Source organism: Mustelus asterias, chromosome 20, assembly GCF_964213995.1.
Source record: "Mustelus asterias chromosome 20, sMusAst1.hap1.1, whole genome shotgun sequence".
Classification (NCBI taxonomy): Eukaryota; Metazoa; Chordata; class Chondrichthyes; order Carcharhiniformes; family Triakidae; genus Mustelus; species Mustelus asterias.
Genome location: NC_135820.1, coordinates 76,987,075 through 77,050,770, shown reverse-complemented (window position 1 = coordinate 77,050,770; position 63,696 = coordinate 76,987,075). Strand labels below are relative to the sequence as shown.

The 63,696-nt window shown below is 45.6% G+C and overlaps 3 protein-coding genes across 3 annotated transcripts in view; all 3 read right to left on the bottom strand.

Moving 5' to 3' along the window:
• Positions 1-11,395: 11,395 nt before the first annotated feature.
• chmp4ba (charged multivesicular body protein 4Ba) lies at positions 11,396-52,046 on the bottom strand. Its single transcript, XM_078236891.1, has 5 exons — positions 51,764-52,046; positions 20,904-21,081; positions 17,033-17,147; positions 15,548-15,674; positions 11,396-12,511 (listed from the first exon to the last, which is right to left on the bottom strand). Exons 1-5 carry the CDS (start codon positions 51,945-51,947, stop codon positions 12,441-12,443), a joined length of 675 nt encoding a protein of 224 aa, XP_078093017.1. The 5' UTR covers positions 51,948-52,046; the 3' UTR covers positions 11,396-12,440.
• Positions 33,712-34,040, bottom strand: LOC144508342 (uncharacterized). Its single transcript, XM_078236179.1, has 2 exons — positions 33,969-34,040; positions 33,712-33,879 (listed from the first exon to the last, which is right to left on the bottom strand). Exons 1-2 carry the CDS (start codon positions 34,038-34,040, stop codon positions 33,712-33,714), a joined length of 240 nt encoding a protein of 79 aa, XP_078092305.1.
• A 5,352-nt stretch (positions 52,047-57,398) lies between the features above and the next one.
• The window catches only part of znf341 (zinc finger protein 341), a 31,691-nt gene continuing 25,393 nt past the window's right edge, over positions 57,399-63,696 (bottom strand). Inside the window, exons 8-10 of the mRNA XM_078236082.1 lie at positions 61,829-61,940; positions 60,640-60,710; positions 57,399-58,114 (exon numbers count right to left, since the gene is read on the bottom strand). Of these exons, the coding sequence (XP_078092208.1) occupies positions 57,621-58,114; positions 60,640-60,710; positions 61,829-61,940 (677 nt within the window). The 3' untranslated portion in view covers positions 57,399-57,620. The remainder of the gene's footprint in view (positions 58,115-60,639; positions 60,711-61,828; positions 61,941-63,696) is intronic.

Here is a 63,696-nt window from a genome sequence, read left to right as displayed (position 1 = left end):
GGTGCACACTCGATAGGCTGAATGGCCTCTTTCTGCGCTGTAGTGACTCTATGAGCCATAATCACGCTGAAAAGCTGAACTGTTTGGTATTATTCCTGTTCCTATTTCTTATCTTCTTATATTCTGAGCTCCAGGTGCTTTCCAGAGATAGAAAAATGTCTCAATCAGAACTGGGCTCCATCCAGCATTAATTTTATATTTCTTAAAGTAATGAAGAGATCTGCAAAACCTTCAAAGGATCGACAGGTCAATCAGAAGGATGACTTCGATCTCATTTCCTCAGCTTGGTGCAGGCTAAGATCCACGGGTGATTCGCTCAGGAGCTCTGCTACAGACAGAGTCAAGATTATTTTTCTGATTCCGTACATCTCGGAGTTTTTTTTTCCAAATGAAAGTGCGGCGATAACTAATCAGATTAATAATTAATCATGGTGAGACTCCAACCAGCACCGAGACACCGCACTGCTGCTTGGATGTTTAGGCTATCTCTCCACAAGAGGTTGTGATCCCATGACAGACACTGCTGCCTCACGAGAGTGTGTAGGGATTTCCCCTGTTAGAGTGCAGTATTACCACAGTCCTGATTACCCGTCTGGCAGCTTGGCCGAGCTTTACTCAGGGAATTGTGGTGTTTGAGCTAGGCTTGTTGGCAGTGGCAGGGTTAAAATCATGTGGAGATGCCGGCGTTGGACTGGGGTGGGCACAGTAAGAAGTCTCACAACGCCAGGTTAAAGTCCAACAGGTTTATTTGGTAGCACGAGCTTTCAGAGCGCTGCTCCTTCATCAGGCAAGTGCCTGATGAGTTAAAATCGATCTGGATTCATGCTCCTGGCCTCTGCTGCCAAGCGCAAATGCAGCAGCAAACATACGCTGTCCAATTGCTGTTTGAAAACCCAGCCGGTTCACCCACATCCCTCAGGAGAGAAACACTCACTGCCCTTGCCCAGTCTGTGCCCACTCCAGTCCCACACCTACACCTTCTCTCACGCAGCAATATTGATAGAGTCATAGAGGTTTACAGCATGGAAACAGGCCCTTCGGCCCAACTTGTCCATGCCGCCCTTTTTTTTTTAAAACCCCGAAACTAATCCCAATTGCCCGCATTTGGCCCATATCCCTCGATACCCATCGTACCCATGTAACTATCTAAATGCTTTTTAAAAGATAAAATTGTACCCACCTCTACTACTACCTCTGGCAGCTTGTTCCAGACACTCACCCTCTGTCTGAAAAAATTGCCCCTCTGGACACTTTTGTATCTCTCCCCTCTCACCTTAAACCTATGCCCTCTAGTTTTAGACTCCCCTACCTTTGGGAAAAGATATTGACTATCTACCTTGTCTATGCCCCTCATTATTTTATAGACCTCTATAAGATCACCCCTCAGCCTCCGACGCTCCAGAGAAAAAAGTCCTAGTCTATCCAACCTCTCCTTATAACTCAATCCATCAAGTCCCGGTAGCATCCCAGTAAATCTTTTCTGCACTCTTTCTAGTTTAATAATATCCTTTCTATAATAGGGTGACCAGCATTGCACACAGTATTCCAAGTGTGACCGTACCAATGTCTTGTACAACTTCAACAAGACGTCCCAACTCCTGTATTCAATGTTCTGACCGATGAAACCAAGCATGCTGAATGCCTTCTTCACCACTCTGTCCACCTGTGACTCCACTTTCAAGGAGCTATGAACATGTACCCCCAGATCTCTTTGTTCTGTAACTCTCCCCAATGCCCTACCATTAACTGAGTAAGTCCTGCCCTGATTCAATCTACCAAAATGCATCACCTCGCATTTGTCTAAATTAAACTCCATCTGCCATTCGTCAGCCCACTGGCCCAATTGATCAAGATCCCGCTGCAATTGGAGATAACCTTCCTCACTGTCCACCATGCCACCAATCTTGGTGTAATCTGCAAACTTACTAACCATGCCCCCTATATTCTCATCCAAATCATTAATATAAATGTCAAATAACAGTGGGCCCAGCACTGATCCCTGAGGCACACCACTGGTCACAGGCCTTGGTCTTCCCATTGATACTCACAACCCATGAATAAATTAAAAAGTGCCCCAGTATGCCATCCACATGATTAAATAATTAACAGGAAACAATATTGTGTGAGGTTTCACGCAGTGAGCATTTTAGCAGCTCATACCAAATTTAACCAGTTTTCAGCAAGTATTCACTGTAATAATGGTACACCACCTCCATCTGCTGGCCACACAGTATATTACACTTTTAAAAATGCTTTCGCAGAAAGTGGGCATCACTGTCTAGCCATGGTGTGGAGATGCCGGCGTTGGACTGGGGTAAACACAGTAAGTCTCACAACACCAGGTTAAAGCCCAACAGGTTTATTTGGTAGCAAAAGCCACTAGCTTTCAGAGCGCTCGCTGCTCCTTCATCAGGTAAGTGGGAGTTCTGTTCACAAACAGGGCATATAAAGACACAAACTCAATTTACAAAATAATGGTTGGAATGCGAGTCTTTACAGGTAATCAACGGTCATGGGCGTTCGGCCTCTGATCTTCGGGTAAGCGTTCTCCAAGGCGGCCTTCACGACACATGACAACGCAGAGTCGCTGAGCAGAGACTGATAGCCAAGTTCCGCACACATGAGGACGGCCTCAACCGGGATCTTGGGCTCATGTCACACTATCTGTAACCCCCACGACTTGCCTGGGCTTGCAAAATCTCTCTAACTGTCCTGTCCGGAGACAATACACATCTCTTTAACCTGCGCTTAACCCTCTCTCCGCTCACATTGTCTGTACCTTTAAGACTTGATTACCTGTAAAGACTCGCATTCCAACCATTATTTTGTAAATTGAGTTTGTGTCTTTATATGCCCTGTTTGTGAACAGAACTCCCACTCCACCTGTCGAAGGAGCAGCGCTCCAAAAGCAAGTGGATTTTGTTACCAAATAAACCTGTTGGACTTTAACCCAGTGTTGTGAGACTTCTTACTGTCGAGGCCAGGCCTTGTTACCCATTCCTAACTGTCCTCGAGAAGGTGATAGTGAACCACCTTCCTGTCCATGTAGCGTAGGTACATTAACACACCTGTTCGAGAGTTGAAGGATTTTGACTCAGCGACAGTGAAGGAGCGACGATATATATTTAATGTTTTTTTTTATTTATTAGTGTCACAGGTAGGCTTACATTAACACTGCAATGAAGTTACTGCGAAAATCCCTCTAGTCGCCACAGTCCAGCACCTGTTCGGGTCAATGTACCTAACCCTGGAAGAAACCCACGCAGACACGGGGAGAATGTGCAAACTCCACACAGTGACCCAAGCCAGGAATCGAACCTGGGTCCCTGGCGCTGTGAGACAGCAGTGTTAACTACTGTGCCACCGTGTTGCCCACCAATATATTTCCAAGTCTAAATGGTGTGTGGGTTGGAGGGATGATTGTACAGCATGGGACCTCATCACCTCGCACTAGCCTGATTGCTAGTGGCTGCTTCCATCAAAAAGTGAATAAGAACAAAGAACAATACAGCACAGGAACAGGCCCTTCGGCCCTCCAAGCCCGCGCCGCTCCCTGGTCCAAACTAGACCATTCTTTTGTATCCCTCCATTCCCACTCCGTTCATATGGCTGTCTAGATAAGTCTTAAACGTTCCCAGTGTGTCCGCCTCCACCACCTTGCCTGGCAGCGCATTCCAGGCCCCCACCACCCTCTGTGTAAAATATGTCCGTCCGATATCTGTGTTAAACCTCCCCCCCTTCACCTTGAACCTATGACCCCTCGTGAACGTCACCACCGACCTGGGGAAAAGCTTCCCACCGTTCACCCTATCTATGCCTTTCATAATTTTATACACCTCTATTAAGTCTCCCCTCATCCTCCGTCTTTCCAGGGAGAACAACCCCAGTTTACCCAATCGCTCCTCATAACTAAGCCCCTTCATACCAGGTAACATCCTGGTAAACCTCCTCTGCACTCTCTCCAAAGCCTCCACGTCCTTCTGGTAGTGTGGCGACCAGAACTGGACGCAGTATTCCAGATGCGGCCGAACCAACGTTCTATACATCTGCAACATCAGACCCCAACTTTTATACTCTATGCCCCGTCCTATAAAGGCAAGCATGCCATATGCCTTCTTCACCACCTTCTCCACCTGTGGACTTGCACACCCAGGTCCCTCTGCGTATCTACACCCTTTATGGTTCTGCCATTTATCATATAGCTCCTCCCTACATTATTTCTACCAAAATGCATCACTTCGCATTTATCAGGATTGAACTCCATCTGCCATTTCTTTGCCCAAATTTCCAGCCTATCTATATCCTTCTGTAGCCTCTGACAATGCTCCTCACTATCTGCAAGTCCTGCCAATTTTGTGTCGTCCGCAAACTTACTGATCACCCCAGTTACACCTTCTTCCAGATCATTTATATAAATCACAAACAGCAAAGGTCCCAATACAGAGCCCTGCGGAACACCACTAGTCACAGGCCTCCAGCCGGAAAAAGACCCTTCCACTACCACCCTCTGTCTTCTGTGACCAAGCCAGTTCTCCACCCATCTAGCCACCTCCCCCTTTATCCCATGAGATCCAACCTTTTTCACCAGCCTACCATGAGGCACTTTGTCAAACACTTTACTAAAGTCCATATAGACGACATCCACGGCCCTTCCCTCGTCAACCATTTTGGTCACTTCTTCAAAAAACTCCACCAGGTTAGTGAGGCATGACCTCCCTCTCACAAAACCATGCTGACTATCGTTAATGAGTTTATTCCTTTCTAAATGCGCATACATCCTATCTCTAAGAATCTTCTCCAACAACTTCCCCACCACGGACGTCAAGCTCACCGGCCTATAATTACCCGGGTTATCCTTCCTACCCTTCTTAAATAACGGGACCACATTAGCTATCCTCCAATCCTCTGGGACCTCACCTGCGTCCAGTGACGAGACAAAGATTTGCGTCAGAGGCCCAGCGATTTCATCTCTCGTCTCCCTGAGCAGCCTTGGATAGATTCCATCAGGCCCTGGGGATTTGTCAGTCTTTAAATTCTCTAACAAACCTAACACTTCCTCCTTTGTAATGGAGATTTTCTCCAACGGTTCAACACTCACCTCCGAGACACTCCCAGTCAACACATCCCTCTCCTTTGTGAATACCGACGCAAAGTATTCATTTAGGATCTCCCCTACTTCTTTGGGCTCCAAGCATAATTCCCCACTTTTGTCCCCGAGAGGTCCGATTTTTTCCCTGACAACCCTTTTGTTCCTAACGCATGAATAAAATGCCTTGGGATTCTCCTTAATCCTGTCTGCCAAGAGCACTTCGTGACCCCTTTTTGCTCTTCTAATTCCCCGTTTGAGTTCTTTCCTACTTTCTTTGTACTCCTCCAGAGCTCCCTCTGTTTTTAGCTGCCTGGACCTACCATACGCCTCTCTTTTCTTTTTGACCAGTCCCTCAATTTCCCTGGTTATCCACGGTTCTCGAATCCTACCCTTCCTATCCTTCTTTTTAACAGGCACATGCCTGTCCTGTAGCCCTAACAACTGTTCCTTAAAAGACTCCCACATGCCAGATGTGAATTGCTTCAATTTCACATTTGCTCCTTCTCTACCTCTGATCGATTACTGGTATTATTATTAATCTCTGATGCCTGTATCTAAACTGACCCTCTGGCACAGCACCCAAGGAGTGCTGCACTGTCAGGGATACCGCCTTTTAAAATCAGACATTAAAACCAGTCCCGTCTGTCTAGTCAGGCTGACGTGGAAGATGTCGTGTTGTTATTTTGAAGGAACACAAAAGAATTCTCCCCATGTCCTGTCCTCAACTATCACCACAGTAATTATTCAGACAATATCACGCTGCTTTTTGTGGGATCCTGCTCTGCACACATTGGCTGTGGCAGGTTTTTATAATCGTGACTATATATCCAAAAGGACTTCACTGGTTGTAAAATACCTGGGAACATCCACCCCGCGGTTGTAGAAGGTGCTATATTAATGCACTGGGTCAGTCAGGCAGGTGCCCATCAGCCGTTCCAGGAGGTGGGACTGACACGAATTCAGGAGGTTAACCACTCCACCGAGCCACTTCACTGAATAACAGCAACTTGGAAAGGGGCACAGAAGGAGAAGGTGCCTATTCCTTCATCTGGGATTTCCCCCCTGGGAAAGGAGGTGGTGATTGAACAGAACTGGGTCCTTCCCCATGGGGCAGCTCCCAACTTTGACACCCCCAACATGCCCCTCAGCTGATCTATGCCCCAGTCCAGGGTGGCAACAGTGGTTAGCACTGCTGCCTCACAGCACCAGGGAGCCAGGCTCGATTCACAGATTGGGTCACTGTCTGTGTGGAGTTTGCAAGTTTCCCCCGTGCCTGCGTGGGTTTCCTCCCACAATCCAAAGATGTGCGGATTAGGTGGATTGGCTATACTAAGTTGACCCTTAGTGTCAGGAGGATTAGCAGGGTAAAGATGTGGGGTCATGGGGATAGGGCGTGGGTGGGATTGTGTGGTCGGTGCAGGCACGATGGGCTGAATGGTCTCCTTCTGCACTGTAGAGATTCTATGAATCTTTGTCTGAAAATGGTGACGAGATAAGACTGGAATTCCCAGAGAGAATAACATTCAGAACCGACCCCTCCCCGCCCCTTCACTCACCACTCTGACAACCGTGAGGCCAGACTAACAGCCAGCACCTGAGGCCGATCGCACTGATCCAGAGAGCTGGTTACTTAAGCAGGAACACAAGGAACCATCCGTCTCTGGGCGGATTGTTACATCCATAACAATGAAACCAGTTCCAAACTGCTGGCTTCTCATCACTAACTCCTCAAGCAGAGGAAATAGGATTTTCCTGTTAGTTATTTCAGAACTCTGCAGGGATTTAAAAAATATTCTATTAAATCTCCGAGGCTTCTTGCATTCCTGACATCTGCTCCACTGGAAACAGATCTCAAAATTCTCCCACCCTGACATCGTCTTGTTGAAATTTAAACATTGATGCCCTTTCTGTCCAAGATGGCCAAAATTAATCGCAGCACTTGAACTGTGACATAATCAACGTCCTGTAAATATGGATCAGTGCTTCTTTGACCTTGCACTCGATTGCATTGTTCCTTTCCCATAGCATTTTCAGGGAATTGTATTTGAGCCCTTGGCCTTCACTGAGGCACACCCTGAGTGTTTTCCCATACAGCTCGTGTGTTCCACTGACTGGGACATGAACTGCAATGTCCAGACTTGGTGAGAGGCGGTTTATAACGTCAGTCTCTCTTCCTTCCTCATTAACTCCCATTCTTTGCTGCAATTTCTTCCCCGGAATGCATCATCTCGTAGTTATCGACATGAAACAAGAGAGTGTTCCAGTGACAGAAACAGATTCTGGTTTAAACTCTCGCTATAAGGGATTTCTCAGCACGGGAAATCACTGACACATCCTTGAATATATAATTTGCTCCAACAGTCTGGTGATGTCGTGCTATTGATAGACACCAAGTCCACAGGAAAAAGATATTAGCATTTCTAACATGCTGCTGTTAATTTAAAATCACACGTGGGGCATACGGAGAGAGATATAGACATAGAAATAAAAAGGTGCACAGCAAGGCCCGAGGCTCACCAACATCTATCGAGGATGATTTTCAGTATGTTCCATTTCAGTTTATCTGCTCCGGTGGGGTAATATTTCCCGTCCCAATGGGTACCATGACTCTGCCACCCATTCTCTCCAACTTCATTGAGATTCAGTGACGTGGGCCAAGCAGGGATTGAAAGCAAGAACCCCGTGTTTGAGAAATAACCACTTTATTCACATTAACGTAGCAACTTCCACTACCTCGAGTCACTCCCAAAATGGCAAATGTAACTGAGCTTCTCTATTGCAGGGTTAAGACACACTTAGGAGGGAGCACGTCTGCAATACTCTTCCCTCTCTCCCTAATCAGTGTTTGGTTACATAGAAACATAAAAGATAGGATCAGGAGGAGGCCATTCAGCCCTTCGAGCCTGCTCCACCATTCATCACGATCATGGCTGATCATCCAACTCAATAGCCTAATCCTGCTTTCTCCCCATAACCTTTGATCCCATTCACCCCAAGTGCTATATCCAGCCGCCTCTTGGATACATTTCAATGTTTTGGCATCAACTACTTCCTGTGGTAATGAATTCCACAGGCTCATCATTCTTTGGGTGAAGAAATGTCTCCCCACCTCTGTACTAAATAGTCTACCCCGAATCCTCAGACTGTGATCCCTGGTTCTGGACTCCCCCACCATCGGGAACATCCTCCCTGCATCTACACTGTCTAGTCCTGTTAGAATTTCATAAATCTCTATGGAGGGTCCCCCCCCCCCCCCCTCCTCCCTCCCTCCCCTCATTCGTCTGAACTACAGCAAAAGAAAATCCTAACCTAGTCAATCTCTCCTCATACATCAGTCCCGCCATCCCCGGAATCAGCTTGGTAAACCTTCACTGCACTCCCTCAAGAGCAAGAACATCTTTTCTCAGGAAAGGAAACCAAATCTGCACACAATATTCTAGTTGTGGCCTCACCACAGCTCTGTATAGTTGATCTATACTTACTTCTCCACAACGTAGCGCTTAACCATCTCTTCCCTCCACTGCTGAGTTGCAGCTTCATAGAAACATAGAAGATAGGAGGAGGCCATTTGGCCCTTCGAGCCTGCTCTGCCATTCATTACGATCATGGCTGATCATCCAACTCAATAACCTAATCCTGCTTTTCCCCATAACCTTTGATCCCATTCGCCCCAAGTGCGATATCCAGCTGCCTCTTGAATACATTCAATGTTTTGGCATCAACTACTTCCTGTGGTAATGAATTCCACAGGCTCACCACTCTTTGGGTGAAGAAATGTCTCCCCACCTCCGTCCTAAATGGTCTACCCCGAATCCTCAGACTGTGACCCCTGGTTCTGGACTCCCCCATCATCATTAGGAACATCTGTAATCGTTTCCAACTGGCCTATCCCCATTATACCTGTCACTTTTCTCTGCACCCTCTCTAATATATGTCCGAGATTGTACACACTAACCTCTGCAGAAACTCCAGCTTTGTATTTGGCCCTCTTAGCTGGTTAAGATTGGCTTCAGTTGCAGTATTTCTTTCCTTATTACACCACACCAGTGGCCACATTTCAAAAGCACTTTGTTAGCTTCCCTTTGAGAAATCTGAAGGCTGCGGAAGGTGCTATAAAAATGAAGTTGCTTTTGCATGATTGAATTGGATTTCTCCCTCACACTCCCCCTGGTGTTTGAAAAAGTGTTTCACTCCAGTTGAGACATTGGCAATCACAGATAGCTATGCAGTTGCTGAGGATCTGATCCTGAAGACACAAGGGCAGCATACTTACTGTGTTTATAGAAAACACTTATATTTCACAACTAGTGGGATTTTAGGAACATGGGAATTGGGAGCAGAAGTCGGCAAATTCAGTCCTTCGAGCCTGCTCCGCCATTCAATCAGATCATGGCTGATCTCTCCCTGGTCTCAAATCCACCTCCCCACCTATTCCCCATACCCTCCCCCCCCATCCCTTTTTTTATTATATATGTCTCCCTCTTGAACCCATTCAACGATTCAGACTCCACCGCGCTATGGGGCAGCGAGTTCCACAAATTCACCACCCTCTGCGAGAAGTAGTTCCTCCTCATCTCAGTTTTAAATCTACTGCATCTCAACCTATACCTGTGACCTCTTGTTCTAGATTGCCTCACAAGGGGAAACATTTGGTCTACATTTACTTTATCAAACTCTTAAAATTTTATATACCTCGATCAGATCCCGTCATCCTTCTAAACTCCAGTGAGTATCAGCACAAACTGTTTAATCTCTCCTCATACGTCGACCCCTTCATCCCCGGAATCAATCTGGTGAACCTCCTCTGAACTGCCTCCAATGCCACCACATCCTTCCTCAAATAAAGAGACCAAAACTGGACACAATACTCCAGATGTGGTCTCACCAACACCCTATACAATTGCAACAACACTTCTCTACTTTTATACTCCAGTCCTTAATGCCAACATCCTATTTGCCTTTTCGATTATGTGCTGCACCTTTCTGCGATTCATGAACACAGACTCCCAGATCCCTCTGCACGGACACATTTTGAATCTGCTTTCCATTTAGGTAATAATGTGCCTTTCTATTTTTTCTGCCAAAATGGACAACCTCACACTTATCCACATTAAACTCCACCTGCCAAATTTAGGCCCATTCTCCTAGCCTATCTGTACCCATCTGTAGAATCTTTATGTCCTCTTCACTGCCTGCTTTCCCACCTACTTTAGTATCATCCGCAAATTTTGCTATGTTACACTCTGTCCCTGCTTGCAGATCATTTATATAGATTGTAAACAGTTGAGAGCCGAGGACTGACCCCTGCGGCACCCTATTTTAGTAAGAAGTTTAACAACACCAGGTTAAAGTCCAACAGGTTTATTTGGTAGCAAAAGCCACACAAGCTTTCGGAGCTCCAAGCCCCTTCTTCAGGTGGAAGAAGGGGCTTGGAGCTCCGAAAGCTTGTGTGGCTTTTGCTACCAAATAAACCCGTTGGACTTTAACCTGGTGTTGTTAAACTTCTTACTGTGTTTACCCCAGTCCAACGCCGGCATCTCCACATCATGGCAGCCTATTGTGTCAGGTTTTGTTAATCAAATTTAAAATCTACCCGGCAATGTGGAAAATTGTTCAGACTATGCCCTGTGCACAAAATGCAGAACAAAACAATTCAGCCAAACACTGCCCCATCGGTCTAATCGCAATCAGCAGCAAAACGATGGGAGGTGCTATCGACAGGCAGCACCTACTCAGCAATAATTTGCTCACTGACGCCCAGTTTGGGCTTTGCCAGGGCCACTCAGTTCCTGATCTCATTACAACCTTGATCTAAACATGGACAAGAGGGCTGAACTCCAGAGATGAGGTGAGTGCAACTGTCCTTGACATCAAGGCTGCATTCGACCGAGTGTGGCATCAAGGAGCCCTAGCGAAACTGGAATCAATGGGAATCTGGGGAAAACTCTCCCCTGGTTGGATCCATGCCCTAACACAAAGGAAGACGAGATCTTTTATCCATTTTAAGAGGCAGACAGACCCTCGTTTTAAATCTGAAAAACCTGCTCGAGTGCAGCACTGCCTCACAGCTGTGCCCTGGAGATGTCGGTCCAGATTCTGTGCTTGTGGTCTGGGGTTAGATTTGAACCAACAATCCCCTGATTCAGAGGCAAGAATGGAACACAGTGAGCCAGTGCTGGGATTGAAAGCACAGCTAACAGAGGGAGAAGCAGCAGTCCGCTAGCTGTTTCCACAACTGCATCCGCAAGCTTCAATTACACAGATTTTAAGCATCTCTCAGTTTTCAAACTCCTGGTTAGAGACAAGTTGTTACATTAAAAGGAACTTTTATTTATTTTTTTTCTTAACATATTTACAGCAAGTTGAAGTAGGGTTAGGTAATTTCTGTAGAGGATTGAGGGGTTCTGCAGTGGCAGCGCTGTGCTGTGTGCAGCCTGAGTTCGGGGTGTGGGGAATGCAGCATTTAGCGAAAGAAGCATCTAGAAGTACTTTATAGGCTTCCGTGTAAATCACATGGCATTGACAAGGAAGTGTCCTGAAATTGCACCCAGTGAGAAGAATCGAAACTAACCTCACTTTGTCCCCTCACCAACACCCAGGACTTAAATAAAAACTAAAAGTGACCAATCTCCTGCAAAAGAAAAAAAGATTAAAGATGCTAGTCTTTTTAAAATCAGCAGAGGCACTGGGTGAGCAATCAGACTCAGCAAATGACTGGTCTATACTTGATTAAAATACACTTTTAAACAGCTTAAATTTTCAGGGGAGGGGGAAGAAAATGATTAACAAGCTTTGGCAGCCTCCTGCAGATTATTTTCCAAGGTGTGCCTACGATCGAGAATTGTTTTGAAGAATGAATCAGAGTGGAAGAGGAAATACAATCAGCTATGGGTGTAATATTCAAACAACTGCTTCACCTCAATTATACAAACAGTTATGGACATGCTACAGGAATTCAGTCACTTGCAAATATCAATCTGCACCGCGTCTCTATTTCATAAATATACAGAGGGCTTCGTATAACAAAGAGCAGTGCGATGGGGTCACTGGGCCCACGGGGAGAGACGGCTGCACCGGGAGTTGTGGGCTTGAAGCTCGTAATCATTGACATAAATGAAAATCCAATGAAAGCTTGGACAAAAGTACCATAAAGGTGTTTTTGATCCCCCCCCCCCCACCCCACCCCATCCTCCTGCACAGAGGCCATGAAGTCACATTGCACATCCCATTCCCTCATCCCCCTCCCCAAAAATGCATTCCGGGCGGCCATTCATGTGCTCTGCTCACAACCTCCACTGCATAACAAAACACCCACAACTGCGACATACAACATAGTCCGTGACCCTCCTTTTCACATAGCAACAGCGTTCGCCCAGTCTTCCAGTTCCTGCAATTCAGCATCTTCCTCTTCCTTCTTCTTGGCTGGAAGAAACAAGAACAAATCGGATGAAAGGGAAACTAGTTTTGTTGAATACACAGCGCCCGCGCAATCCCAATCCGCATCTGCCTCCAATGCAGCATAAACTACGTGCAAAGCGTCAGGAAACAGGAAGTTAAGTAATCTACACTTGTATCTTCGGATATTAGAAATAAGGTGAGTTTAGTGTTTTGGTGTAAGAAAGGGTTAAAATATTTATGTAAAACAAAGGGGCTTGCATGCATGTGGGTCTTGGTTTAATTTCAAATTGTGCCTGCATTATGATTAAAGGCTTTATGATGCAAAAGCAAACAAGTGTTAAAGACCGGACTGTTGCTTAGCAACCAGGTGCCATTTTAAGTTAGGAAGAATTTTTGAATTTAATTTTAAACTGGGCCTAGTAGCAGTTACGAGCAGGTAGCCGGGGAGGAAGCTGCTCTCACAGAAGAGAAGCAGGACAATGGAGTAAAGGCAAGAAAGTAAGTCCCAGAAGTTAAAGAACAGATAGTTCTAGAAACTATTCTAGAAACTGAGGCGACACAGTGGCAAGCACTGCTGCCTCAGCGCCAGGGACCCGGGTTCAATTCTGGCCTGGGGTCAGTATCTGTGCGGAGTCTGCACGTTCTCCCCGTATCTGCGTGGGTTTCCTCCGGGCGCTCCAGTTTCCTCCCACAGTCCAAAGATGTGCAGTTTAGGTTGACTTGCCATGCAAAATTGCCCCTTAGAGTCAGGGGACTAGCAGGGTGAATACATAAGGTTAAGGGGATAGGGCCTGGGTGGGATTGTAGTCGGTGCAGACTCGATGGGCTGAATGGCCTCCTTCTGCACTGTAGGAATTCTATGAAACCAGAGAATGAAAAGGGAAGTCCCAGGAAGACTGAAGTCAAAGGGACAAAAAAAGGAACTGGAAATCGAACAAGTTATAAATTTAAAAAGGTGCTGTTCACTAAAGTTGTAGAAACGGGCAGAGAGAGACTTCCAGTTAAAGACAGCTGCAAGATGCAAACCTGGTGAAATCAGCTAGTGTGAAATCATCCGAAGGTTAGTGACACTTTAATACAGCCTGTGAAGCATCAGTGTACTGCTGGCCTGGCTGGGCACCCGAGAGATTGTGTGGAAGCTTGAATGCACGTGACAATTCAAGGCACTGGAGTACTGAAATCCTGAAAGTGGATCCATGGAGAAGGCATCTGAGAGGAAGCAATGTTTGGGAGAAGATCCTAAGGCGTGTCTTTTCGAGAGTGGAGTTTGGAAAGTTGTGTGTGGAAGTTAGGGTTCCAGTGAGGCTAGTTAACGTTCAGTGTGATAATCACCTGGAGCATTTGATGCAAAATCCACAGAAGTTGTATCGGGTGGCGACTCCACTTGGTTTCAGAGTGGTGTGTGTCTGGCCACAGTTGAACTGTTGGTTTACAGGGACTTTGTACTTACCACGAACAATAAAGTGTAAGATATATTCTGTAACTTGTGTTATCCTTAAAAATCTGGACGTTTGTGAAGATATAGGATGGGTGAAGGAGTATTGTGTTATAGTCGATCTTTTCATGTTTAATAAATGCTTTATTCTTTTGTAGAAAGCTAATTGGCAGTCCTGTGATTCTGTTCATCCATGTGATTAAAAGAAAAGTAAACGTTACGGTCTATTGAGCCAGGGTTCTATTCTGGGAGCTTCCTGTCCAGTAGTAACATCAGCTATGACTCTAACAAGAGGCAGACAAGAAATAACTCAAATATCCACATAGACAACAGGGTCGAACACTGGAAGATACAGATTAAAGGTGGAAAAGCCCGTGAAGAAATGTGGAGACTGTGGTCTGGAATACTCTGCCTGATAAAAGTGGTGAAAGCAGATTTAGTAGTAAATTTCGAAAGGAAATTAGATAAATATTTGAACAAATTGCCTGGCAATGGGACAAATGATATTAACTATGAAATTCGTTCAAACGGGAATGATGGACCAAATGGCCTTCCTCTGTGCTACAAGTTTAAATCTTCTGTACAGCATTGAGACTCATGAAAAATCAGGTCTGGATAATGCTGTACACCTACTCTATTCACCACAATGTACAGGAATATACCCTCAGGCCAGTTATTAAGTTGCTGTGATGCTGGCTGACTTGTGAAAAACAAGACTTATCTGATTTGCTTTGCAAGGAGCAGAAATGAGGTTCAATGCAGGAGATTTCCTGATTTCAATACAAGCGAACTCACCATCTGCCCCTCAAAGATCACAAAGGTTGTAAAGTAAAAAGTGCGGCGGTTGTAGAAAGGGGCAGAAAGGTTTTGGCAAGAATAAGATGTTGTAGAATAAAGGAGTGAACCCATTACCGACAGGACTTTTATAAAAGGCTGCAATTGGTGACACCACAGGTACAGGTATGAATGGAGATGATGGAGGAAGCCCCCCCATTCAGGTCAGATGCAGACTCGATGGGCCGAATGGCCTTCTTCTGCACTGTAGGATTCTATGACACAGCTTTAAGTGTTTGGAGTTGATATTACACACACAATGATGATGTAACTACCCTCCACTCACTGTATTTTGTTGGTGAAATAATCCTGCCTTAAATTGGGGAACTTTGATGCAGTTTCAGTTGTAAATAATATTTGCTATAATTGCGAGAGATTCTTCTTAAATAGACTCTGCTGAGGATACAAACTCTTCAAAAGAGCCAGCACTGACTCGATGGACTGAATGTCCTCCTCGTGTGCTCTACCGTTCTATGTAACTCGGGCCTTTGGTCCCACGCACCCTCAACGCACTGGCTAACACGGTGGCTTGGAAGATGCAGAGCACTCAAGTCACCCATAGGACCAACCCATTTTCTCACTCTTCTGTCCATCCAAGGGCCCTGATTTTCCCACCAATGCCTTTGTTCATTCTGGTGAGGATGAAATTGGCTGCAGTGGGTCAAAGGAACGCGGTTTCTCAGCTTGTAAGAGTTCATTTGAGGAAACTGAACTTTGAATTTTTTAAAAAATCAGGATTAATCTCACGCCTCCTTCTTGGCTAAGTGGGGATGTACAGAGACACCTCTTACCTGGCGTGGCTGGGAGGGAGGTGGAGGGAACATTGGGAAGCGGCACATTCTCTGCTCCTCCAATTTCCAACAGGTTTTTGTCGAGTTCTTCTTGTTCCAGCTCTTCCAACTCCGCCATTAGCTCATCCTGGAGAGAGACACAACCAACACTGTCATCTCCTGAACTCACCCAAACTCAAACATTTAAAAAGGAGGACTACTGCACCAAGCTAAGCAGTAGCTTGATTTTCTAGATTGCAATTATAGATTGGGCATCAGCTGAGTAAGAAATCTCCTTCCTCCCACACTGCCCCATTGAGAGAGACAAACAAAACAACAAAGAACAGTACAGCACAGGAAACAGGCCCTTCGGCCCTCCAAGCCTGTGCCGCTCATTGGTCCAGACGTGGCAAGTTACAAATTTTCAGAACTTGGTGTTTATTTTGTGCCACTATCGAGTTTCCGTCACACAAACAGCATCTCATCCTGTTATTTTTTAAAAATCTCTGATTTGCATTTTAAATTCATCACTGAAAAGGTTATGCCTGGTGAGTAAGAACACAAGTAAACTTATTCATTGTTAATGCAATGCTGACCAACCTCTCTGACCCAGAAACTAAACAACTATTCAATCTCATTCCTGTAGTTTGTTCTCGAGATTTAAAAAAATGTCATTTTTTTTCCTTCTCTCAATACAATAATTCTATTTCTTTTCTGCATCCAACATGACTCTAATACATCCTCATTCTCTGTCATTCCAATGTTTCTTTCTCACTCCTTAAACTTTGCCGGTTAAGGAGATAAGACTGTTGGTCCCATCATTCGCTGAGGCCCCAGGTGTCACGTTGCTCTCACTGCACACTTTACAAGTTCACATCCTGAATAATTTACAGCTCAGAAACATATTCAGCTGAAAAGAAAATGTCAAACTAATGGGGCACATCGCAAGATTCCCTCCTCCAGCTGACTCGGAGCCAAAGTTTGATTTATTCAGTGTATTCCAGGGAACAGCAGCCTGATGGCAGCCACTCAGAATTTACTGTTCCGCACACACAAAAATTACCACCGGCCCTTCACAATAGCATCCTTGAAAAGTAATTACAAAACTGTACAACTCGGCAGGGTCTAAATGATTGCTCGCGTTTGTTTGAATGGATACCTGGGACTCGGGTGCCTTTTGGGGGGCACAATGGATAGCAATGCTGCCTCACAGCACCAGGGACCCGGGTTCGAATCCCGACTTGGCCTGTCCGTGTGGAATTTGCATTTTCTCCCCGTGTCAGCGTGGGTTTCCTCCCACAGTCCAAAGATGTGTGGGTTAGATGGACTGGCCATGCTAAATTGCCCCTTTGTGTCAGGGGGAGTAGTTAGGGTAAATGCATGGGCATAGGGACTGGGTGGGATTGTGGTCGGTGCAGACTCGATGGGCTGAATGGCCTCCTGTTGCACTGTAGGATTCTAAGACACTGGTTCAGGTTCTGCATCATTGGTTGTGTTTGAACTCACCTCATCAAAATCTTCCCCAAACCCGACTGGTTTAGAAATGGCATCAGAGATTTCTTGTGCCAATTCCTGTTGCTCTGTGATGTCCTGCATTAGCTCATCCACTTTGTCAATGTCCCTTAAATAGAAAAAAAAACACAGCATGAACCTACCGTGTCATCTTGAATTTATACACAACAAACCAAAGATCACACTTGCTTTTCTTTCCAGACCCTCGGAAAGCTGAGGACTTGGTTTTGCAAGTTTATATTTTTACACCGCTTGGAATGCACTGACTGACAGATTGACGGTTGCAGATTCAAATAATAACTCTCAAAATGGAACTGGATAAATGTTTGAAGGGGAAATATTTGCAGAACGATGGTGACCATGATGAATTACGAGTTCTTTCAAAGAGCTGGAAAGGACACGGCCGGTTGACTGACCTCCTTCCGTGCTTCACCAATCGATGATTCGATGTTTTAAGCCCAATCGTATCACTGCATGATCACAGCAACAAACCTTATAACTAAGGTACAAGTTAAAGAGATTCTCAGGGTTGCAGAGGGGACGATAGGAGGAAGGAACAAGTTATTTAGAAGGAAATTTTCAAATTGTGGAAGTCAAGGTTGAGAGATGACCTTCTACTTGGTGCATTAATGTGCAGAGCAGAAGATTCCTGCCTCTATCCCTGGCTTGTGCTCAAGCAGCTGATGGTTTTAGGGCTGCTGTAATTATCTCTTAGCAATAATGCCAGGCAGCACGGTGGCAGAGTGGATAGCACTGCTGCCTCACAGCGCCAGGGACCCGGGGCAGCACGGTGGCAGAGTGGATAGCACTGCTGCCTCACAGCGCCAGGGACCCGGGTTCGATCCCCGGACTTGGGTCACTGTCTATGTAGAGTTTGCATGTTCTCCCTGTGTCTGCGTGCGTTTCCTCCGGGTGCTCCGGTTTCCTCCCACAGTCTGAAAGACGTGCTGGTTAGGTGAATTGGCCATGTTAAATTCTCCTTCAGTGTACCCGAACAGGCGCCGGAGTGTGGCAACTAGGGGATTTTCACAGTAACTTCATTGCAGTGTTAATGTTAGCCTACTTGTGGCACTAATAAATAAACTTTATGATGGACTGCGGCAGGGGAGTATAATCAGACAGGATTGTTACGCCCGGTGGCTGAATGTACAAAGGCATGTTACCAAGTACCACAAATTCCCAGCACAGGAAGAGGCCACTCGGCCAGCTGCTCCGTGCTGGGATTAATGCTCCACACCAGCCTCCTCCTCCCACCCGCTCTCATTTGACCCTGCTCCATTCCCATTGTCAGGAATGGGTTAACTGCAACTTTCCACTTTCGACCCAACTTGTGTGTTAATTGTTTAAGAGTACTCACCGGGATATAGGAAGGGGTGACACGTGGCACTGGGTGTGGGGTGCGAGTGTGGAGTTGTAAAAGAGAATTAAAAGTGAGTTTGTGAAGAAGCTGGACTTGCATCATCTTTTATTACTGGGCGCAACTGAGAGGTTGAACACCCATGCCCCGATCATAACCATTTTGACAAGAGGGACAGCACAAGGAAGGAAAACTAAATCAGGAACAACCTCAATTTAAAATTCGAAAAGCAGGTCCTCATTCAAAACCCATTAACAACAGAATGTGAGGTGATCAAACTCATTTTACAATTCCTTCTCCTTCTTTCCCCCTCATATCTGCCTGCTGTCACTCAGGGCTCACCCGAGTGTGAAATAATTGGTGATTCTGGCTGCATTACTTACTCCCTTGCCTGGCAACCAAAGCATTAAAATCAATCGCTGCTCCTGTGTCTGTTATTCTACTTTGCAGTCCAGTGATATAACCGCTTTAGCATCACACTGGGCTGTTCAATCTGATTAGAAAGGCACAGGGTCGCTCTGCTGTTTCAGCAAAAGGCATTCAAACAAACCGATAGGCTCCCTGCTCATTCCATCAGCTTGTTGTAAAACTGTTTACCCAGATATTGTCCAGCAAGGAAGGGAACAGGGTGGCTGCAGTACGGCACATGGTATAATTACCCATTGACAATCACCGTCCAAGGGCTGCATGTCATAGAGGTTTACAGCATGGAAACAGGCCCTTCGGCCCAACTTGTCCATGCTGACCCCTTGTTTTTAACCTCTAAGCTAGTCCCAATTGCCTGCATTTGGCCCATATCCCTCTATACCCATCTTACCCTTGTAACTGGCTAAACGCTTTTTAAAAGACAAAATTGTACCCACGTCTACTACTACCTCTGGCAGCTTGTTCCAGACACTCACCACTCTGTGTGAAACAAAAATTGCCCCTCTGGACCCTTTTGTATCTCTCCCCTCTCACCTTAAACCTATGCCCTCTAGTTTTAGACTCCCCTACCTTTGGGAAAAGATATTGACCAGCTGATCTATGCCCCTCATGTGATGGAGGATGGTGAGTTGAAGTACGGAGAGGGACACCCAGCACGAGTCAGCCCTTTTCAGAGAATAAAGTGGAAGGAAAAATACCCGCAGCCATGGATGATGGCCAACCAAACAGTAAATATTTATAAGAACAACAGGACGCGAGGAAGCAGTGTTTCAATGACATGATCCACGGATGTGATCCGTCAATAGCTCAATGGGGAGGGAGAGTTGATTCCATTACTGCCTCTCTCAGCAAAGAGTCTCAGATCCGAGAAGAATTCAGATAATTCTACTCTGCTTCAATGTAATGCTGCAAGTTACTCAAAATAGGAAGAGCAGCAAAAACATTGAGCATGAGAAGAATACACAAAAACAAAAGGCACGCGACCAGAACAACACTCTCCATGTTACAAAGCCAAGGTAAAAGATTGTGAAAGAGTTTGATAGGGTAGACATAGAATCATAGAAAAGTTACAGCACTGAAGGAGGCCATTCAGCCCATCTGGTCTTTCCAGCCCGAGGATCAGTTATTATTTCGATTATTCCCAATGACCTCACTTCATTCCCATGTTCTCGTAGTAACCATTTTGATGAGCAGGAGACCAATGGGAGAGAAGCCAACATTAGGAGCAACCTTACTCAAGAACTGTTAGCCACTGGAGTTGAGACGGCCAAACTCATTTTCCAAAGAAACTTTAGACCCAGCAGAGAGGAAACTTTTCTCAGAGAGAGACACAAAAGATTACACCCGTAAGCAACAAATTGGTGAAGCCCAACCTACCCCACAACTAAGGCCCTGACTTCTAACCGTTAATGATGGGAAGTAAGAAATTCAGCTGTCAGACTGCATTCTTCTCGAGTCTCTCCGCCCAAATGAAGGTCTGATCTGCAATGTCACGACCTCCACTGAGGTTAGGATAAAGTGGCAAGTCCTGAATCCACCCCAGCCAAAACGGCACCCCCGTGCTGCATCCACCAAAAGGATCAATAATGGCCGTCCAGTCAACTGAGCCAACTGACTCTCCAAGGAGCACGGGATCCTGTGGCAACATGTACTTTTACATGTGCATTGTACTCTGGAGCTATGGATCATAATGGCAGAGGTTCCAATTTTCTTTCTAACATATGGCTGACAGGGAATCTCGGCCATTCTTACCATCTGCCGCCGGCATGTGTTGGAAGGATTTGCAGATTGATACTTAACCTGTTTGACTGCATTATGAACGCACCTTCCCCGGCCATCAAATCTTGGGGTGGGACTTGAACCTGGAACTTCTGGCTCAAAAGCAGGGGCGCTAACCTCTGCGCCACGAGATCCCACACTGCATTACCAGAACCCAACATTTTGGAGGGAAAAGTTACGTTTTCTATGAATCAGATGTTGTACTTTCCCCCTGTAGAGGGTGGGGAGCTGGGAACGGATGCGAGTCCCACACATTTGACTTTAGCGTGGATTGCCGTGGTTATAAAGGTTCACATTACTTACATGTTCTCGTGAGCAGCTTTCATGGCCTTGGCAGCAAAGCCCATGTTTTTGAGAACTTCTGTGTTAGTGTTTGCATTTTCCAATGCTTCTCTCTGGAATTCAATGGTGGACAGTGTGCCATCGATCTGTGCCAACTGCTTCTCATATCTCTTCTTGCGCTTTAAAGCTTGCAACGCAGCTAAACAATAGAGGAAACACAGGGTGAGCAACTTGGACTTAGAATAGTGTCACTGCCTTCCCAACACCACATTCAACTGAGTAACACTGACCCACTGTCAAACTACTGGGGCTGGAGAAAATAGCAGAAATTGTGGTTAAAATCCCAATCGTTCCCCAGTAATATTGAACGTTTATTCCAGACTTTAACAAATAAAAACTGCAGTGGAAACAGGGGGAGGGGGCGGGGAGAGAGAGGTGGGGAGAGACTAAAATGTATTATACAGATAAAGGAAAGTGTGTTCAGTATTTATTCACAAGGTTAATTATTTTTGCAAATGTAAAAGAATTAGCCTCAAACTCCTGAACAAATGGAAAACAGGACAAAAGCAGAAAAGCTTTCAAGAAGCTGAGGCTGTGTTTATAGTTCCAGTCCAAGAGAAATAAATGGAGCAATGAAATGTCAAATATAATAAAAGGTGGAAAATAACAAAAGAGGTCACATGGTTGAAGACTGACATCTGTGATGCTGGGGACCTCAGGAGGCGGCGGAGATGGATAATCTATTCGGCACTTCTGGCTGAACATTTTAGTAAATGCGTCAATTTTGTCTTTTGCACTGATGTGCTGGGCTCCTCCAACAGCTAGGATGGGATATTTGTGGAGCCTCCGCTTCCACTAAGTTGTTCGTCCCTATCGCGATCCTCACTCTTTACCACTCTCCATTCATGATTTTGTGTGGCAGGACTGACTGCAAAGCTTAGATTTGATCCATTGGTTTTGGGAACTCTTGGCTCTGTCTATCACTTGCTGCTTATGCTGTTTGGCACACAAGTTGTCCTGTGCTGTAGATTCACCAGGTTAACACCTCATTTTTAGGTATGCCTGGTGCTGCTCCTGGCATGCCCTCCTGCACTCCTCATTGAACCAGGGTTGATGGTAATGACAGAGTGAGGGATATGCTGGGTCATGAGGTTACCCACATACTAACTTATTGCAATCCATGTACCAGGACACACACATCTCTGCAGTCGCTGTCTCATTCATACTATGTTTCTATTCTTCCTGCCAAAGTGGACGAGTTCACATTTTCCCACATTATACCCCATTTGCCAATATTTTCCCACTCATTTAACCTATCTATATTCCTTTGGAGATTCTTTACCTCTTCCTCACAACACACTTTCCCACTTATCTTGGAGTCATTGACTGTATACATGCTGCTATACACACAGTTCTCTCTTCCAAGTCATCGATATAGATTGTAAGTAGTTACCCCCACCCACTACGATACTTGTGGGGGGTGAGATGGGAAAATTCCCACCCAAGGGGCAATCTAGCATAGCTACCAACCTAACCCGCACATCTTTAGACTGTGGGAGGAAACCGGAGCACTCGGAGAAAACCCACGCAGACTTGGGGAGAACGTCCAGGCCCCAACATCAATCCCTGTGGCATTTCACTAGTAACAGCCTGCAAATCTAAAAATGACCCCTTTACCCTTCTTCTCTACCTGCTGAACCAATTCTTTATCCACGCTAATGTGTTACCTCCTCCAGCATGAGCTCTTAGTTTTTGTAGCACAGTGATACAGTGGTTGGCACTGCTGCCTCAGTGCCAGTCAGCAGACATGTTGGTGAACCTGCTGGATTACCTGTCTGCTGAAGGAACTTTTGACATCACCAATCACTTCAACGTTCATTATCATTGGACAGTCCTGATAAAATTTCCTGCAAATTGCTTTAACAAGCTGAATTTTACACTCAGGAATGTAAACGTGAAAGAAATTTATAGTACAATTCAGATTGGCTATGTCCCAAGATTACTTATCCATTTTAAGAATGATTGCTCTTGGAAATCATCATTTCCAAATAATTTTTCTCTCTTTCATGGGACGTGAGCATCACTGGATAGGTCAACATTTCTCGTCCATCCCGAAACGTCCTTGTGAAGGTAGTGGAGAGCATAAATAAATAAGGCCATCGTCAAAACCACGACTATATTTGATATTTTAACGTGGAGCCTCAACATAAACATGGAAGCAACTGAATCCACTGAAGTGTGGCTATGAAGCCGATAACTACTGCCACAACACAAGCGATCTGCAGTAAACAGTATGGTTCATGAATACTAAAGCCACAATTGCTATGGCAACACACCCGGGGATGCTTTATCCGTGACTGAAGACGTGGATTGCTAAATGGAGCTTTTGATGTAAACACCAATAAACTTCCAGGTCCACAAGCAATTTAAACTTGTTGCTCAAAGTAAGTTTTATACATATCCAAACACCAAGGTGGAAAATTCCACCCAACAAAGGCCTCTCTGCTGTTTGACATTTCAGCTCCCAGCAAAACAGGGCTATGATCCAACAGCCATTTACTTCCCTCCCCAATCTTTTCCATTGTTTTACATAAACCTTCGCAGGCTTTTTGGCTGAGTTTAATATTTTTAATTTATTCACTGGGTGTGGGCAGCACAGGCAAGGCCAGCATTTATTACTCAATTGAGTGCAGCCAACTGTGTTGCTGTGGCTTGAGAGTCACATGTAGGCCGGGCCGGGCAAGGAAGTTAGTGAACCAAGTGGCATTTTATGACAATCCAGTAGTTACATTACTGGTGCCAGACTTTTTAATTAATCAAATTTAAATTCCTGTTACCCTGTGGGATTTGAACTCATGTCTCCAGATCTCTGGGTTTTTGGTTCAGTAATGTAACCACGATGCCCATGTATTTAAGGAAGGTAATTTCTGTTAGTCTAAAAATAGTTCAACTGCTCTTGGCCAATAATTTTCAGAACCATTTTCTTGGCACTTCCATTTTATGATGTCAGCGCACCACCACAGTTATATATGTCTGTTTGTACAATTCATTTAGCTTAACATTCAGAAAACACGAGGCAAATATAATACATCATGTTGACCTCTATATTAAATCATGCAAAGGTACCACCAGATAAAACTATTTCTGTACAGCCTGTCCTCAAAAAATGTTTTGTTGTTTCCAACTACCCTAAATTTAAGGAAGTGGTTAGAAATATTTTGCAATGTGTTCACATTTGTTGGTTTTAAACTTTTTTTTTACATTCGTCTTTCAAACATTCCACTCCTATTAGAAGAGTCTTAACACAAAGCTGACTTGAGCCAACTCTCCCTCTCCACTTTCACTCTCTATTCTCCCTATTGCGATCCTCACTCTCTATCACTCTCCCATCTCCCTCGAGATCCTCACTCTTTAGTTCTCCTTTCTCCCTACTGAGATCTTCATTATGTATCACACTCCAAGTCTAAGTGATTTCCTCATTGTAACCACTGCTATTTTCCTGGCTCAGTTTTTGCGATGAGCAGCAACTTATCTCTGATTTCAGCTAACACTCGAATCCCCCGGATCATCCCTATACCCCACTCTCGACTGTCCCTCAATCCTTTCACCCATACCATGGTCAGCTTTTGGTTTCACATTGTTCATGATCTCGCTGTCTTTGGTTGACAGGCCCCCAGTTTCCTACCTTTTTCCCCCATTTCTCCCCCCCCCCGCCCACCTCAAAGAACCTTCTACCTGTCGTAATATTTGTGACTCTGCTTACTGACAGCTGATCCAGAACCAATCCAATCTGCTGCTTTTTTAATACAACATCCAGCTTCACATTCACAAATCAGAACCAGGACTCAAGTTTTCAAAGGGAAATCTAAAAAAAAAACTAGCATTTCTCCAAGCTGCAGTTAAATGATCTTACGGGAAAAGTCCTGAACTGCTCTCCACCATAAACCAGCTTCTTTGAGTTCCCTCCTGGGCCTCACCATCACACATCTGGTACGAGTTGCGAAGGTCTCGCAGATATTTCCAAAGTGGAGGCACTCTTTGCAGTTCCCTTGACCTTCTCTGAAGGATCAGATCATGAATCAGCCACACAGTAACATTGCAATGCCAGTAGTTAAGATCAAAGTCATTTGTTAGACCCTGCCCAGAAACCCAGCCCCTCTCTGAACAACTACTCAACTGCAATCTGCTCAAGGACCCCCGCTCAACCCTCAAATTTGAACATCCACCAAGTCCCAGCACCAAGAATTCCTAATTTCATGTCCTTTGCATCTACTTCATTCTCACTGCTACAAAATCCTTATCCATGCCAATGTCATCTCCAAGTTCAACTTCTTTCAACATCCTCCACACTAACCTCTCAAGCACATCCTAACACAAAACTTCATAGAACCCCTATAGTGCAGAAGGAGGCCATTTGGCCCATCGAGTCTGCACTGACCACAATCCCACCCAGACCCTATTCCCGTAACCCCTCATATTTACCCTTGCTAATCCCCCTGACACCATGGTTAATTTAGCATTGGCAATCGACCTAACCCACACATCTTTGAATTGCGGGAGAAAACCAGAGCACCTGGAGGAAACCCACGCAGACACGGAGAGAATGTGCAAACTCCACACAGACAGCAACCCAAGGCTGGAATTGAACTCAGGTCCCTGGCGCTGTGAGGCAGTGGTGCTAACCACTGTGTCGCCCCGACTTATCCACAATTCTATTGCTTTCAGCCGATTCACACCCCACCAACCCCACCCCCAGTGCTCAGCTCTCATCCCCGTTTCACACCACCAATTTTAAAATCTTGCTCCTCTACAAAACCCTTCCCTTCCTTGCTCAACTCTACCACTGTCTTCCTCCCAACCTCACATACCCACTCTTAAATCTCCCTCTTCCAACAATGGACTACTGCCAGTTCTGGTTCAGTCCCTCTCACATCTTGCATCAACGGTAGCACATTCCTCAGCCAGCTGTTTGTCCTTCCAAACAGCCAAAGACACATTTAAAGCTGTATCACGATTTATAGTAAATCAAAAACCATAGGGCCCAAGCTTTACTGGTCTATAAAAGCCACATGAAATCCATTTTTGCAGAACGATCGCTCTATAACTCTTCAAGCCAGCTGTTTTGTTTTAAGTGCAGTCTCCTGCTACAATGTCCAACCCTCTTGCCCTTTGCCAATGATCTCAGTTTCTCAGTTGCTGCAAACCTACAAGATCAGACTTTATTGTGTGATGTGAGAAAGGTTAGTTTTGTAATATACCTTGTAGCTCAAATATTCAGCTTATTCTTTAAAACAGAGTTCAGTGTTTGCATATTAATTTCATGACTTGCTTAAAAATGGTAATCAAAAGCTCCGGTGGGGATTGCAGTTTTTAAAGCTGCATGGTTACAATAAATGTTATTTTTCTGCATTCATGAACATGCCTACAGGTAAACACACACTCACAGAAGGCACTTTAAACCCTCTGGGGTAATGTGGAATCTGATGCAGTAAATCAGTATAAGCAAATCAGCAGGCTTTTTTTTTCATCTCCTGATCTTTGTTATTTACAGTTCACCTCTATGGAAATAAAGGTAGAGAGAGAGATTGAATCACTTGGACCCATTTCACAAAGTCAGAATTACCCCCTCCTGTTTTTCAAAAGTTATCATTCATAGAATCCCTACAGTGAAGGAGGCCATTCGGCCCATCGAGTCTGCACCGACCACAATCCCACCCAGGCCCTGTCCCCATAACCCCGTATATACCCTGCCAATCCCCCTGACACTAAGGGGCAATTTAGCACGGCCAGTCAACCTAACCCGCACATCTCTGGTGTGGGAGGAAACCGGAGCACCCGGAGGAAACCCACACAGACACGGGGAGAATGTGCAAACTCCACACAGACAGTGACCCAAGCCGGGTCCTCGGCGCTGTGAGGTAGCAGTGCTAACTTTTCGAAAACCTTTCTCTAGCATTCTCACCAATCAATTCCTTTGTTGTTCATGAACAGTATCCTGCTCTATTTCTGGTCCAGACCCAACTGTTCCTTAGTTCTTCTGGAGCTCGCTTTCTTTCACATTACCCCCTTGTACAGCTTTTCTTCCAGCAAAGCCGAGAGAGCTCGCCTCTCTCTCTCTGTAGCTTCTCCTTGCAGAGTTGAGAGCGAGCTGTTCACTGCTTTATGATCTGTCTGCAACTGCCCCTAGCTTCCAGCTAAAACTAAAGAACAAAGAAAGCTTTTGACTTTACCTTTCACACTGCAGCTCTCTCCAAGTACGATAGAATCCCAGCTGGAACTAAAACTAGCCCCCACACATGCAAACATCTTTGTCCAGCATGAAATCTAACTATAAGTCTCTTTCAGGCACAGAAACATTCAATTAAACCCACCTAAAACTATGCCTTATTTTTAATGTTTGCCAATACATATATAAATTCTTTAAAATGACCTTAGGTTTCCTAACACTGATTATTTCAGGGGTCCACGTTATAGAACACTAGTTATATTCAAAGCACAGGATAGAAAATGGCAAAAAGCATAAAGACATTACTTCAAGAAATCAGTTTAATTAGAAATAAGGACACTACGTTTGTGCAGCCAGCTGTTTTTCCTACCCAAACCGGTCTCACACATTACTGTAACATTTTATCTAGATTAACACACACCATTGGTATATATGGCAGGGCATGTTGAGAGAGCAGTTGACAAACCATCTTAGGCATTATTAATATGGGCATTGAGTACATGAGTAGGTTATGTTGAACTTGTATAAGACACTAGTTAGGTATCATCTTGAGACGGCATCCAGTTCTGGGTGCCATACTTGAGGAAGGATGTGAAGGTATTGGAGAGAGTGCAGAGGGAATTCACAAGAATGATTCCAGGGATAAAGAACCATAGCTGTGAGAATAGAGTGGAGAGGTTGGGTCTGTTTTCCTTGGAGAAAAGAAGGCCGAGACGAGACTTGATCAAGGCATTCAAAATCCTGAGGGGTCTGGACAGGGTAAATAGTGTGAAACTGCCCCCACTCGAGAGAACCTCAAGAAGTAGAGAGCATAGATTCAAAATAATTAGCAAAAGGAGTAAAAGTGATTGAGAAAAGTTGTCAGCCAGAAGGTGGTTAGAGTTTGGAACAAACCTCCTGAGAGGGTGGTGGAGGCAGGTTCGATCGAGATGTTCGAAAGGGAATTGGATTGCTATCTGAAAATAAAGAACATGCAGAGTTATGGGGCTAAGGCAGGGAAGTGGGACTGGGTAGAATGCTTTTTCAGAAAGCCAGTACAGACTCAAATGGACTGAATGGCCTTCTTCTGCACTGTAAAGATTCTGAGATAGAATTTTTCTACCATATGGTTCTAATTTATTAAAAAAAACTTCAGGCCAAAGCTGCTTCTGTTTAGTTGCAAAGCGCTACTCGAGGGATTAAATTAATGGGATTAACTTAATAGGTTCAAGCCCTACTGTAGGGCATGGGAACATAACAATCAAGGCTATTACATCAGTACAGTGCTGTATAATCTCAGTTTCTGTGCATGCAAAGGGATGTCAAACTGAAGGTCTATTGACCAATATCAAGGGCTCTATACAAAATGGTCTCCCTATATCCTGACCAATATCCTTCCCTTAAACAGAAACAGATTATCTGGGACGGCAGTTTATTGGATCTTGAAGTTTTTTTTTTATACATTCATGGGACATGGGCATCAATAGCTGGCCAGCATTTATTGCCCATCCCGAGTTGCCCTTGCTCAGAGGGCAGCTGAGAGACAACCACATTGCTGTGAATCTGGAGTCACATGCAGGCCAGACCAGGTAAGGGCGGCAGATTTCCTTCCCTAAAGAACATTAGTGAACCAGATGGGTTTTTCCGACAATCGACAATTGTTTCATGGTCATCAGTGGATTCTTAATTCCAGATTTTTTTTTATTGAATTCAAATTCCACCACCTGCCGTGGCGGGATTCGAACCCAGGACATTAGCTGAGTTTCTGGATTAATAGTCTAGCGATAATACCACTAGGCCACCACCTCCCCGTGTGTGCAATGACTTGTTATCCAAGTAAATAACTGTACACAAAGCACTTTGAAATGTTCCTTTTTTTGGTCCTTCCCAAAAGTCAGTGAATGTCAGCTTTTGTATAGCTCACAGAAACCAGGTGCATGTCCTGAAGCTGAAAATCCAGTCCAGTAGATCATTTACATTGCCAAGTACACAAATTATAGAAATAGCTGTCAGAGCCTGCACTGCCATTTCAGTTTTTATAAGCCTGGTTCACATGGATTGTGGGAAACAAGCTACAAGAAAAATTACCCTCCATAGAATGGACCACTTTCTCCAAATCTACAAAAACAATTCAGATTAACCCAAGCTACACATTATCCAGGTGGAAATGCTTTAAACTGTATAGCCAAACCCTTCAAAACACTAAGGAAGTAGCAACCATTTTGAGAGTTATGATGAGAGTTTTGAGTCCAAAGATGTGCGGGTTAGATGGATTGGCCATGCTAAATTGCCCCTTAATGCCAGGGCGACGAGCTAGGGTAAATGCATGTGGTTATGGGGATAGGGTCTGAGTGGGATTGTAGTTGGTGCAGACTCGATGGGCCTCCTTCAGCACTGTAGGAATTCTATGATTCTACTCTATGGGCTCACTGCTGCAAGGAATAGGCAATTGGGCAATTGAAGCATGACGGCAGTTCCTGCACATTTAAAATGGTTGCTTACATCCCGATGGAGTGCCTTTAACAAAAGGGTTTTCTTAAAAGTGTACATTACCGTTTGCTTCAGGACTTGCTCACCAAACCAGTCAACAAAGCTGGACAACATTTTGTTGATACTCCACTCTGACTCCCTCCCCACCCAGTAAACTTTAAACCTCCACATGATTGTGTATTCTAATAACTGCTAAGTAACCATAGAACATAGAACATAGAACATTACAGCGCAGAACAGGCCCTTCGGCCCACGATGTTGCACCGACCAGTTAAAAAAAAACTGTGACCCTCCAACCTAAACCAATTTCTTTTCGTCCATGAACCTATCTACAGATCTCTTAAACGCCCCCAAACTAGGCGCATTTACTACTGATGCTGGCAGGGCATTCCAATCCCTCACCACCCTCTGGGTAAAGAACCTACCCCTGACATCGGTTCTATAACTACCCCCCCTCAATTTAAAGCCATGCCCCCTCGTGCTGGATTTCTCCATCAGAGGAAAAAGGCTATCACTATCCACCCTATCTAAACCTCTAATCATCTTATATGTTTCAATAAGATCCCCTCTTAGCCGCCGCCTTTCCAGCGAAAACAATCCCAAATCCCTCAGCCTCTCCTCATAGGATCTCCCCTCCATACCAGGCAACATCCTGGTAAACCTCCTCTGCACCCTCTCCAAAGCCTCCACATCCTTCCTGTAATGTGGGGACCAGAACTGCACACAGTACTCCAAGTGCGGCCGCACCAGAGTTGTGTACAGTTGCAACATAACGCTACGACTCCTAAATTCAATCCCCCTACCAATAAACGCCAAGACACCATATGCCTTCTTAACAACCTTATCTACTTGATTCCCAACTTTCAGGGATCTATGCACACATACACCTAGATCCCTCTGCTCCTCCACACTATTCAAAGTCCTCCCGTTAGCCCTATACTCAACACATCTGTTATTCCTACCAAAGTGAATTACCTCACACTTCTCCGCATTAAACTCCATCCGCCACCTCTCGGCCCAACTTTGCAACCTGTCTAAGTCTTCCTGCAAACTACGACACCCTTCCTCACTGTCTACCACACCACCGACTTTGGTGTCATCAGCAAATTTGCTAATCCACCCAACTATACCCTCATCCAGATCATTAATAAATATTACAAACAGCAGTGGCCCCAAAACAGATCCCTGAGGTACACCACTTGTAACCGCACTCCATGATGAATATTTACTATCAACCACCACCCTCTGTTTCCTATCCGCTAGCCAATTCCTGATCCAATTTCCTAGATCACCCCCAATCCCATACATCTGCATTTTCTGCAGAAGCCTACCATGGTGAACCTTATCAAACGCCTTACTAAAATCCATATATACCACGTCCACTGCCTTGCCCCCATCCACCTCCTTGGTCACTTTCTCAAAAAACTCAATAAGGTTAGTAAGGCACGACCTACCTGCCACAAAACCATGCTGACTATCACCTATCAATTCATTACTCTCCAAATAACTATAAATCCTATCCCTTATAATTTTTTCCAACATCTTGCCGACAACAGAAGTGAGACTCACCGGTCTATAATTCCCGGGGAAGTCTCTGTTCCCCTTCTTAAACAATGGGACAACATTCGCTAACCTCCAATCTTCTGGTACTATACCAGAGGCCAACGACGACCTGAAGATCAGAGCCAGAGGCTCTGCAATCACTTCTCTTGCCTCCCAGAGAATCCTTGGATAAATCCCATCCGGACCAGGGGATTTATCTATTTTCAGACCCTCCAGAATATCCTGCACATCCTCCTTATCAACTGTAATACTGTCTATTCTACTCCCTTGCAACCCAGTGTCCTCCTCAGCTATATTCATGTCCCCTTGCGTGAACACCGAAGAGAAATATTGGTTCAATGCTTCACCAATCTCCTCCGGTTCCACACATAACTTCCCTCTGCCATCTATAACTGGCCCTAAACTTGCCCTAACCAACCTTCTGTTCTTGACATACCTATAGAACGCCTTAGGATTCTCTTTAACCCTATCCGCCAAAGTCTTCTCATGTCCCCTTTTAGCCCTTCTAAGCTCGCTCTTCAACTCCCTCTTAGCCAATCTAAAGCTTTCTAGTGCACTACCCGAGTGCTCACGTCTCATCCGAACATAAGCCTCCTTTTTCTTTTTAACCAACAAAGAAACTTTTTTGGTGCACCACGGTTCCCTAGCCCTACCAATTCCTCCTTGCCTGACAGGGACATACCTATCACAGACTCGCAGTAGCTGCTCCTTGAAAAAACTCCACATGTCGGACGTTCCCAGTCCCTGTAATCTCCTAGTCCAACCTATGTTTCCTAATTCTCTCCTAATAGCCTCATAATTACCCTTCCCCCAGCTAAAACCATTGGCCCGAGGTTCATGCCTATCCCTTTCCATCACTAAGGTGAACGTAACCGAATTGTGGTCACTATCACCAAAATGCACACCAACTTCCAAGTCTAGCACCTGGTCCGGCTCATTTCCCAGCACCAGATCCAATATAGCCTCACCTCTAGTTGGCCTGTCTACATACTGAGTCAAAAAACCTTCCTGCACGCTTTGAACAAAAACTGACCCCTCTAACGAGCTAGAGCTATAACAATTCCAGTCAATATTAGTCAAGTTAAAATCCCCCATAACAATTGCCCTATTACTTTCACTCCTAAGCAGGATTGACTCCGCAATCCTTTCCTCAACCTCTCTAGAACTTTTAGGAGGTCTATAAAAGACTCCCAACAGGGTGACCTCTCCTCTCCTATTTCTAATCTCCGCCCATACTACCTCAACAGATAAGTCCTCATCAAACCTCCTCTCTGACACTGTGATACAATCTCTGACCAATAATGCTACCCCTCCCCCTCTTCTACCTCCTTCCCTACTTCGACTAAAACATTTGAACCCCGGGACCTGCAGCATCCATTCCTGCCCCTGCTCTATCCATGTCTCTGAAATAGCCACAACATCGAAGTCCCAGGTACTGATCCACGCTGCAAGTTCACCCACTTTATTGCGAATACTCCTGGCATTGAAGTATACACATTTCAAACCCTGCTCCACCCCATCCATGCATCCCTCACTTTCAGCCCCACTACTCAGGATCCCTCCCCCCCCCCCGAATCAGTTTAAACCTCCCTGCATGGCCTTAGCAAATTTACCCCCCAGGATATTGGTCCCCTTCTGATTAAGGTGTAGACCATCCTTCTCATAGAGGTCACACCTTCCCCAGTACGAGCCCCAATTGCTTAAGTACCTGAACCCCTCCCTCCTGCACCATCCCCTCAGCCATGAATTCAAACCTTCCCTCTCCCTATTCCCTATAACCAGACCTATGTAACTTGAATTTTCACTATACCCAGTCACGAGTGCATTTGGGTTACCACCAAGCCCATCACTTCGATTCCTACTACTTTGTTTTTCTCTCTCCACGCCTCCTAAGCCTCTCTCTCCATTCCTCCTAAGCCTCTCTCTCCATTCCTCCTAAGCCTCTCTCTCCATTCCTCCCAAGCCTCTCTCTCCATTCCTTCATTCCTTCCAAGCCCCTCTCTCCATTCCTTTTAGGCCCCATACTCTATTCCGTTACCTCCGCATGGGGCCCTCTCTCCATTCCTTAACCTCTCCTAGGCCCCTGTCCAAATTTCCCTCCGGAATGTTTATTGTGAACATGGCTTTAAAAAAAATTTTAATACACATTTTATTGAAAACTTCATCCAACAGCAGACACAGCCAGAAAAACCATTTAGATTTAAATCCACTCCAAAAAATCAAGTTATGCAATCAATGAGTTCATCCTGCATTTAAAACATTACAACAGGACTTTATTCAAAGAGTAACCAGGAAATGACTCCAGGTCACTCGATACAGAAGGCATGGTCACAGATCTGGCTTTCCCACACCAGTGCACACGGAAGTGAGATTATTGAATTTACTTTAAAAAGACCCCCCCTTCCCCTGAGATAAAAAGTGTTTTCCTATGTAATCACATTTTCAGAAGCCCAGTGTCTTTACAGCCACATCCTCCAAACATTCTACAGTTAATTAATTATCCTAGGATAACAAACCTAAAAGATGGGAGTATCCATCCTCAAACAGTCTTCTGTTGCCCCTTTTTACCAATCAGCGATTTGGAATGTGAGGAATGACACCACCACCAGCAATTCCTTTGATTAGTGAATCCAATTCGTTATCTCCTCGAATGGCAAGTTGCAAGTGACGAGGGGTAATGCGCTTCATCAAGATTTTGGAAGCTTTTTCTGCAAGCTCCAGTACCTCAGCGGTTAGGTACTCCAGAATGGCCATGCTGTAAACAGCCGCAGCCCCCACTGACCATGGCCGCTGGTCCTCGGCTTCAGGTACGGGTGAAAGCGACCGACCGGGGAACGGCAGCCCGGCTCGCTGCGAGCAGGAAACCCGCTTTCATCTTCATAGTCTTTACCGCCAGCCATCGCCACGTGTCCTCTGGGTCTGTGGCTACCATTGCCTTTCTCTTTTTAAACCACCCGTCATCAACAAGTTGGCTGATTGTATAGACATCCTGGCCTTTTTAATTTTAATACACATTTTATTGAAAACTTCATCCAGCTGAGGGGGTGATGACACCTCCCCCCTAAAAGAATCTTCCCCATCTGGCGAACCCTTCCACCACTGGTTTTGCCCATCGCAGCAATGTGCAGCGATGCTGGAGACATTGCCAGCTGGAGTGAGCTCCAAAATGACAAGACAGATGTCAAATCAGTGTTGCATGCTGACTGATGCCATCTATCTGCTGTGTGGGTGCTAACATCCTTATCAAGATGGCATCCAGTGCAATTTGCCACACAAGCGTATGCAAGTTGTGGACTCCACTTTGGAGTTCCAAGGAATTCATAGCACCTGAAAAACAGGTGCATACAATTCCAATTTCTCACTCTAATTCTAAAATTTTGCTTGGAAGCATCTGCTGAACTGGTGAAGGGGCTCCATTATAAACAGACTTCCCTGTAACATAACTCACAGCTGCACACACACACACACATTTAGCTCATTTGCAGAATAACCTGACCTCTATTAGCAGCTGCCCATGGTGCCAAGATCAAAATCAAGCTGTCACCAACAAGGGAGTCCGTGGCACTGAACTGCTCCCACCGCACTATGATGAATTGTGTTGATAGATTGCCCACCGTGAAAGCAATGCTGGGGACTGGGACCAGTAGAACAAAAGGTGAGCAAAGCCCATGTGGAGGAATATACATCAAATTTCCCTCTGTTTAAAAAGCAGACAGCCCACAGCAAACAGTGCTGGCCCACTGTAATGAGCATAATAATCTGCCTTAATTTGGCACCCGTTAGTGTCAAGGCTGGATCCAATTTTAAACATTTAACACGGTTATCTTTAAGGTACACGCCTACCAAAGGCAGTTTTGGAATTGTGGAGATTTGCAACAACAGCTCTCGATAGTTTCCAACGCTGCATTTTTGGAACTAAATGCTTCCTGCATAAATAATGCTGCCCAGTTCTGCAATGCAACAGTTACCAATCCACAGCTTGAAAAGAGCCATTGATCAGAGTTATATCACATTAGCATAAATTTACTGAATAGCAAAAGAGAGAGCAGCTAAAACTCTCCCATTCACAACTCTTCAGGCAGCTGAACAATCTTGGTCAGTAATTCACTTGCAGGCAATAATTATCAGATATATCAAAGTGGAAAACTGGTCACATCTTCAATTTTCATCATTTCACGGCTGGTGGCCGTACCTTCAGGTGCCTTGGCCCCAAGCTCTGGAATTCTCTCCCTAAATCATCCCACCCCTACTTCCCTTTTAAATTGATCCTTAAAACCTGCCTCCTTAACTAGTCTTTTGGATACCCGAGCTAATATCTGAGAGATACTCTGTCAGACTATACAGTCTGAACCCTGATTCTACTTCCCTGCATCAACAGGCACCCCCAATCCATCAGAACGGCACGGTGGCACAGTGGTTAGCACTGCTGCCTCACAGCGCCAGGGACCCGGGTTCAATTCCCGGCTTGGGTCACTGTCTGTGTAGAGTTTGCATTTTCTCCCCGTGTCTGCGTGGGTTTGCTCCGGTTTCCTCCCACAGTCCAAAGATGTGCAGGTTAGGTGCTTTGGCCATGCTAAATTGCCCCTTAGTATCAGGGGGACTAGCTAGGGTAAATGGGTTATGGGGATAAGGCCTGTGTGGGATTGTGGTCAGTGCAGACTCGATGGGCCGAATGGCTTCCTTCTGCACTGTAGGGATTCTATGATTCAATGAGAACTTGCTAACTTGAGATTGAACCCAAATATGTCTGTGAATGGGAAAATGGCCACAAATACTCTGTAGGGAAATCACCAACCAACCTGTATGGCTGGTTAAACTGGATGACAAGTACTTGAATTAAACAATTGTCGACCCCACCGGGTACTCAGATCTCTTTGATATTTTTCAGAAAGGCACAACTTTGGGAGATTAATACAACATATCTTCAGAAGCGTAATCTCAGGCGAAAGCTTTTCAATTCCCTTTAAAAATACATTTACATTCAACCGCTTGTCTTTCTTTTTGGGGAGAGAAGTCTTTGTGCTTTTACATTCAGTCTCTGTAGGTACACTGCATTCCACTGTATAGCAAAAGCACAAAAGCCAGGTCAGCTCCTTGAGGCAAACGTGACCTCGTGGTTGAGGCTCACAGGTCCTGAACACAAAACCTTTTACAAGATTGTGCGCAGCCAATGAAGGAGAACCACCCCTCCTGCTTCAAGTAAACTGTTCAAAGGAACGTCTTGTTCCACAGATGGGGATGACAGTAGCGTCTGAAAGCAGAGGCTTATTGTCAAGCTCCTCGCAACAGAGATACACTTAATGAAACCCACAAGCCTCCTTTATCAGAGGTAAATTTATTTTGTCTGTCAGGCTACAAAAATTCAATAATGCTCACTTTGTCCTTGCACATTATCACTTTCATGGTTCAGTTCACAACAACAGCTCCCATCAAAATATAAATGAACTGAAAGCCATATAAATACTGTGGCTACAAGAGCAGGTCAGAGGCTGGGAATTCTGCAGCAAGTAACTGATCTCCTGACTCTCCAATGCCTGTCTACAAGGCACTAGTCAGGAGTCTGATGGAAATAGTCTTCCCTTGCCTGGATGAGTGCGGCTCCAACAACTCAAGCCACAACATTCACTCCCTCCACCACCAATCAACCATGGTAGCAGTGTGCACCATCTACAAGATGCACTGCAGCAACTCACCATGGCTCCATTAACAGCACCTTCCATCCCACGACCTCTACCCCAAGAAGAATAATGACAGCCAATGCCCAGGAATATCACCGCCTGCAGGTTTCCCTCCAAGCCACACACCATCCTGACTTGGAACTATAATGGCCATTCCTTCACTTTGGCTGGGTCAAAATCCTGGAACACTTTCCTAACTGTGGGTAGACCCAGATGGACTGCAGGAGAAAGGCAGGTTAATAGGGTGATGAGAAAGGCGTATGGCACACACGCCTTTATCAATCGGGGTATAGATTACAAAAGCAGAGAGGTCATGATGGAGTTGTATGGAACTTTGGTGAGGCCACAGCTGGAGCACTGTGGGCAGTTCTGGTCACATTATAGGAAGGACGTGAACACACTTGAGGGAGTGCAGAGGAGATTCACCATGATGGTGCCTGGGATGGAACATTTAAGTTATAAAGGTTGGATAGGCTTGGGTTGTTTTCTCTGGAGCAGAGAAGTCTGAGGGGTGACCTGATTGAGGTGTTCAAGATTATGAGGGGCATGGACAGGGAGCAGCTGTTCCCCTTAGTTGAAGCGTCAGTTACAATGGGACACAAGTTAAAAGTGAGGGGTGGGAGGTTTAGGAGGGATTTGAGGAAAAACCTTTTACTCAGAGGGTGTTGACGATCTGGAATGCGCTGCCTGGGAGGGTGGTGGAGGCGGGATGCCTCACATCCTTTAAAAAGTACCTGGATGAGTTCTTGGCACATCATAACATTCAAGGCTACGGGCCAAGTGCTGGCAAGTGGGATTAGGTGGGCGGGTCAGGGCCTTTCATGTGTCGGTGCAGACTCGATGGGCAGATGGGCCTTTTCTGCACTGTAGGATTCTGTGATTCCATGAATTTAAGGTGGCAGCTCATCACCATCTTCGAGGGTAACTGGGATGGGCAATAAATGCCGACCTGGCCAGCGACACCCACCGGGCCAGCGACACCCACCTCACGTCAAGAATAAGTTAAGGCAAAACGACCAACTTTTGAATAAAAAGCCATTAAATTTAAGAGTGTAAAGCAACTGAACAGTGATAGTTTCTTATTGGTTTCTGATAAACTAAAGGTTAAAGCCATTTAATTGGCTTGGTGACAACATCACAACAGAAGATCAGAATCAAATCCACTCTCATCTCTTTCAGTCAATCGGTTTTTTGTATATCCAGGTACTACACAGACTGAGAAGAACTTGTCATCAGGAATAGTTATTGACAAAGCAATTTAAAAAATTAACACCAAAATGCTACAACATTTAATAAATAAATTTCCCATTGAAAGGCGTTATATAAATGCAGCAAATACTGTGAGGTCTGTCAATCTCTATGGAGACGCAGAGCTAAGTTTCAGGTCTATGACCTTTTCCCAGGGTTCTGGTGAAAAAACTGTTTCTCTTTCCACAGATGTTGCCAGACCGGTTTCTGTTCCTAACATTTTCTGTTTGTATTTCAGATTTCCAGCGTCTGCAGTTTTTTTTACATCAATGCAAGTTGGTGTCACAAGTCTCTTTGCAGGCAGTAAAGCACTTCTGAAGTGTTATTACTGTTGTAATGGAGGGAAACGGTAGCTAATTTGCGCACGGCAAGGTCCCACAGACTGTAATGATATGAGTGATGAGTTAATTTATTCTGGTGGTTCTGTGATGCCTGGAAGATGATGACCCACAACATGTCTGTGCTTCAGTTCAGCAGTTAAGAGCACAGATGTGATCAACATTCACTCCAAGTTGCAAGGATGCACGGCATCACAGCAGCTCAGAGCTGACCACGCAGGAGAAAATGGCCCCTTTAAGATGTGTGCATCTTAAAGTGACCACACAAGAGATAAATGGGCCATGCACAGGGGAGAGAAATTAGAGGGGAGACTGGTTGTGATGCCTTCTCACTGCTGAAATCTGATGAGAAAGGTTAGTGACATTAGTAATTGTGTACGTTCTGTATTTGATATCAGTTGTGCATTTTTGAATTGTATCGGAGGTATATTTTCTGGCAGAGGCAGAGGGATATAATATTTTGTTATCTTCCCTGTCGATTGCTTTGAGGAGGATGTAAAAAGATCCCACAGAGCTATTTAAAACAGCATTTTTCTAATATTCTCACCAACATTTAGTTGGCAGCACGGTGGCACAGCACCTAGCACTGCTGCCACACAGCACCAGGGATCCAAGTTCAATTCCGGCCTCAGATCACTATCTGTCTGGAGTTTGCATGTTCTCCCCGTGTCTGCGTGGGTTTGCTCCGATTTTCTCCAAAGATGGTTAATTGGCCATGCTAAATTGCCCCTTAGTTTCAGGGGGATTAACAGGGTAAATATGTGGGGTTACAGGGATAAGAGCTGGGTGGGATTGTAGTCGGTGCACACATGATGGGCCGAATGGCCTCTTTCTGCACTGTGGGGATTCTATGATACTCCACGTTTGCATGTTCTACCATCCAGCCTTCTATGATACTCATTTCCAGTTTTAGAGACCTAGAATAACTTGCTATTTACCTCATTGCTTTCAGTGTGATCTCACTGTGTGAAATTGGTTGTAATGGTAATTTCATTACGTTCAAACCCGAAACACTGGTTTCATTTGGATAAAGGTGAATTGCGACATGTAGGTCTATGTTTGGAGAGAGGAAACTGGCTGCCAGGGGCATTTGTGCAGCTGCTTTCTTTATCAAAATTCATTCTATAATTGTTTTGGGAATGAAGATTCAGAGGAGGAATATTATCTGCTTCTAGCCCAGCATTAAAAAGCAAATTTGCATTTATTTAGCACCTTTCACAACCTCAGGCCACTTCAGAGTCCTTTTGAACCAATGAAGTACTTTTAAGGCATGGTCAATGTTGTAATGACAGCTAAACTAACACTGGAAAAGTGGCATGCTGCACATCATTCCCAATGGCTCCCAGGAACTTCAAAAAGAACGAGAAAAGACCTAGCGATGCCTGCTATAGCCAAATAGCATGATGACACTGGTCTAAACTCACGTGACGAATAACCACTCAGAGGAATCAGAGTTTAAAATACTTGTGCAACCACAAACTCTGAATAGTCAGCACCTTTAGGAGAATCGTGTGGGAATCAGGGGGATACACACTCCAATAAATGTGCAGGTTAGGTGGATTGGCCATGCTAAATTGCCTCTTAGTGTCCCAAGATGCGTAGGTTAGGTGGGTTAGCCACAGTAAATGCGTAGGGTTACAGGGATAGGATGAGCATGGGTAAGATGCTCTTTTGGAGAGTCGGTGCAGGCATGATGGGCCGAATGGCCACTTTCTGCACTTTAGGGATACTATGGAAAAGTGAGAGATTTGACAGCTTGTTATATACTCAATCCTTTGAAAATCTTAATTTCACTCACAGGCCACAGCAGGGAAAAGATTCCAAGGGCAAAATAACTTGGGTCAACAAAAAAAATACAAACTGGTGGGGGTGATACTCATGAAGTAACAAATGATGCAATCTATAACAGCAATGACTCAACATGGTGCTGTCAAATTCAACACACCCACTAACACTGAATGACTTCATTCTGTTCCTTATACCCTACAAGGCTAAAAATAAATCATTCATGGCTAGATTTTTTAAATATTGTTAAGCAGTTTGGTTTTGTCATCTGGCAGCATCTCACCCAATGTACAAATCCAGACAGGTGAGTGTTAGCAGGACGTTCAATTTCTACATTCACTGACATTACAGCACTCACCTCGGATCGACAATCCTCTGCTTCAAATTGAACAAAAGGGAGAGTTCCACATGGAATTGAAAACAGAACATGCTGGAAAAAAACTCTTGCAGGTTTGGAGTCTGTGGAGAGAGAAGGAGTTAACCTTCGAGTCCAATGAGTCCAACTGTAAGTTATTTTAGACTCGAAACGTTAACTCTGGTTCTTTCTCCACAGATGCTGCCAGACCTGCTGAGTTTTTCCAGCACTTTATATTTCAGATCTCTGCAGTGTTTTGCTTTTATTTGAGAGTTCCATAAGGATCTTTCTGAGGCAAGCTAATGCTAAGTGGGTATGAGAACACTGTTCAGCTGAACTTAACCTGTTGGTTACCACACTGGCTGCACATTTTAAAATTCAGGTATTGGTAGATGTTCAGAGATCGCCTCAAACCCCAACTACAAAGGATCAAGCTTCAAGAGGGGATCCAAGGAGGATAGGTTGGGGTTGTATTCCTTCGAGCAGAGAAGGCTGAGGGCGGACCTGATTGAGGTGTATAAAATTATGAGGGGCTTCGACAGAAATGGATAGGAAGGATTTTTTCCCCTTAGTAGACGGGTCAATAACAGGGGTATAAAGTTAAGGGGCTTATAGATGTGAGGAAAAGCTTTTTCACCCAGAGGGTGGTGGCAATCTGGAACTCACTGCCTGAAAGGGTGGAGAAGTGGGAACCCTCAACATTTAATAAGTATTTAGATGAGCACTTGAACTGCCTTTCCGTGCTGTAAAAATCTATAACTCTATGAGGAATGGGCTATACAGCCCCTCAAACCAACGCCACATTCAATATGTTGACAGAACCTCCACACTCAACTCTACTTCCCCACATCACTTGAACGACTTAGTGCCAAAATGTCTATTAGTTTCAGTTTTGAATTTACTCAATGACTGCACATCACCAGCCCTCTGAAGAGAATTTGAAAGATTCACAAGCCTCTGTCTAAGCGAAGAAAGTTCCCCACAGCTTAGTCCAAAGAACCCTTTATCCTGAAACCATGATCCTATATCCATTCTCCATCTAGACGGTCGCATCTACCCAATCAAGCTCCATAAGAAATATATGTTTCAATGGGATCACTGATCAGTCTTCTAAACTCCAGAGATTATAGACCCATTCTCCTCAATCTCCCATCATAATACTCATTTGAGGAATCAATCTGGTAAATCCTCAATGCATCCTTCTAAGGCAAGTATAGCCTTCCTTAGGTCAGGAGGCAAAACTATACACAATATTTTAGGTGTGGCCTCAGCAAAGCATGACTTCCTTATTTTTCTACTTCAACTTGCTTGCAATAAAAGGCAACAGAGCATTCGCCTTCCAAATCTCTTGCTGGATCTGCATGTGAGCTTTGTGTACAAGGACACCCAAATCTCTCCGAGCACCAACTAATCTCGCACTTCTTCAAAAACAATTGGCGTTTCACACAAGATTTCACGATTCCTCACCCTGGACAAGAAAGGTGCAGATGGAATACAATCACATAACCAGACTTTAATCCCCTGTAGTCTCGTCACAGCATAGTTTCCCACATAAGCTTAGCATTTATCATAAACAACTTGGATATATGGTCCCCTCATCCAAGTCATTGATACAGATTGTAAATAGAGGTGATCCAGGCACTGATCTTTGCAGTACTCCACTAGTTGCACCTGGCTATGCTGAAAATGACCATTTATTCCTACATTCGGGCAGCACGGTGGCACAGTGGTTAGCACTGCTACCTCACAGCGCCAGGGACTCGGGTTCAATTCTGGCCTCAGGTGACTGTGTGGAGTTTGCACATTCTCCCAGTGTCTGCGTGGGTTTCCTCAGGTGCTCCGGTTTCCTCCCACCTCCAAAGATGTGCAGGTTAAGTGGATTGGCCAGGCTAAATTGCCCCTTAGTGTCCCAAGATATGTAGGTTAGGGAGATTAGCGGGGTAAATATTTGGGGTTACGGGGAGCAGGTCTGGATGAGATTGCCCCTTGGTGTCAGGGAATTACGTGGGGTTACGGGGATAGGGCCTGAGTGGAATTGCTGTCAGTGCAGACTCGATGGGCTGAATGGCCTCCTTCTGCAATGTGGGGATTCTAGGATTCTGGTTTCTGTCCGTTAACCAATCTTCAATCCTTGCACCACTCTTAAGAAAATTAATCTTACAGTGTGGCATCTTATCTATTGTCTTTTGAAATTCCAAATATATTAAAATATATTCTAACAAATTCACAAGTTCCTCCTCCTCTCTCTTGCTGGTTACAGCCTTGAAAACACTCAACAATAACTGCCCTCCTATAAAACTGTGCTGGCTTTGCTTAGTCATATGGTGACTCTGCCTAAGCACACATTTAAGTTTTATTATTCTGGCAAAGGACAGAAACCAGATTCAGGGTACAACACACCTCGAGACGGTCTTGATGTATGTGCTAATGCGCTAAAGTCACAAGTTTCTCCAATAAGGATTTAGTTCCTGTTCTTCTGATGCTCGGGTCAAAGGGGAAGGTTCACCCAAGTGACAAACAAGCACATTTGGACATGTTCCTCAAAAACTGTTGTAGTATTTATCAGAGTACTGGCTCAGATGTAGTGTGGAGGCAGAGTCACGAATGAGAAAAATAGCATTTAATACAAGCTGAGGTTCAGTTTACACACATACAGAACAGACTGATCTGAAGATGAATGCATTATTTATTTGTTAGACACTATTTGCTATGAACAGAACACTGCCCACTCAAACTGGCACCAGAATTAGGAGCAGTTTCCACCTTTACTCTGAATAATGATGACTTGGCATTCACCTCAAGTTGGTCACTCATTTGGTTTTATGTACATAACGCATTGTTAAGGTCCTAACGCCCGCTACTCTCCAGGGGTATCTAGATCTAGGCACAAGAACCTAAAGATCCTTCCAAAACCCAAAAGCTCCAAGTATGCCTCACCAATACTTGAAAAACACTCAGTAAACAGAGTTGATAAGATTGGAAAAGTATATAATACGCAAGACTGCAGAGTTGCTACTCTGCATTGCAACATGACACACACATCCAACATTTAAAAAAGGAAGTAGACAAAAGGCGGGTAACTACAGGCCGGTTAGCTTAACGTCTGTAGTTGGGAAGATGCTGGAGTCCATCATTAAAGAGGAAATAGCAGAGCACCTGGATAAGAATGGTTCGATCAAGCAGACGCAGCATGGATTCATGAAGGGAAAGTCGTGTTTGACGAATTTACTGGATTTTTATGAAGATGTGACTAGTGCGGTTGACAGAGGGGAACCGGTGGATGTGGTGTTTTTAGATTTCCAGAAGGCATTCGATAAGGTGCCTCACAAAAGGTTGCTGCAGAAGATTGGGGTACACGGAGTTGGGGGTAAGGTGTTGGCGTGGATTGGGGATTGGCTATCCAACAGGAAGCAGAGAGTTGGAATAAATGGGTGCTTTTCTGGTTGGCAGTTGGTGATCAGTGGCGTGCCGCGCCGCAGGGATCGGTGCTGGGGCCTCAACTGTTTACCATTTACATAGATGATGATCTGGAGGAGGGAACTGAGTGCAGGGTATCAAAGTTTGCTGATGACACGAAGATGAGTGGGAAAGCGATTTACGTGGAGGACGCGGAAAGTCTGCAGAGAGATTTGGATAGGCTGAGCGAGTGGGCGAGGATCTGGCAGATGGAATATAACATTGGCAAATGTGAGGTTATCCACTTTGGAAGAAATAATAGTAAATTGGAATATTATTTAAATGGAGAAAAATTACATCATGCTACTGTGCAGAGGGACCTGGGGGTCCTTGTGCACGAATCGCAAAAACTCAGTCTGCAGGTGCAGCAGGTGATCAAGGCGGCGAATGGAATGTTGGCCTTTAATCGCGAGGGGGCTAGAATATAAAAGCAGGGAGGTCTTGCTGCAACTGTACAAGGCACTGGTGAGGCCGCAACTGGAGTAGTGTGTGCAGTTTTGGTCCCCTTATTTGCGAAAGGATATATTGGCCTTGGAGGGAGTGCAGAGAAGGTTCACCAGGTTGATACCAGAGATGAGGGGTGTAGCTTATGAGGAGAGATTGAACAGATTGGGTCTGTACTCGTTGGAGTTTAGAAGGCTGAGGGGTGATCTTATAGAGACATAGAAGATAATGAAGGGGCTGGACAGGGTAGAGGTAGAGAGATTCTTTCCACTTAGAAGGGAAACCAGAACTAGAGGGCACAGCCTCAAAATAAGTGGGGGCCGGTTCAGAACAGAGTTGAGGGGGAACTTCTTCTCTCAGAGTGAATCTCTGGAATTCTCTGCCCATTGAAGTGGTGGAGGCTACCTCGTTGAATATGTTTAAATCACGGGTAGATAGATTTCTGATCGATAAGGGAATTAAGAGATATGGGGAGCAGGCGGGCAAGTGGAACTGATTTACTTCAGATCAGCCATGATCTTGTTGAATGGCGGGGCAGGCTCGAGGGGCTAGATGGCCTACTCCTGCTCCTATTTCTTATGTTCTTATTTCAGGTCAAAATCACTAACCAGGTTTTTTAAATTATTGAATATCCTGAAGGATCCGCATTATGGGGAAATGCCTCAGTATAACCATCTTACATTTAAAAAATCAATACCAAGTCAATAAAGCAGCAATTAGGAGGGCCGATCTAAAGTTCTATCAGAGAGATGTGGTTTAAGAAGCTTGCCATAGGAGGAGATTGAGGTGAAGAGACAGAGGGGAGAAAGCATGAAGAGCTATGATGAAGGGACAAGGTGTTTGAGTGAGGCATGATGAAAGTGGAACCAAGAACCAAAATAGTTCAGTGAAGACCGAGGCAATAGGCAAGTGAGGCTTGTGGGGAAAAGGGTGTAGGTTGTGGAGGTCGGAGCAGTGCCCAGTGGAGCACTGAGATAGCCAAATCTGGAAGTGACACAGGCATGACATCATCACCGATGCAACTGTACACCTTTGTGACTTGACTAACCAAGAGGCTGTATAGTGTATTTCCCCACTTTCTAAAGAGAAGCCTCCCAGAAACGCAAGTATCCACAGTTTATGTGGAAGCAAATGATTCTAGTTGAGTTCAAACTGCCTGTGCCAATATATGATTGCCAAAACTGAAAGGGAGTTACATTTGAAAAATGGGATCCAGTTATGGATAGTAGTGCACTGGAATTCAGCCACATAGCACCTGTACAAACCCCAGCTGCTCATTACAGAAAGGGCTGTTCCACATTGCAGCCACCTCCTTTCCATTATCTAGGAAGCATCAGTCATTTACATTAAAACAGGCCATAGAGAGGGAAAACATTGGTGCAGATTTCACAGTGAAACTCTTTCCAGGACCAGGATCCATAGGGTTTGTCATGTCTGATGTTATTTCATTGGGTAACTTGTAGCACAAAGGTGACGATTCATATGGTTCCAGGACATATGGAAAGTATTCATCAGTAACCCACAGAATTATTCCAAGCTGTAAAGCAGCAATATGTATTACAGACAGCAGACTACATTCCTTTGCTCCTTCCTCATTCCAAACACAACTTGCATTTATAAAGCACCTTTCGCTGTACTGTAGCAAAAAAACAAAGGCATTTTGCAGGAACAAACTAAATTTGACACTGAGCTACACGAGGAGCTATTGTAACAGGTGAAGCAAGTTTAAAGCAGCAGATGAGAAGTAGGGAGGGGGCTTAGGGAAGGAATTCTGAAACTTGGGGCATCGGCAGTACAGACACCAGTGAATGGATTAAAGTCAGGTACAATGAGGATGGTGGAGTAGTGGTAATGATACTGGACTAGTAATCCAGAGGCCCAGGTTAATACCCTGGAGATACAGGTTCAACTCCCACCACAGCAGCTGATGGAATTTAAACTGGATTCATTAATAATTCTAGAATTAAAAACTAGTCTCAGTAATGGTGATCATGCAAACTACTGGACTGTGATAAAAACCCATCTAGTTCATTAATGGCTTCCTTTAGGGAAGGAAATCCACCCTCTTTACTCAGTCTGGCTGACACACCATTCCAGAACCACAGGAACGTGGTTGACTCTGAAATGGCCTAGCAAACCAGTCAGCTGTACCAAACCACTGAAGCGACAATTAGAGTTCAGAGAATTTGAAGTCCTTTGGAGGGTAAAGAGTGAGGGAGGGGCGAGGCCATAGTGAGATTTGAAAACAAGGATGAGGATTGTAAAATTAAATTTAAAATCATTCAGAGCGTTGTGAATCTTTGAAGTGGATGCTAAATCATTGAATACATTACAAGACTGCGATCAAAATATTTTTAGATAGTAAGGGAATCATAGGATATGGGGATAGTGCAGGAAGGTGGACTTAATGTCGGCAACCATGCTTTTGTTGAATGGTGATGCAGGGGCTTGGGACTGAATGGCCTCCTCCCACTCTCGCTCTCTCCCAAAGGGAAGCACATGGCTTTAACATGGTAAGCCAATTGCTTTTCTAACATAAAACAGGATCTCATTAATTAGAAAGTAATCACCATTATATGGGAAATGCAACAGTGAATTTCACACAGGGTCCCTCCATGTAACAATGTGATAAACAACCAGCTCATCTGTTTTTTTAAAAAAAAACAAACATTGTTGAGGGATCAATATTTGCTTTCCTTCTCCGAGTAACACTGCGGGATCTTTTACGACCACTTTAAAAATAATTGAGAAGGAAAGTTACAAAATGATAGGTCTCTATGCCTCCAACAGAAAATATACCTCCATGATACTGGTTAGACAGCTCCACAATTAAAAGATGCAGACATCCACCCCAGACTTCCCGTTTTTTAAAAAATATGAGTGAAAGGAAATGATTGCCCATTCCTGTAAGCCATCACATTGGGGTCTTAACTGCTCTGCTCTGCCTGTACTTTTTAAGAAAACAGTCACACCGCACTGTGAACAGACCAATTCATCCCAGAACACAGCCCCAACACAGAGCTTACCAACTTGAGGGAGGAGATTCAGAGTAGACTTATAACAGTTGTGTGCAAACTCACTTTATCTGGCAGGGTTGGGTTTATTTTGATTCAAAAGGTAGGACAGTTGTATTCCCCCTCCCTTCACATTCGGAAGGAGCAAACATCACTTCAAACAACACAAAAACAGGATGTACAGACCACCAGGATGTATGGCAATGTTTCGAGTCTGGATGCCCTGGGCACTGATGAAGGGTCATCCAGACTCGAAACGCTGGCTCTATTCTCTCTCAGTAAGAAGTTTAACAACACCAGGTTAAAGTCCAACAGGTTTATTTGGTAGCAAAAGCCACACAAGCTTTCGGAGCTCCAAGCTCCGAAAGCTTGTGTGGCTTTTGCTACCAAAGAAACCTGTTGGACTTTAACCTGGTGTTGTTAAACTTCTTACTGTGTTTACCCCAGTCCAACGCCGGCATCTCCACATCATGTCTATTCTCTTTCCACAGATGCTGTCAGACCTGCTGAGATTTTTCAGCATTTTCTGTTTTTGTTACAGATTCCAGCATCTACAGTATCTTGCCTGTATCACTTCAAGTGAGGTTTGATAAAAACAGTTGTTTCTAAGGAGACTGGTATAAGTTCATAAGCTATAGGAGCAGAATTAGGCCATTCACCAATCGAATCTGCTCCGCCATTCGATCATGGCTGATATGCTCCACATCCCCATTTTCCTGTCTTCTCCCCATAACCCTTCAACCCATTACCAATTAAAAATCTGTCTAACTCCTCCTTAAATTTACTCACTGTCCCAGCGTCCACTGCACTTTGGGGTAGCGAATTCCACAGATTCACAACCCTTTGGGAGAAGTAGTTTCTCCTCAACTCTGTTTTAAATTTGCCACCCCTTATCTTAAGACCTCTCATCCTAGAATGCCCCAAAAGAGGAACCATTCCGCTCCACGTCTACTTTATCCATATCTTTTATCACCTTATACACCTCAATTTGATCTCCCCTCATTCTTCTAAATTCCAGAGAGTGTCGGCCTAAACTGTTCAATCTCTCTTCACACGACAAACCCCTTCATCTCTGGAATCAATCTAGTGAATCTCCTCTGAACTGCCTCCAATGCCATGACATCTTTCCTCAAACCTGTCCAACTTGTGGTCTGGACAATCTGGCTTTTGGAGTTGGCTGTCTGGGAGACTCTAAAACGTATCTACTTAAAGACTACAAGAATCCAGTGCTAAAAGTGAAGTGTACTTTTTTGGCAAAACTTTTGCCCCCTTGCAGTGTGTTGTATTACACAGACACCCAGGAATTTATCAAGTTCTTATGCACTACACTAATGCAGTCCAGAAACAGCCAATGTACCGAGCCCATCCAGAATGCTCCTGCGACTTATTTCCAGTTACTGTGTCAAATGGATGGAGAGCCGAGTTGATATTATACATGGAGACCTTCATTTGAGAGATTAAAACTGTCATTTGTTGAAAACAAAACACACCTGGAACCAAGGAATTAGGTCAAAATCTGTGGATTCACGGAAATTTGCAAGATTTCAGATTGATAAAATGTTGTTGGTTAAGGATATTAAAGGGATCTGGAGGGTAAATGAGGTACGGATCAGCCATGATCAAACAGAATGGCCATGGGGTTGGAGTGTGATGTATTATGTTTTCCTGGACATTCAAGGCATATTCTCCTGGATAATTTATAATACTATATTTCTATATTTTTCAGAGGATGCCAAGGAAATAAATAAAGCTCCAATTTCAAATATCTTCCATAGTTTTGAGGAAAATTCTGCCTGGGTAAAGATACTGGGCAGAATTGAGGTCAATAGATTATGCAGGGAGTGTGAAAGTATTGGTTCAAATGGCCTTTTCTCTCCCTCCATGTGTTGAATCTTTGGATAAATGAGACATAAATATCTCAACTTCAGTTTAAAGGGGAACTGTTTGATGTCAATGAGTTTTGTTTTGCATAGTTTCAAATTCATTAAAATTCAGTAGCTTTAAATACAGATTTGAATTTCTTTAAAAAAAGCTTACATTTTGATTAATTTAATGAATCTTTTATTTGAGTTTTATTTAACATTTGCCAGAGTCAATGTTCTTCTTCTACATTATCCTTCTTTATGCTGATGTCATTCTTTTTAGTTAATTATATTGTTTTAGATGGTTGATTATAGTCAATTTATACATTACTGTACTCAGTCTGACAGTGACATCCACCTCGGTCTGGGGGAGGGGGCACGTGGCTCAGTTTTGGGAATAGTGGGGGGGTTGGGGAGACTCCCCCCGCACTGTTAAAGAGCGACACCCTGTGCCGCAACAAGGGAGTATTTAATGAACGGCAGGACATTAAGCAGCTCAGATGAATCTTGGAGGTACTTAATCATGGATCCCTGTAGGTGAATAGGGTAGTTAAGAAGGCATATGGGTCGTGGCACAGAGTACAAGAGCAAGGAGGTTATGTTGGAACTGTACAGAGCGTTGGTTAGGCCGCAGCTGGAATACTGTGCGCCGTTCTGGTCACCTCACTATAAGGGTGAGATTGCACTAGATGGGATACAGAGGAGGTTTACCCGGAGTTACCTGGGATGGAGCATTTGAGCACTGACACCGGATAGGCTTGGATTGTTTTCTTTAGTAAGAAGTTTAACAACACCAGGTTAAAGTCCTGTTTTCTTTAGAGCAGAGAAGGCTGAGGGGGGGGACATGATTGAGGTATTTAAGATTATGAGGGGTATGGCCGGGTGAATAGGAAGGAGCTTGTTTTCCCTTGGTTGATGAGTCAATCACAAGGGAGCATAGTTTTAGGGACAGGGGCAGATCCGGATTCTGGGGTTGGGGGGGTTATATTCCGGATTGCGGGAGGGGGTTATGTTCCATATTGCTTGGGGAGGGTGGGTGTTATATTCCAGGTTACTGGGGGGGCAGGGAGGTATATTACAGGTCACTGGGGGGGGGTTATATTCCAGATTGCCGGGAGTGGTGGTGGGGGTTATATTCCAGATTGCAGGGGGGGGTTATATTCCGGATTGTGGGGGGGGGGGGGGTTGTATTCCGGATTGTGGGGGGGGGGTTATATTCCGGATTGTGGGGGGGGGTTATATTCCGGATTGTGGGGGAGGGGTTATATTCCGGATTGTGGGGGGGGTTATATTCCGGATTGGGGGGGGGGGTTATATTCCGGATTGGGGGGGGGTTATATTCCGGATTGGGGGGGGGGGGGGTTGTATTCCGGATTGTGTGGGGGGGGTTATATTCCGGATTGTGGGGGGGGGATTGTATTCCGGATTGTGGGGGGGGGGGTTGTATTCCGGATTGTGGGGGGGGGGGGGGGGTTGTATTCCGGATTGTGGGGGGGGGTTATATTCCGGATTGTGGGGGGGGGTTGTATTCCGGATTGTGTGGGGGGGGTTGTATTCCGGATTGTGTGGGGGGGGTTGTATTCCGGATTGTGTGTGGGGGGGGGGGGGGGTTGTATTCCGGATTGTGTGGGGGGGGGGGGTTGTATTCCGGATTGTGTGGGGGGGGGGGTTGTATTCCGGATTGTGGGGGGGGGGGTTATATTCCGGATTGTGGGGGGGGGGTTGTATTCCAGATTGTGGGGGGGGGGGTTGTATTCCGGATTGTGGGGGGGTTGTATTCTGGATTGTGGGGGGGGGGGGGTTATATTCCGGATTGGGGGGGGTGGGTTATATTCCGGATTGTGTGTGGGGGGGGTTGTATTCCGGATTGTGGGGGGGTTATATTCCGGATTGTGGGGGGGGGTTATATTCCGGATTGCAGGGGGGGGTTGTATTCCAGATTGTGGGGGGGGGGGGGTTGTATTCCGGATTGTGGGGGGGGGTTGTATTCCGGATTGTGGGGGGGGGTTATATTCCGGATTGTGGGGGGGGGGGTTATATTCCGGATTGTGGGGGGGGGTTATATTCCGGATTGTGGGGGGGGGGTTGTATTCCGGATTGTGGGGGGGGTTATATTCCGGATTGTGGGGGGGGTGGGTTATATTCCGGATTGTGGGGGGGGTGGGTTATATTCCGGATTGTGGGGGGGGTGGGTTATATTCCGGATTGTGGGGGGGGGGTTATATTCCGGATTGTGGGGGGGGGGGTTATATTCCGGATTGTGGGGGGGGGGGTTATATTCCGGATTGTGGGGGGGGTTATATTCCGGATTGTGGGGGGGGTTATATTCCGGATTGTGGGGGGTTTCTGTCTATGTTGATGGTCTGATGAGGAACTCTTGTCAGTCCCGGGGCCGGTTCCCGGTTCCCCCCCGGTGCCGGTTCCCGGGCCGCTCTCTCGGTACCTCGCTTGTTTTTGGTGCCGTGCTTCTTGGCTGTCAGCAGCTCCTGGTCGATTTTCTTCTCCAGAAATTCCTGCTTCTTTGTCAGCATCTCCTCGGTCTCCCGCAGTTTCTGGATGGCCTCCTGTGGAGTCGGCCCCTTCCCGGCCTTGGCCGAGGTGCCGAACAGTTTGCCGAACACACTCATGGTGTCCGGCGCGGGCGGGCGAGCCGCTCCCCTCACTCACTCTTCCCGCAGGCTTGGCTGCGCCGCCTCGGAGACTAGGCCCAGAGCACGCACCGCCCGAACCCACGGCGTGCTCCTGACGTCACGGCGCCGCCCGCGTCTTAAAGGCCCCTTGCTGCTGGCCGCCTGCCGATAAATATTCTCTTAAAGGCGAACGCACCCTACACCTTACCCAGGCAGAGTCCCCACCCCAGCACTGCAGGACATCTGAAACTGGAACTTTATTTAACCCTCCATATCCTCTAAAATTCCCCGGAGAAAGATATAAATATATTCCGAGCAATGTTGCAGGAAGCTGTCATCTATCAAACTCCAGCCCCAAGGCCATTCAGCCCATCAAACCCATACCATAGTCTGTCCCTGCCACAGTGACATCCCTGTGTCTTAAAGGGGTGGACTCCTGTTGACCACCTGCCCAAAAAATATTCTTAGAGGAAATGGTGAAAGAATGGGACTAGGGAGGGTGGTGTTGGGGTGTAAGTGCTGTGATGGCAAAACAAGGGAAAGAAGGGACTTACATTTCTATGGTGCCTTTTCCCACTACCAACCACCTCTACCTAGATTTAGATGAGCATTTGAAATGCTACAGCTTACACGGCTACAGACCAAGTGCTGGAAAATGGGATCAGAATAGATAGATACTTGATGGCCAGCGCAGCCGTTATGGACCAAAGGGCCTCCTTTTTGTGCTGTAAAGTTCTATGACTCTATGACAAGGGCAGAAGATGCATGGGACCACCACCTGCAAGTTCCCTGCCAAGCCATGCACGATCCTGACTTGGAATTTTTTTTATTAGTGCCACATGTAGACTTACATTATTTGATTTGATTTATTATTGTCACAGGTGTTAGTATACAGTGAAAAGTATTGTTTCTTGCATACTATACAAAGCATACCATACATAAGGAAGGAAAGGAGAGAGTGCAGAATGTAGTGTTACAGTCATAGCTAGGGTGTACAGAAAGATCAGCTTAATGCAAGGTAGGTCCATTCAAAAGTCTGATGGCAGCAGGGAAGAAGCTATTCTTCAGTTGATTGGTACGTGACCTCAGATTTTGTATCTTTTTCCTGACGGAAGAAGGTGGAAGGAAGTATGCCCGGGGTGCGTGGGGTCCTTAATTATGCTGGTTACTTTTCCGAGGCAGCGGGAAATGTACTCAGAGTCAGTGGATGGGAGGCTGGTTTGTGTGATGGACTGGGCTTCATTCACGACCCTTTGTAGTTTCTTGCAGTCTTGGGCAGAGCAGGAGCCATACCAAGCTGTGATACAACCAGAAAGAATGCTTTCTGTGGTGCATCTGTAAAAGTTGGTGACAGTCATGGTGGACATGGCAAATTTCCTTAGTCTTCTCAGTAAGTAGAGGCTTTGGTGAACTTTCTTAACTATAGTGTCAGCACCGGGGCAATGGAGGGGTGGAACCAGGACAGGTTGTTGGTGATCTGGACACCTAAAGATATGAAGGTCTCAACCATTTCCACTTCATCCCTGTTGATGTAGACAGGGGCATGTTCTCCTTTACGCTTCCTGAAGTCGATGACAATCTCCTTCATTTTGTTGACACTGAGGGAGAGATTATTGTTGCCGCACCAGTTCGCCAGTTTCTCTATCTCATTCCTGTACTCTGTCTCGTCATTGTTTGAGATCCGACCCACTACGGTGCTGTCGTCAGCAAACTTGAAAATGGAAGGGAATTTGGCTACACAGTCATAGGTGTATAAGGAGTATAGTCTGCAATGAAGCTACTGTGAAAATCCCCTAGTCGCCACACTCCGGCGCCTGTTCGGGTACACTGAGGGGGAATTTAGCATGGGCAATGCACCTAACCAGCACGTCTTTCAGACTGTGGCAGGAAACTGGAGCACCCGGAGGAAACCATGCAGACACGTGCAGACTCCACACACTGACACAAGCCGGGAATCGAACCCGGGTCCTGGTGCTGTGAGGCAGCAGTGCTAACCACTGTGCTGCCCCATATATCACCGTTCTGTCACTTTCGCTGGGTCAAAATCCTGTAAATCTGTGCCTAATAGCACTGTGGGCGTACCTACACCACCGGGACTGCAGCGGTTCAAGATGGCAGCTCACGATCACCTTCCCAAGGGCAATTAGGGATGGGCAATAAATGTTGGCCGAGCCAGTGACGCCCCACATCTCATGAACAAATAAATTTTAAAAAATTTCCTCCAGCCCTACACAAGCCTCGAGGTATTTTAATATCTGAAATATGTTATATGAATGGAAATGCTGTAAAATCCCAGGTTTCTAAATTTAGTGATACAACTTTCCCTATCAAACTTACAAATATATACATTGCCGAATTATCCCAAACTAGTATAAAAGCAAAATACTGCGGATGCTGGAATCTGAAACAAAAACAGGAAATGCTGGAAAATCTCAGCTGGTCTGCGGAGAGACAATAAAGCCAATGTTTCGAGTCTGGATGACCCTTCGTCTGAGCTAGAGTGCCCTTTGAGTAAAAAAAGTAATGAAGCTAATTTGTCAGGTTTATCAACTGTTGCAGGTCATTGCATCAAAAATAGGTCTGGTTGAAGTTTGTCTCCAGTAGCTATGATCCCATCCAAGCTTCAGAGAATCCCCACAATGCAGGAGGCCATTCAGCCCATCGAGCCTGCACCGACAACAATCCCACCCAGGCCCTATCCCCATAACCCCACGTATTTACCCCTGACAGTGAGGGGCGATTTAGCATGGCCAATCCACTTAACCCGCACATCTTTTGGACTGTGGGAGGAAACCGGAGCACCCGGAGGAAACCCCATACAGACACAGGGAGAACGTGCAGGCTCCACACTGTCACCCAAGGCCTAATGTTCTTCCCATGACTACTTCATCATCTAGCCAAGTAGACAGGCAAGAACCTCAGTCACACCTCTGATTATGCAGCATTGCCCTCAGAGCCGTCATGGTGATTTCACAGATTACAACCCTGAAGCAATGGTGTTGGGTTATTGTCCACGTATTCTGTAACCTGTGAGGAAGAGGCTCCCAACTCAATTAAACTCTAAAGATCAGGGCCTAAGAAGCCTTTTAGCACGATGTGAGGTTCATGCAGAATGAATGCCACGCCAGACAGCCACTGACTGCTGTTGCACTCCCAGTTATTGTTCATGGATATAATTCAATTGAAAGTTTGATTCCCCTTGAGCGTGGGTTAAGGACTTCAATCTGGAATGGCCGAGTTCTGATTTTAAGCTTGTGCACAAATCGTTCTGCATTTCCCTCACCAGAGGAAGTAATCTGTGTTTGATGTATCCCCTCATAGAATGTGAACGGATCAGAAAGAGGCCTCTTCAGGTTCACACCCAGGCACCTTTAATGAATGAGTTGAGGATTTCTGCCTTTACTGCTCTTTCAGACAGTGAGTTCCGCACTCCGACTATCATCTGGGTGAATTCCAGATGAAAAGCTTCAGTCACATGTCTCTCTTTTCAAGTTAGATTACCTTTCAACTTTCTAAACTCAAGGGGCTACAAGCAAAGTTCGTGGAATCTGTCCTCATAACTTAGCGCTTGGTGAATCTGCACCGCGACCCACTCCAAACTCAATGGCCAGAACTCTACCACCTCAGCCGCCCCAGAATCGACGCGAGCGAAGATCCGACAACGGATATCTCCGTTGACCTTGGGCGGGAATTTCCAGTCTTGCCCAAGCGAGGCCATAAAATCCGGCCCAATAGATCCCCCCAGCTGTGTGGAGTCTGAATCTGAATGCTCCAGATAAAGTCCAATTAGAATCCTGCAAAACGGAAGTGTGACTTCTTTCCCTTGTATCCCAACCATCGAGGACAGCATTTCAAAAGACTAAATCTGTCATTAGATATATTAGATGAGCCAAAGATTTCTTCCCAATATTGGACCTGGCCACCTCTGAATCCATCTCTCCCCGCTGGCTGTTTCAGGCTGAACCTGATTTTTCATAACCTCCGTATCCTTTTTGACCCAGAGTTGAGTTTCTAACTCCATATCCTCCCAACATTAACAGCACCTATTCCCCACCTCCATGTCCGCTGTATCCACCCCTCCCTCAGTGTGTTTGCCACAGAAACCCTCTCATGTCTTTGCTATCTCCAGACTCTCGGATTCTAATGCACCCCTGACCAGCTTTCCATCTTCCAGCCCCTGTAAACTTGAACTCATCCAAAACTCTGTGCCAGTGTCTGCCCGCTGACTGCACCAAGCTTTTGCTGAATTACACTGGTTTCTGCGTGTTCAAATCCCTCTTTGGCCTCGCCCTTCCTGATATCAGCCATGCATCGGTTGGTCACACCTTTGTCTCTGAATTCGGAGGTTTGGGTTCAGTCCCATTCCTGAGACTTGAGCAGGGTCACACTACCGAGGGAGTGCTTCACTGCCAAGGTTCTGTCTTCTGATGGCCTGGTGGGATTATCACTCGACCGTTCATCCAGAAAATCAGATAATGTCCTGGGGACCTAGGTTTGAATCCCACCACAACAGATGGTGGAATTTGAATTCAATAAAAAAAATCTGGAATTAAGAATCTGACCATGAAACCATTGTCGATTGTCGGAAAAACCCATCTGGTTCATTAATGTCCTTTAGGGAAGGAAATCTGCCATTCTTACCCGGTCTGGCCTACGTTCACGAGGGGTCATAGGTTCAAGGTGAAGGGGGGGAGGTTTAACACAGATATCAGACGGACATATTTTACACAGAGGCTGGTGGGGGCCTGGAATGCGCTGCCAGGCAAGGTGGTGGAGGCGGACACACTGGGAACGTTTAAGACTTATCTAGACAGCCACATGAACGGAGTGGGAATGGAGGGATACAAAAGAATGGTCTAGTTTGGACCGGGGAGCGGCGCGGGCTTGGAGGGCCGAAGGGCCTGTTCCTGTGCTGTATTGTTCTTTGTTCTTTGTACATGTGACTCCAGAGACACAGACTTTCAACTGCCCTCCAACCGCAACGAGGGATGGGCAACAAATGCTGACCAGCCAGCGACGCCCGTGTCCCATGAATGAATAAATAAAAAGTTAAAGCAAAGCCCCTGCAGTCCTTTGGGAGGAGATAAAAGGACCCCAGAACACTAACTGAAAGAGCAGAGGGAGTTCTCCCTGGAGTCTGGGAGAATATTCCTCAATTCAACATCACAAAAGCAAACTGATCATTATCATCGATTGCGGTGATCATACAAGTGACTACATGTGAGAAAGTACTTTCCAAGTGCTTTGGACATCCTGAGGTTGTGACAGGTGCTATAGAAATGCAGGACTTTCCTCATTTCCCGGATGCAAAGCCTTCACACATTGTCACATTGAACTGTCAAAGAGTTTAACTCACACACCGCGACCCTGTGTAACTTCCTCCTGCCATCAGCCGAAAGTAAATGATTTGAGAGAAAAACCTTTTTGTTTTTTCTGGAAAAGTGTCTTTTATTTGTGATTGGAAGGCCATTGTGTAACGGCGATTTAGTCCCGGTGTAATAAAACCAGCTCTGTCTGTGTAACTTTATGCAAAGGATGCCAGGGTGAAAAGATAACAAGATACCTTTTGCCAGCTTCTGTCTGTCAAAGTCTCTCTGATATTTATATATATATTTATATTTAATATATAAAAAAACAGTCTTTGCTGCAATAGTAAAGTCCAGAGTCTCTTCACTGAGAGGCCTGGATGTAAACTGGAACGGTCACCATAGTGACACCTTGGTTGCTAGGCAGCTCAGTCAGGCTGCTGTTGCTGGGTGCCGAGACCGCCAGCCAGGTCTGGTTTGTGTTGCCGGCGGCGTTGGCATCCTCAGGTTCGGATAGGACGATCACGTGTTCCTCCTCGCGCTCCTCGGCCCTGGGTTGCTGCTCCTCAGCCTCCGCCCTGTGCGTCCCTGCAGCCGGGCGGCTCCCGACCGTGGCCCTTTTGGGTTTGCAGGGTCCCCTGCGGGCCCCGCAGCGCCGCTTCCTGGCCTGCCGCTCCTCCCCCCGCCCGGCGAAGAGGCCGCAGCGGTGCTGCTTGAGGTATTTCTCCCGCGTGAAGCCTTTGCCGCAGGGGCCACAGCGGATGGTGTAGGTGTCTGTGTGCGAGTGTTGGTGCTCCATCATGTGTGCTCGCCGGCTAAAACTCTTGCTGCAATACTGGCACTTGTACGGCTTAATTCCTGCAACCAACAAATAAACACAGAGCTCCGTTAGAAAACACCCAGCAACACAATCAAACTCTCTCAAAATGGAACACAGCCCAGAAACGACCGAAAAACCACCAAAAACAGCAACACAGATTGCACTTGGTAAGTGGCGATTGCATCGAGTCTTCTTTGGGTTTGAAGTTTATTTATTAGTGTCACAAGTAAGGCTTACATTAACACTGCAATGAAATCACTGTGAAAATCCCCTTGTCGCCACACTCCGGCGCCTGTTCGGTTACACTAAGGGAGAATTTAGCATAGCCAATGCACCCTAACCATTTCGGACTGTGGGAGGAAACCGGAGCACCCACAGGAAACCCACGCAGACACGGGGAGAACGTGCAAACTCCACACAGTGACCCAAGCCGGGATTTGAACCTGGGTCCCTGGCGCTGGGTCGCAGCAGAGCTAACCAATGTGCCACCGTGTGTCTGACATAAAGTCCAAGACTTGAACAGAAGATTTAAGTTTAAGTTTTTTTTTATTAGTGTAATAAGTAGTTTTACATTAACACTGCAATGAAGTTACTGTGAAAATCCCCTCGTCGCCACACTCTGGCACCTGCTCGGGTACACTGAGGGAGAATTTAGCACGGCCAATGCACTTTGAAAGGAATTGATGGGTTAGATGGAGAGAAACTTTCTTTGTTGGTGAGAGAGTCTCAGACAAAGAGATAGAAACCAGAGCCAGGCTATTCAGGAGAAAAGTTTGGAAACATTTCTTCACATAAAAATGATAGAGTTTCAGCAGATTTCTCTCTCACACAATGCAGTCAAAACTCAATTAAAAACCTTAATTCTAAGAGCCATCAATTTCTTTTTCCTCAGATGTGGTTTAAAGGAAGGAAGGATTTGGAGCCAAGGCAGGTGACTGGCATCAAGAGGTGGATTAGCCACAATCTAACTGAACAGTGGAACAGGCTGAAAGTGCTGAGTGACCTCCTCCTGTGCCTATACATCGAGTCCACAGAAAAAGGCCATTTGGTCCCTGTGCTCTTCACGTGCCTCCTCCTACCCCCTTCAACTCTCCCTCAGGTTTATTTAGCTTCCCCTAAATGCATCTGATATTCACCTCAATGTGATCATACTGTGCCTTTAAGAAATGTATTTATAATCATGTTTCTTCTGAAGGGTATGTTTAAAATTCAGCTCTGTTTTGCACGGTGCCAATTTGTCTGCACCAGGCAGCTCACTTGCTGAGAATGCAGGTTAATGATAGATTTTAGCTGGGGATGTGTTTGTTTTAATCTGAGTTAATGCATTTTTGTTTATTTGGTTTTTCCCCTGGGGTTTCAGAGTAGGATTTTGATTGGGTTGATTGACAGAGATAGTCACGTGCTTGATGGGAGGAGCTAAGCTTGCAGGGAAAACAAAATGTTCTTTTTTATTTTAAAACAGTCAGTTTCTGTCTGGTTCTGAAAGGAGCAAGAATTGTCCCTCTTTCTCTCTCTCTCCAGAAGTGCTCTGAGAATGCAAGGAACATCTAATTACAAGCACGTAAGCCTGTGTGTTGCTAACTGATTTTGAAGAGGAGTTTATGTCTATAAGAGGAATATTGCTTGAATTGGAACTCATAAGGGTAGTTAGCAGTTAAGAATTGTATCTTGTCTTGCTTAAGCATTGTTCAAATATTAAACGTTAAGCTAATTCATTTGTTATGGTTAAAACTGTGTTATTAAATAAAGTTTGTTTGATAAAAACTTCCTAGTGTGCCAACAGAATCACACCTGGAGTGAAACACTTTATCCTCACACTAATGCCAAAAATAGTAAATAGTCGGGGTCTAGTCTAACCTCATTATACCCGAGTTTCTGATCTTATACCCTATCATCAACCATTACATTCTAACCATTTCCCTTGGTTTGTCCTGAATTTCCAGAAATGCTAGCACGGACCAGCTGGGGCAAATGGCCTGTGCCCAAGCTCTCAATTCTTTGAATAACCAGTAAACATGTCACAGTAATTGGCAAAAGAACCTGGAGAAGAGAGAATGAGGTAAATTCTTCTATTTAACACTGGAGTACAAGTTACGATGATCTGGAATGTCCTGACTGAAGGGCCGGTGGAGGTACTGAATAATTGGAAAGCACTTTCAAAGAGCTGGCACAAATATAACAGACAGAATGGCCTCCTTTGTATACACAAGAGGGGCGGGGAGTATTGTGTGGAGAGACCATATCCCTGGTCCCACAGCAATAATCTGCGGCATAGGGACTGCCGGAGGTACGGGGGAGGGGATAGGGGAGAGGGAGGTGTAGAGAACATGGAGGTGACCCATTCAGATCAGAATTCTTTGCCCTGTAGATTCCTGAGGAGTTTTGAAAGGGGCCTCGAGATATCGGGAATCAACGGCCACATTCATTAGTCGGTGCGTCACTCAATTCCTTCCTGAATTGAGACAGGGATCTTAGAGAAGCAACATGTGACACTGGCATGCTCACAAAAACAAAATTGAAACTAAAAATTGGGAGAGATGAAGAATGTTTTCTCCTCACCTACCTGAGTGTGCAATGATGTGAGCCTTCAGTTTGTCAGGCCGATTGAATTCTTTTGTACAACCCGAATGTACCCTGTGAATGAGACAAAGCAGAGAGAGAGAGATTACCCAATCCAATCATTCCTACATTACAGCACCAATAATGGCCAATACCGACCAATCACCTGGGACAGGACAGCTATTGGGTCAATATTGACCAATCACCTGTGACGGAACAGCTATTGGGTCAATATTGACCAATCACCTGGGACAGGACAGCCATTGGGTCAATATTGACCAATCACCTGGGACGGAACAGCTATTGGGCCAATACCGACCAATCATTTGAGAAGCTTGGCATCAGAAAGGTTAACACACAAACATGAGGAATGGAAGCTTTGTACGATTCACAGGCAGCTCATTTAATTCTTTATTCTTTAATTCTTCAGAAGGCACCTCTGTCTTTTCATGAAGTTATTTTCTTCAACCTGATGCTCTCCTGAAACAGGCCCCTCCTTCGAGCTGGGAGGGATCAACTGATCCCTTGTCGCAGCCAATTCCGAGCGAGCAAACACTCTTACATTCCTGCAGCTTGAATCAGAAACCCAAAATGAAGGGGTGGGGGAGGGGATAGTGGAGGGCACAGGGAAGGGGGGCCGTGGAGGGGGGGGAAGGGGGGCCGTGGAGGGGGGGGGAAAGGGGGTCGTGGAGGACACGGGGGGGGGAAGGGGCTCGTGGAGGGGGTCATGGAGGGTACGGGGGGGCGGGGGTCGTGGAGGGCACGGGGGAGGGGGGGTCGTGGAAGGTACGAAGGGAGGGGGGCAGTGGAGGGCATGGGGGGAGGGGGTGGGAGGGAACACAGGGATGGGACACATCAAACTGTGTCACAACATGTAACCGGTCATTAACAGTGATGGACGCACCTATATCTACTCAGTAAAACCCCTGGGCTGTCCAAGGTGCTGAACATTATACTCCAGTGCCAAAAGGCCGTCTGGTCGCACCAAGGCTGTTCCCCACAACTGTGACCCCTTACACATTATAATATCCACACTCTCCACCCCGGCTAATCAGCATTACATCCCACCGTCCACTTACAGTGGGAAGTGTTCCTCTGCCAGCTGAGGGGACCAGCCACTTTCAAGGTGCTGGCACAGATACATTGGACCGAATGGCCTCTCGTTCAATGATCCACAATGGAGGGAAACGTACCTGAAAGGGCATTTGAATTTCTTGACGGGGTCGTGGGTTAGCATGTGCCGCTTCACTTTATCTTTGCGATTAAAAGCTGCCGAACACAACGTGCATTTAAACGGCTTTTCACCTGTTCAAAAAACGAGAAAAGGAATAAGATGAGGCTGACTGCAGCTCCAACAACACTGAAGAAATAAACCCTGCACCACCTTAAACATTCACTGCCTCCACCACCAACACACAGCGGCAGCAGGGTGTACCATCGACCAGATTCACTGCGGCAACTCACCCTTCGACAGCACCTTTCAAACCTGCAACCACTTCCATCTAGAATGACAAGGACAGCAGATACCTGGGGAACACCATCCCCTGGAGGTTCCCCACCAAGCCACTCACCATCCTGACTTGGAAATATCTCACCGTTCCTTCACTGTCTCTGGGCAAAATCCTGGAACTCCTTCCCTAACAGCACTGTGGGTGTACCTACACCACATGGACTGCAGCGATTCAAGAAGGCAGCTCACCACCACTTTCTCAAGGGCAACTAGGGATGGGCAATAAATGCTGGCCTCTTCAGCCAGGCTCACAGAGCGAGCAAAGACCAATGACTGAATCTGCCACAAACCTCAAACAATGTACAGGTTCGCAAACTTGTACATTGGGGGGCAGCACGGTGGCACAGTGGTTGGCACTGCTGCTTCACAGCAAGAAGTTTAACAACACCAGGTTAAAGCCCAACAGGTTTATTTGATAGCAAAAGCTACACAAGCTTTCGGAGCCCCAAGCCCCTTCCTGACTTTAACCTGGTGTTGTTAAACTTCTTACTGTGTTTACCTCAGTCCAACGCCGGCATCTCCACATCATGGCTTCACAGCGCCAGGGACCCGGATTCGATTCCTGGACTTGGGCCACTGTCTGTGTGGTGCCTGCGTGGGTTTCCTCCGGTTTCCTCCTACAGTCTGAAAGACATGCTGGTTAGGTGCATTGGCCATGCTGAATTCTCCCTCAGTGTTACCCAAACAGACGCCAGCCGGAGTGTGGCAACTAGGGGATTTTCACAGTAACTTCATTGCAGTGTTAATGTAAGCCTACTTGTGACACTGATAAATAAAAAACTTCTGTTCCGTCAACGCAGGAGTTTAGCGCTGAACATTCACCCACGTTTCTCAAAAATCTCCAGATACCAGATAACTAGAAACAAAACACGCGATACACAATGCTGACACTCAGCAAAGCCAAAACCTCGAGAGCAGCAGTTCACAAACTTTTATACGTCACGTCACAACTCTACACGATCAAAAAATATCGAGGGATACTTCCTATTCGCTCTGTCTTCTTCCCTTACTGTTAAGTTTATTTACTAGTCACAGGTAGTCTTACATTAACACTGCAATGAAGCTACTGTGAAAATCCCCTAGTTGCCACACTCCAGCTGGCGTCTGTTCGGGTAACACTGAGGGAGAATTCAGCATGACCAATGCACCTAACCAAGCACGTCTTTCACACAAGGAGATATTAGGGGAGGTGACCATAAACCTGGCCGGAGAGGCAGGTTTAAGAAGCGTCTTAAAGAAAGAGAGAGAGAAGTGAAGAGGCAGCGATGTCTTTGGGGGGGGGGGGGGGGGGGTAATTCTAGAACTTAGGTTTCAATTGCCCCCAGCGGTGAGGCAGCTGGGATTACACAGGAGGCCAGAATTCGTGGAGTGTGCAGTTAAAGGATATTACACATTTTGGGAGGCGCAAGGCCAGGGAGGGATTTGAAAACAAGGAATGGGAATTTCCAAAATGGAAGAGTGACTGGACCGGAGCCGACATAAGTCAGTGAGCACAGGGTCCAATCAGTGAACAAGGACTTGGTGCAACTTAGGATACAGACAAGAGTTTTG

What these genes read in the sequence shown, in the direction of transcription:
- LOC144508342 (XM_078236179.1), bottom strand. Translation starts at nt 34,040, where the DNA reads ATGGCTGGCGGTAAAGACTATGAAGATGAAAGCGGGTTTCCTGCTCGC. An exon ending in AGCCGGGCTGCCGTTCCCCG is followed by an intron (nt 33,880 to 33,968) that starts GTCGGTCGCTTT and finishes GCCATTCTGGAG; the next exon opens with TACCTAACCGCTGAGGTACT.
- chmp4ba (XM_078236891.1), bottom strand. Translation starts at nt 51,947, where the DNA reads ATGAGTGTGTTCGGCAAACTGTTCGGCACCTCGGCCAAGGCCGGGAAG. An exon ending in CGGCACCAAAAACAAGCGAG is followed by an intron (nt 21,082 to 51,763) that starts GTACCGAGAGAG and finishes TCTATTGTTTAG; the next exon opens with CTGCGTTGCAAGCTTTAAAG. An exon ending in CTCCCTCCCAGCCACGCCAG is followed by an intron (nt 12,512 to 15,547) that starts GTAAGAGGTGTC and finishes TGTTTCTTCCAG; the next exon opens with CCAAGAAGAAGGAAGAGGAA.